The sequence below is a fragment of the Miscanthus floridulus genome, chromosome 12, assembly GCF_019320115.1.
Source record: "Miscanthus floridulus cultivar M001 chromosome 12, ASM1932011v1, whole genome shotgun sequence".
Taxonomy (NCBI): Eukaryota; Viridiplantae; Streptophyta; class Magnoliopsida; order Poales; family Poaceae; genus Miscanthus; species Miscanthus floridulus.
Genome location: NC_089591.1, coordinates 71,659,120 through 71,729,571, shown reverse-complemented (window position 1 = coordinate 71,729,571; position 70,452 = coordinate 71,659,120). Strand labels below are relative to the sequence as shown.

The 70,452-nt window shown below is 43.9% G+C and overlaps 5 protein-coding genes, 1 long non-coding RNA gene and 1 pseudogene across 12 annotated transcripts; 3 read left to right on the top strand and 4 right to left on the bottom strand.

The window, feature by feature from the left end:
- Positions 1-27,910: 27,910 nt before the first annotated feature.
- Positions 27,911-29,615, bottom strand: LOC136497427 (uncharacterized). Its single transcript, XR_010769314.1, has 3 exons — positions 29,478-29,615; positions 28,854-29,371; positions 27,911-28,581 (listed from the first exon to the last, which is right to left on the bottom strand). It is a non-coding gene; the product is annotated as an uncharacterized lncRNA (long non-coding RNA).
- LOC136497426 (zinc transporter 3-like) lies at positions 29,383-31,673 on the top strand. Its single transcript, XM_066493223.1, has 3 exons — positions 29,383-30,105; positions 30,652-30,801; positions 31,368-31,673. Exons 1-3 carry the CDS (start codon positions 29,452-29,454, stop codon positions 31,671-31,673), a joined length of 1,110 nt encoding a protein of 369 aa, XP_066349320.1. The 5' UTR covers positions 29,383-29,451.
- On the bottom strand, positions 30,018-33,906 carry LOC136497425 (uncharacterized). 4 transcript variants are annotated; one of them, XM_066493219.1, is made up of 5 exons: positions 33,664-33,906; positions 33,336-33,562; positions 33,030-33,217; positions 30,510-30,560; positions 30,018-30,151 (listed from the first exon to the last, which is right to left on the bottom strand). In XM_066493219.1, exons 2-4 carry the CDS (start codon positions 33,430-33,432, stop codon positions 30,510-30,512), a joined length of 336 nt encoding a protein of 111 aa, XP_066349316.1. In that variant the 5' UTR covers positions 33,433-33,562; positions 33,664-33,906; the 3' UTR covers positions 30,018-30,151. The 4 variants fall into 4 exon arrangements, with proteins under 4 accessions (XP_066349316.1, XP_066349315.1, XP_066349318.1 ...); XM_066493218.1 differs by having other exon boundaries at positions 33,336-33,452; positions 33,664-33,903; XM_066493221.1 differs by lacking the exons at positions 30,018-30,151; positions 30,510-30,560 and adding an exon at positions 31,729-31,881 and having other exon boundaries at positions 33,336-33,452; positions 33,664-33,902.
- A 53-nt stretch (positions 33,907-33,959) lies between these two features.
- On the top strand, positions 33,960-36,568 carry LOC136497422 (pentatricopeptide repeat-containing protein At1g79490, mitochondrial-like; annotated as a pseudogene).
- Positions 36,569-36,705: 137 nt separating this feature from the next.
- On the bottom strand, positions 36,706-41,557 carry LOC136497424 (cinnamyl alcohol dehydrogenase 7-like). Of its 4 annotated transcripts, none has more exons than XM_066493213.1 (5): positions 41,362-41,557; positions 38,453-38,566; positions 37,668-38,181; positions 37,161-37,314; positions 36,706-37,056 (listed from the first exon to the last, which is right to left on the bottom strand). In XM_066493213.1, exons 1-5 carry the CDS (start codon positions 41,457-41,459, stop codon positions 36,839-36,841), a joined length of 1,098 nt encoding a protein of 365 aa, XP_066349310.1. In that variant the 5' UTR covers positions 41,460-41,557; the 3' UTR covers positions 36,706-36,838. The 4 variants fall into 4 exon arrangements, with proteins under 4 accessions (XP_066349310.1, XP_066349311.1, XP_066349312.1 ...); XM_066493214.1 differs by having other exon boundaries at positions 36,706-37,035; XM_066493215.1 differs by having other exon boundaries at positions 36,706-36,942.
- A 1,269-nt stretch (positions 41,558-42,826) lies between these two features.
- LOC136497420 (coatomer subunit epsilon-1-like) lies at positions 42,827-47,944 on the top strand. Its single transcript, XM_066493211.1, has 7 exons — positions 42,827-43,124; positions 43,227-43,310; positions 44,464-44,615; positions 45,433-45,568; positions 45,666-45,821; positions 45,957-46,036; positions 47,534-47,944. The coding sequence occupies exons 1-7, from the start codon at positions 42,963-42,965 to the stop codon at positions 47,625-47,627; spliced, it is 864 nt and encodes a 287-aa protein (XP_066349308.1). The 5' UTR covers positions 42,827-42,962; the 3' UTR covers positions 47,628-47,944.
- Positions 47,945-48,825: 881 nt separating this feature from the next.
- On the bottom strand, positions 48,826-49,858 carry LOC136497421 (14 kDa proline-rich protein DC2.15-like). Its single transcript, XM_066493212.1, has one exon. It carries the CDS (start codon positions 49,815-49,817, stop codon positions 49,200-49,202), a length of 618 nt encoding a protein of 205 aa, XP_066349309.1. The 5' UTR covers positions 49,818-49,858; the 3' UTR covers positions 48,826-49,199.
- Positions 49,859-70,452: the final 20,594 nt, after the last annotated feature.

Sequence of the window (70,452 nt, the reverse complement as noted above, 5' to 3'; positions counted from 1 at the left end):
TTTGAGGCCATGAGGGAGGATCGCTTCAGGTTCCTTCCTCGAAATGATCATGAGGGTGTTTGACAGGTTTTGGCTCCACCAAAGAATGACCCAACTCTGGAAGCAACAGTGCAGCATGTCTACGCTATGCAGGGAGTGGATGAGGAAGTCAAAGGAGAACTGCATGCATCTCAGAGGGCTCAGAGACGCCTCCAGAAGCAAGTGGATGAACTTCGAGCTCAATTTGGACAGCCTTCCATCTACAAGAAGAAGTGTCGGTCCTTCACCATGATTGACACCGCTCCATAGGTGTTAGGTACCTTGATCTAGATTACCACGTCGTTAGTTCGTGTTTCTTATTTAGTCTTGTTGGTCTTGTGAACTTGGATGATTAGATGTTTAATTTGTGAACTTGGTTGATTTGGTATTTGCTTGATTGCTGGAAGTTTGTGGGCATGTCCACAACTTCCTTAGATTAGAACTTTAAGTTTAGAATGAAATCTTAATGCAGATGTTTCGCTTTATCTTATCTCTGCTGTGCTAATTTTTGGAGCAGCCTGTGTTCTTTATCTGATATCTCGAAATCTGGGCTGTCAAAAATTCTGAAATTTTTGTGGAGATAACTAGACCTCTGTATCTTTTAGATGTCTCTGGAATCATGTCATTAGCTATTCAGGTTTGTGAAATCTAGCTGACACAAGTTGATGTTCCTATGCTGTCTGGAACCCAGAACAGTTTCGGTATAGCTCTACTTTTGACCATGTGTGTGTTAGAATCTGTAAAAGTGATCTAAATGAAAGTTATAGCTGATCTCCTAAGCTTTCTAACAAATCTTGGTGCACCTCTGTTGGATCTCTAAAACTCGAGTTATAACAGTTTTACTGAACTACTGAAATTGAATCTTGTCCAGAAAATTCTCAGCATTGTTTCTTATCTTTTGTAAGCTCTCTATAATTGGAAAATCTCTAAATTTTGCACATTTGTTGGAAAACAGATGGCCGCAAGAGGAGGAAGAGGCAGAGGCCATGGTCATGGATGTGATGCTCTCATAAATCCACCACCACCGCCACCTGTGACCATGGAACAAATATTGGGAATGCAAGCGCAGCTGATGCAAGCTATAATGCAGCGCTTGGACAATGAACCTGCAAGAGGACCACCGCCTGTTTAGGTCAGAGATAAGCGTGGAGAGTTTATGAAAGGTCATCCATCGGTGTTCACCCATGCCTCAGATCCTATGGAGGCAGATGATTGGTTGCATGATGTGGAGAAACAACTGAACATAGCACAATGCAACGACCTTGAGAAGGTGTTGTACGCTTCTAGGCAACTCCAAGGAGCTGCTCAGGATTGGTGGGAATCATTCCAGTTTGGACGTCCCAACAATGCTCCTGCTATCACTTGGTAGGAATTCAAGAATAATTTCTGATCATACCATATTCTCGATGGACTAGTGGAACTGAAGCAAGAAGAATTCTGATCCCTCAAGCAAGGATCAATGATTGTGGCGGAGTATCGGGACAAGTTCGCACAACTATCACGCTATACTCCAAATGATGTAGCGGATGACAAGGATAAGCAACGCCGTTTCCTCAAGGGACTCTATGATGGACTGTAGCTCCAGCTGATGTCTAATACTTACCCTAATTTCCAATGTTTGGTGAATCACGCTATCGTGATTGACGATAAGCGCAAGGAGATGGAAGTTAAGAAGAGAAGGCTCCAAGGGCAAGCTTCTAGAAGTAACACTCGCCCACGTGCTTATCCCTAGCAAGGTTTCCAGCAGAGGAATCAAGGACCAACTCACCAGGGAAACCGTGGTCAGTATCCTCAGCGGAACCAGTTTCAGCAATGCCCTTAGTACCAGCAATAGTTTGGAAATCAGCGTCCCCCGCAATAGACCAGCAATCCTACAACACGCTAGGGAGTGCCCAACAATGCTCCTGTGAAGAGTTGTGCACCCAACAATCCCAATGTCTGCTACCGATGCGGAGAAGTAGGTCACTATGCTCATCAGTGTCCTAAGAAGCAGAACCAACAAGCACCTCAGAACCAGACCAGCAATCAAAAGTTCAACGCCCGACCACCTCACACTGCGAAGGTGAATTATGTGTCATCTGATGCAGCTCAGGAGACACCTGAGGTCATATTGGGTACGTTCAGCGTCAACTCTATCTCTGCTACCGTACTTTTTGATTCTAGGGCTTCACATTCTTTTATCTCCCAAGCTTTTGTTAGAATGCATAGCATACCTTTGTGTGCCATGAAAAACCCCATACTAGTAAATTCCCCGGGAGGTAGTATGCCCGCTTCATATTGGAGCCCCTCAACTAGCATTACCTTAAGGGGGGTACACTTCAAAGTGAAGCCTATTGTGTTGAGAACAGCGGGAATTGATCTTATTCTAGGAATGGATTGGATAAAACAACACCGGGCAGTGATTCAGTGTCAGGAGAAGTCCGTGGTTGTGACATCACTCAAGGGAGATAGAATCTGTGTAGAAGTGGAAGTGCAAGCTCAGCCTACAGCCACAGTGAACCAGCTAGATGGTGAAGTCAATGAATAAGATCGTGTCGTGGAGGAGTTCCCGGATGTCTTCCTCGATGACTTGCCAGGTATGCCATCTAACCGAGACATTGAATTCATTATTGAATTATTACCTGGAACTGCACCAATAGCTAAACGTCCATATAGAATGGGAGTTAATGAATTAGAAGAGCTTAAGAAACAACTAAAAGAGTTGCAAGAAAAAGGTTTCATACGCCCCAGTTCTTCCCCATGGGGGGCACCTGTGATCTTTATGGATAAGAAGGATGATAGTCAACGGATGTGTGTGGATTACCACTCACTTAATGAGGTTACAATCAAGAATAAATACCCGTTGCCTAGGATTGATGATTTGTTTGATCAGTTGAGACGAGCCCACGTGTTCTCCAAGATTGATCTCCGCTCAGGGTATCATCAGCTTAAGATTCGAAACTCGGACATACCCAAGACAACATTCACTACACGGTATGGATTATATGAGTACACCGTTATGTCTTTTGGATTGACCAATGCACCTGCATACTTCATGTATCTAATGAATAAGGTGTTCATGGAATTTTTGGATAAATTTGTGGTGGTATTCATAGATGACATACTAATATTCTCCAAGATTGAAGAAGAACATGCTGAACATATAAGGTTAGTCTTGCAAAAGCTTAGAGAACATAAGTTGTACGCTAAGCGGAGCAAGTATGAGTTTTGGTTGAAGGAAGTCTCTTTTCTAGGTCATGTTGTTTCCAATGGTGGAATAGCGGTGGATCTAGGCAAAGTGCAAGATGTACTGAATTGGAAACCATCAACAACTGTAAGTGAGATTCATAGCTTTTTGGGATTAGCTGGATATTACCGAAGGTTCATTGAAGGTTTTTCCAAACTTGCTAAGCCTATGATAGCTCTATTGGAAAAGAATGCCAAATTTGTATGGTCTAATAAATGCCAGGCAAATTTTGAAGAGCTAAAGAAGAGATTGACTACAGCTCCAGTATTAATCTTGCCCGATTTAAGCAAGAACTTCTCTATATATTGTGATGCATCCTGTTTGGGCCTTGGATGTGTGCTTATGCAAGAAGGAAGAGTGGTGGCATATACATCTAGACAACTAAGGAAGCATAAGTTGAATTATCCTACTCATGACTTGGAATTGGTAGCTGTGGTTCATGCTTTGAAGATCTGGAGACATTATCTAATTGGACATAAGAGTGATATCTATACTGATCATAAGAGTTTGAAGTATATCTTTACCCAATCAAATCTAATGAGACAACGTCGTTGGTTGGAATTGATCAAAGACTATGATTTGGAAGTGCATTATCACCTAGGAAAGGCAAACGTCGTAGCAGATGCACTTAGCAGAAAGAGCTATGCCAATGGACTTCAGAAGACATCTATGTCAGCAGAGTTGTGTGGTGAAATGGAGTATCTCAACTTGAGCCTTGTCACTAATGCAATGGAATTGGTGATAGAGCCTACATTGGAGCAAGAGATACGCAAAGGTCAATTGGAGGATAAAAAACTTAAGGAGATAGCAGAGAATGTAGTGCTTGGAAAGGCACCAGGATTCAGAATGGATGAGAATGGCACTCTTTGGTTCGGAAAAAGGATATATGTATCTGAAGTGAAGGCTATCCGTGATGCAATTCTGCAAGAGGCCCATGAGTCTGCTTACTCTATACATCTCGGAAGTAACAAGATGTACTTGAATCTCAAGGAGAAGTATTGGTGGTATGGTTTGAAGAGAGATGTGGCAGAATATGTGGCTTTGTGTGACACTTGTCAAAGAGTGAAAGCTGAGCATCAAAGACCTGCAGGGTTACTACAACCAATGAAGATTCCTGAATGAAAATGGGAAGAGGTTGGTATGGATTTTATTGTAGGACTGCCCCGCACTCAAAGAGGCTATGATTCAATATGGGTAATAGTGGATCGACTCACCAAGGTTGCTCACTTTTTACCAGTCAAGACTACCTATACTGGTGTAAGACTAGCAGAGTTGTACATGGAAAGAATAGTATGCTTACATGGTGTTTCCAAGAAAATTGTGTCGGATAGAGGCACTCAGTTTACATTGCAATTCTGGCATAAAGTACATAGATCTTTGGGGACAAAGTTGAATTACAGTTCTGCTTACCACCCGCAAACTGATGGACAGACTAAAAGGATCAACCAGATTTTGGAAGATATGTTGAGAGCTTGTGCACTTCAGTATGGTGATAGTTGGGATTAGAGTTTGCCATACGCAGAGTTCTTGTACAACAATAGTTATCAGAAGAGTCTCAAGATGGCACCTTTTGAGGCGCTGTATGGGCGTAAGTGTAGAACGCCTTTGTTCTGGAATCAGACTGGAGAAACTCAAGTGTTTGGACCCGATGTCCTTAGAGACGTGGAAGAACAAGTGAGAATGATTAGAGACAACTTGAGAGTAGCTCAGTCCCGACAGAAGAGTTACGCTGATATTCACATAAGAGAGCTGACTTTCGAGATTGGTGATTATGTGTACTTGAAGGTGTCACCAATGAGAAGTGTGAGAAGATTCAATATGAAGGGAAAGTTAGCACCAAGGTATATAGGACCTTTTAAGATCCTAGAGAGACGTGGAGAAGTAGCTTATCAGTTAGAACTGCCTGAGAGTTTGTTAGGTGTGCACGACGTGTTCCATGTTTCCCAATTGAAGAAGTGTTTGAGGGTACCAGAAGAGCAAATTCCTTTGGAAGAACTTGCTGTTAAGGAGGATCTTACTTATGAAGAGTATCCGATAAAGATCTTGGAAACTGCCGAAAGAGTTACAAGAAGCCAAACTGTAAAGATGTGCAAGGTGTAGTGGAATCGATATACAGAGGATGAGGCTACTTGGGAAAGAGAAGAGGATCTGAGAAAGACTTATCCCCAACTGTTTGAGTAAGCAATCACCCAAATCTCGAGGACAAGATTCATCTTAAGGGGGTAGAATTGTAACATCCTAAAATTTGCACTCTTTTAAATAGCTAAATTGATTTATTTACGCAATTATGTGTGCATACAAATGTAGGAAAATAATAATTTTATAAAACTAAAATCAAATATAAGATTAGCTACAAGTGATGCATACATGCTGCTGCATATCATTTTGTGAATGTTTGGAATTTATTAAAGATTTCAAAAAGAATTGAAATTTGAATTTAAAAATGGATTTGGAAAATTGTAGAAAAAGAAAAAGAAAAGAATCATTTTCCTTTCCCTCCCTTCTTGATTTTCGGCCTGCATGCCTTTCCTTCTGTTGGCCCAGTTCCCCCCCCATAGCCTAGCTCGGCCTCCCCCTTGCTCCTCGCTCGGCCCAGCGCCAGCCACCAGCCCTTGCGCGCTACGCGGCCCAGCACCGCTACCAGCCCAGCCCAGCCGAACGGCCTGGCCGCACCCGCCGCCGCTCCATTCTCCCCAGCCGCTGGCGCTCGGGCCCCGCATGTCAGCGCCGTCCCCTTCCTCTGCGCGGCTCGGAACTGCCCACGCCCGGCGCTGCTGCAACCGCCGCCCACGACGTGCGTCGTGGGAGCGTCCCCCCGCTCCTCGGCCTTGATAAATAGGAGCCGAGCCCCCCCACGCGCCCCCTGCTGTTCCCCATGCCATTTTTGCTTGCTCACGCCTCGGAATCCCCAGCAACCGTGCACGGAGGAGCTTCGCCGGCCACCGTCCTCACCGTCCGTGTCGCCGCCTTCTCCGAGCCTCCCCGTCCTTGTTTTTCCCCACGGTGAGAATCCCCTCGCTCTCCTCTTTCTCCCCAGCCTTTTTCTTTAGCGTTAGATGGTTCCTAGCGCTGTAGCCATGAGCTCCAAAGGCTTTGGCCGCTGGCCATGGTGGCCACCGCGCTACCCGCGTCCTCCGGCCGCCGTATTGGCATGGCCGAGACCCCCTACTCCCCCCACTTACCCCGGTGCTCTCGGCTCTTCAATTGGTGAACCCTAGCCCCCTAACCGCACGCACCAGAGACCTCCACGCCGCCGGCCATGGAGTTTGCCGCCGGCGTCACTGTTCTGGCTGGCCAGTTTTCTTCTCTCTCCCTCGGATCCATTCCTGGCCGCTCATTTCTAATCCAACGGCCGAGAACATCTGTTACCCCTTTGCGTGGCAGACTTGCAAAAGAGACCCTCGATTTCGGATGAATAGAACCTACAGTCAAAGCGCATTTCCCTGATTACGCATTCTCATTTTGAAAACGTAAACTTCACTGCTTAAGTCTAAAATACGTTTTCAGTATTTACAGAAATGCCATTTGAACTATTTTGCTTATAAAATTGTCGTTTTAGCTCCGAATTAATCCATTCAAATCGTGTTAGCTTCGTAATTCCATAACCTACATGTTAGAACTACTGTTAGTCAAGTTTGGAACTTTTTAATTTCATGGTTAGATTTAATTAAATATATGGCTATAGGAAAACCCGTTTAAATCATAACTTTCGCATTTTAGCTCCGTTGTTCGTGAACTTCGCGTTGACGTGATCGTAGCGAGATGTAGATTATTTTCACAAACATTTTATCTTGTTTTCCATACTATTGGTGTACTGTTCTAATGATAGGAATGTTTGCTTTGCATGAATGCTTTTGGAATGTTGTATGTTGCCGTGTTGGTCGCGTTCAGACGGTGAGGAAAACGTTGGAGACCAAGAATTCTTCGACGACCAGCTGGACCAGCAAGAGTTTGTGAACCAAGGCAAGTATAGCATGGGCCTACCTTGATGTCTTGTTTCACTTTAATCAATTACTCATTTGCATGTGTCTAAATTTGATACCCGTAAGGACATCCTAGTGATTGTTTATCCTGTTCCTTGTCTCCTATGGGTTAAATGCATATGGGTAGATTGCTAGTGCTCTAACTGAACTTGATCTACATGATGATGAATGACTCTACGGAACTAAGAGTTTAACATGATATATAACAATTGTTCCATAGGGCGAAGGTGCAAATGACCTTTGTTCATGTTGCTCCCGGCCCTCCATAAGGACTTATCTATCGGCAAAAGCTAGGACTGATAGTGCAACCGGGAGAGTCATATGGCTCTGACTTTACCTTAGTAATAGGATCTTTTCTAGCTAGTTAGAGGTTACCTTTTTGGCGCAAATGGGGCTTGCCACGTTGGGTATAGGGCTGCCTCTATTCCTATGAGTATAGCCGTGATGGATATGTGCCATAGGAAAGGGGGGTTCCTACATTTGCCTGCCAAGGAAACCTAGCAACCCTAACTTGTTAGTGAAACCTATGAAATGGCTTCATAGTGTACCCTGCCCGCTCACCTTGGCAGTGATATGGGAGTAATTAACCTGGGCATATGGGGATCACGACTCGCGGTGAATGTGCACCACCTCTGCAGAGGGTAACAAACTGTTATAACAGCCGTGCTCACGGTTACGAGCGGCCTAGAAAACTCACAAAATAACTGGATACTTGTTGATGATCATTTAAGATGTTCTATGATGTTATACAATACACTTTACCCTGATATATGTTCTTATGGGATTAAATGGGAGCTTAAGCATAATTTGATAATATCTGATAATAAAAGCTTGTCATACTAAAAATGCTAACTACAGTAAACCAGAGTCAACCCCTTTTGAGCTTCATAACCCCATGTTAGCTTGTTAAGTACGGGATGTACTTACACTTGTTTATTTTCTTTATTTGGATAAAAATCTCGGATGGGTAACAGATGACAACGGGTATGAGGAATTCCCGGAGGATTTTTAGGCTTGTGGTCAACTAGTTGACCTTCCCTGTGATGAAGCCCATGAGAGGTTATTAAGTTTTTATTTTCCGCTGTGTGATGTAAGACTAAGTTGTATTATGGATCTAATGTAAGGACACCGTGATGATACTTTATATAATTTGTTAGCTTGTGTGTGTGATGGATCCCTAGGCACACACTAGTTTTGTGCATTCAATTTTATCCTTAAAATTGGATGTGACAGGTTGTAATGGAAGAAGGTGAAGAAGAACAATGGGATGATGATGACATTATTGTTGAATATGGTGCCTTCAATGATACTGTAATGGGGGAAGCTGAAGAAGAGGAAGGGCAGAAGATGAGTCCGTTGATGATCTTGGTCATGCCATTCGTGACGCACAAAGAGAATGCGAAAGTGAAAAGGAGAAGATCAAGTTCGAGCGCATGCTAGAGGATCACAAGAAATTGATATACCCAACTTGTGATGCGGGGCAGAAAAAGTTAGGTACCACACTGGAATTGCTGCAATGGAAGGCAAAGAATGGTGTATCTGACAAGGGATTTAGGGAGTTACTAAAAATCCAAAAGAAGAAGCTTCCGAAGGATAACAAATTGCCCGCCACTATGTACAAAGCAAAATAGGTAGTCTGCCCTTTGGGATTAGAAATCTAGAAGATACATGCATGTCCTAATGACTGCATCCTCTACCATGGCAAAGAGTACGAGAAGTTAGATGCATGCTCGGTATGTTATGCATCGCAGTATAAGTTCAGACGAGATGACTCTGGTGATGTTGAGGGTGAACGTCCCACGAAGAAAATCCCTACCAAGATTATGTGGTATGCTCCTATAATACCACGCTTAAAACGTCTGCTCAGAAACAAAGACCATGCAAAGTTGTTGCGATGGCACAATGAAGACTATAAGGTAGGCAATATGTTGAGACACCCTGCTGATGAGTCCTAGTGGAGAGCAATCGATAAAGAATTCCTGAAGTTTGCAAATGATGCACGAAACTTAAGGTTTGCTATAAGTACGGATGGTATGAATCCTTTCAGGGAGCAGAGCAGTAGTCATAGCACTTGGCCTGTTACTCTATGTATCTATAACCTTTCTCCCTAGTTATGCATAAAGCATAAGTTTATTATGATGCTAGTGCTCATCCAAGGCCCAAGGCAACCTGACAACGACATCGATGTGTACCTAAGGCCACTAGTTTAAGAACTTCTACTTTTATAGAACAGACCAGGTGTACGTGTGTGGGATGAGCACAAACAAGAGCACTTTGACCTGCGAGCATTGTTGTTCGTAATAATCAATGATTGGCCTGCTCTAAGTAATCTTTTAGGACAATCAAACAAGGGATATAATGCATGCATGCACTGTTTCGATGACATTAAAGGTATATTCTTGAAAAAATGTCGAAAGGTCGTGTACCTTGGCCATCATCGATTTCTTCCTGCGAATCACCCCATAAGAAAGAAAGACAAGCATTTTAAAGGTAAGGCACACCACTAGACCAAGCCAGGCAACCAAACTGGTGTGGATGTACTCAATATGATCATGGATGTGAAAGTAGTATTTGGAAAGGCACATGGCAGTGAACCTGTTCCGAACGACACCGACGGTCACGCACCCATATGAAAGAAGTCCATATTTTAGGAGCTACCCTATTGGCAAGTCCTAGAGGTCTATAGCGCGATCGACGTGATGCATCTAATGAAGAATCTTTGTGTGAACCTGCTAGGCTTCATGGGTGTGTATGGTAAGCCTAAGGACACATTTGAAGCATGACAGGACCTACGGTGTTTGAAAGAACGAGACAACCTGCATCCAGAGAAGACAGATGATGGATGCCATTACTTAAGTCCTGCCAGCTACACTCTTAGCAAAGAAGAGAAGAAAAGCATATTTGAATGCCTAGCAAGCATCAAGGTACCATCTAGATTCTCCTAGAATATAAAGGGTATAATAAATGTGCCAGAGAAGAAATTCCTAAACTTAAAGTCCTATGACTGCCATGTGCTCATGACATAATTTCTTCCAGTTGCATTAAGAGGAATTCTACCTCCAAATGTACGTCTAGCCACCATGAAGCTATGTGCATTCCTCAATGTAATTTCTCAGAAGGCAATCGATCTAATGGATCTAGCTAAACTACAGAATGATGTGGTTCAATGTCTTGTCAGCTTTAAGTTGGAATTCCCTCCTTCCTTCTTTAATATCATGACACACCTCCTAGTTCACCTAGTCAAGGAGATTAGCATTCTCGGTTCTGTGTTCCTGCACAACATGTTCCCCTTTGAGAGGTTCATAGGAGTCCTAAAGAAATATGTTTACAACCGTGCTTGGTCAGAAGGAAGCATCGCCAAGGGCTATGGAACAGAGGAGGTCATTGAGTTTTGTGTTGACTTTATTCCTGACCTTGACCCGATTGGTGTTCCTAAATCATGACACGAGGGGAGACTAAGTGGAAAGGGGACACTAGGGAAGAAACCATATATTGGTACACATGACAATTATTTTAATAAAGCACACTACACAGTTCTATAAAACTCCTCCTTGGTGGATCCGTATATCTAGACACATAAAGAGTTGCTCCGATTCGAGTTTCCAGGGAAGTCTGAAGCTTGGATTACGCGTCAGCACATGGAAACTTTCAGCGACTGGTAGCGAAAAGAATGTCAGGGTGATAAGAATATTGATGAGCAACTGTATTTGTTGGCTAGATAGCCATCATGGCATATCCTCACATACAAAGGGTATGAGATAAATGGGAATACATTTTACATAGTAGCCTAAGATAAAAGGAGCACCAACTAAAACAGTGGTGTCCGCATAGATGCCACCGACCCTAATGGAAATAAGCAAACATATTATGACCGCATAGAAGAGATATGGGAACTAAACTATGCACCTACTTTTAAGGTACCTTTGTTGAAGTGCCAATGGGTAAAGGCGACTGGAGGCAGTGTAGCAGTCGACAACCAGTATGGAATGACAACCGTAGACCTCAACAATATTGGGTACAAAGACAAACCATTCGTCCTTGCCAATCAGGTGTTCTATGTTAAGGACATGTCTACAAAACCAAAGACAGGGAAAAACAACAATGACCTAATCAATGAGCCAAAGCGCCACATAGTTCTTTCAGGGAAAAGAATCATCGTCGAAATTAAAGACAAGTCAGACATATCAGAAGATTATGAAAAGGATGACCGAATTCTACCCTTTACAGTGAACAAAGACCCAAGCACCTAGCTAAATGATGAGGACACTCCAAGGTTACGGCGCGATCATAACCAAGGGATATACGTTAAGAAGAAGTTCACTCTCCACTTGATATATATAGTGATGTTTCATAGTGTGTATTAGAGGTATATGTAATAATTGTGAATTCAGAGATGTTTATTAGGCGTTTCTTTTTTTCTATGTTTAGATTAAATTTGTGTTTGATGGTGGGATTTCTATGTCGCTTTTGGACAATGAGTGATGAAAAAAATGAAAAGATTTACGTTAAAATGATGTGAAAACAAAATTCCAATCAAAAACAAAAGTTTTAATGATTTAAATTAAACACTACATTTTTGCATTAATGAAATAGTAATTATTAATGACATTATGTTTCAATATTTATAAGAAAAAACAAAAAACTTTCGGTCACACAATTTTCCTGTGTGCAATAAAGCAAAAGTAAATCAATATTCTTTTAGAACAATTTTATCCCTTGTATTTAATTTACTATGTAATTAACAAGACTTTAACATTTTATAGAAAGAAATATATAAAAACAAATGGAGCTTAAAACGGACGGGAAGTGAAACTGCAGCCCAACTTTAGTCCTGGGTAGATCTACCACCCGGGACTATATGTGGGCTGCATTTTTTGCGGCCCGCCGAAATACACCTTTAGTCCCGGCTTGTCATACCAGCCAGGACTAAAGGTCTTTTCGTCCCGGGCGTTTACAGGAGCCAGGACTAAAGGTCCCTCCCCTATATAAGGCAATCGTTTCTTCTTCCTCCTCACTCTTCATCTTCGTCGCCCATCGCCACTGCCGCCGCCGTTGCCCTCGTCACCGTCGCCCGTGGCCACCTCATCATCCTTGACCTCGCCGTCGCTGGACCCGGCGCCGATCTTCTCCTTCCCAACCTCCGACACGCTCTTAACTACGTGTGGTCCGAGACCCACGACTCCCTCTGCGCCGCCACCTCCGGGGACGGCTCCGTGCGCCTCTTCGACGCCGCATGGCTCCCGCCGCCACAGAACCCCATGCGCCTCCTCCGCGAGCACACGCGGGAGGTGCACGGCCTCGATTGGAACCCCAACGCCGGCCGCCCCAACACCGGCCACCCCGCGCGCCACTAACGCCGCCGGCCCCAACGTACTGTGTATTGATATATATAAATTTGTTATATATATATATTAGAGAGTTATAAATTTGTATTGTTATATATATAAATTTGTTATATATATATTAGAGAGTTATAAATTTGTATTTATATATATATAATTTTTTTATACATCTATATTAGAGAGTTATAAATTTATATTGTTATATATATATAAATTTGTTATACATACATATTAGAGAGTTATAAATTTGTATTGATATATATATATATATATATATATATATTTGTTATACATATTAGAGACTTTTAAATTTATATTGTTATATATATAAATTTGTTATATATATCACTTGCCAATAAATATTTCTAGAAAATAAGAAATCAAAGTTATGCTTTGGAGACTTGAATTTCGAGTGTAGTTATTTAATTAATTTTAAGCACATGACTCGATCCATTTTATAGATATATGGTTTTTATTTTTTATAGATGTATTTAGTGGTGTAAAAGCTAGATGGCTGCCCCGAGAGACAACATGGATGAAGAAATAATGGATATTATCAACACCGGCACTCAATTTGCCGATGGTGACCAGCAGGATGTAGATGACGGAAGTTAATACCTAGCTCTTGAAAATAAGCAAGAAAATATTGTGCAAGAAAATACTGGTGAGGGATATATATTTATATATATATTTGAATATTATATATATATATTTGAATATCTATCATCTATTATGTGTACACATGATATTTATTTATTCTTTTTTTATACATAGCCCTCTGGATCGACGACCACAACGGCGAAAAGAAAAAATATTCGAGTCCCGAAAAAGCCATTGGAGGGGCGCTACATAATATCGGAATTCAATATCGAGACTGGCGAACCACTTGGTCCACATGCAAGGAAATTCGTGCAACACTGTGGGTACCTTGTAAGAGATAGACTTCCGATCGGTGCTCATGAATGGAAGCAAAAGATCAACGAGCCTTATGTTAGTTTTGTCTCTTATCTTGATAAGAATTTAATTTGGGATGACATCCTTCAATATTTTACATTGTAAGCGGATGATTATGATGATATCAACGATGATGAATTGAAGGAGCTAGTTCAAAAGTGGGCTATGAAGAAGATGGCCACACAATTTCAGACTTGGAAGAAATCTCTATACACGGAATACGTCAAGAAGAACCTAATGCCCAATTTCAATACTAGGGGTCCGCTCGTGAAGTTGAGGCCCAACTGGAATGATTTTGTGCAGTATAAGATATCGGAAGAGGGTGAGGAACGAGTGAGAAGGAACCAAGAGAATGCCTGACAGAAGGTATACCACCATGGCATGGGATCAGGTGGCTACACGACTGCCATTTCCAAGTGGAAAAAAATAGAAGCGGACATTCTTACCAAGGGTATCACACCAGAATCACTCAATTGGCCCAAACGCGCGAATAATTGGTTTTTCGCTCATGGGGAAAGACTGGACCTAGAGACCGGGAAGCTGATTCATGGCCTAAAACTCGAAAGAGCAACACAAAGATTTTCTTATGCTCTACAAGCTAAAGTTATTGGTGCGTTCAGGCCCAATAGAGAGAATGATAAACTAACATATGCCATCGGAACTGCTGAACATAGTGGCCGAATGAGAGGTTTAGGATAGAACATTTCTTAGGAGCATGGTTTCCCTAACGACAGAGATACCTATAGAAGCCAATAGAGAAGGAAGGATAAGGAAGCAGCGCGGATCAGTAGGTTGTAGAAATATATTCGTGAGTCACGTGAGGTGTTGCTTCAAGCACAGGAGCGAGAAAAAGACATGCAAGCTAGAATGATGGAGGAAATTATAAAGCAAGTGCAAATAGCAATGAGTGCCCAAAGGCAGGCATCAGATCCAGGAATCAACATTAATATTAGCCCCCCTGATCAATTGAAAAGCAGCTACGCTTCCACGGAGTTGCCAAATCAAGATGACGCAATGCTAGGTTTTCCCGTGGATAACATCACTGTACCGTTTACATCATGTGAGCTACATATTCCAAAAGGGAATGCCACAATCCTGGTGGCTCTCGATGTTTTTTCTTCTCCAGATCCTACCAAGACACTAAGAATCCATGGGATAATAATACCACCTGGATATGTTAGCGTCTCAGTGGATAGAGTTAACAAAGGTTTTAGTGATCTGGCCCCACAAACGAAGCCGTTGGCCCACCAGTTATTCCCTAAAAACTGTCTTACGAGAAAAGTGAAAAGGAATTAAATGCTGCAGTATAAAAAGATGTGAACAGTTTCTTCAAAAAAGTAAGAAAGCAACGAGAAGCGAGAGAGAACCCAAAGAAAGCGTACTTCTACCTACCTTCAGATCTTCTAAGATGTGAACAGTTTCTTCGAAAAAGTAAGAAAGAAGGTGGAGACCCTGCCAAAATCGGACTACGACCGCTCTCTCACCAAGTCATTTAAGGCGGTGCAGAAAAAGACTAGAGCAGAGAAATGTGTTGCACAACTCGGACAACAATCACAACAATCAGTCCCCTCTCTTGTTATTCGTAATGAATATGGTTCAAACTTAGACTTACTGAATGTCGATTTTGAGGACCTGGTTCGGTTTTACGAGGATACTGGTTTGGACCTTGTCCAAGTGCTCGCTGAAGGATCATCTGCTCTGAAAGTGGATCCTTGGAAGAAATTTAAATATGGAAAGAGTCTATATAACCCTGAGGCCTTAGGTGAACTGGGTACGCAAATATACCTACTAAACAAGTGGTACATGGCGACGTGTGAACGAGGAGAGACGACCTTTATTTCTATTAGAGTTAGAAACCAACATTACTTACGTGGCGATGACGTTATATATGTCGAGTTTTTAGAATTACACCAACTATGCCACCTGGACTCTCTCGACAAAAGTCTTATTAGCTGCTGTTGTCTGTAAGTGTGATTATTTTCTACTATTAAAGTGTGTATATATAAAGCTATATGTATATATATAAATTATATATCCTCACACTATATTTTTATATATGCAGATATGAGATAACATAACTCAGAAAGAGAAAGGATAATGATATTGGTTTCGTTGATCAAATATCGTATTCAAACACCCTAATCCCCTACCTGAATGGAAAGCTGAACTCGAGAAAAATCTCATGAGGTTCTTAGTGAACCAACAAAACAAGGACATACTCTTTCCCTACAACTTCAAGTGAGTGTTAAATAATTAATGTCGATCATATGAACATTTGTTCAATTATTTGCTTACTAGCTAAGCTATCTTCCATATATATATGTTGACTCTAGTTAATGCCAATCATATTTGTGTATAAAACATATGCAGCAATCACTGGATATTGATGGTCATCGATATGGTCAATAGTCGGTTGAGCATCTTAGACTCGTTAAGAAAAGAGCAAACAGAATACCAAGACATGATAGATATTATTCAAAGGTAATTTGGTCTCTCTAGCAACTATATATACCCCGATCTCTTAACTATAATAATTATTAAAGGCCAAATTAATTTTTTATTTTATTGGACGCAGTGTTTGGAAAAGTTTCATTGAGGAACACCACATGAAACATTGCAAAGCGCCACTGGATGTAATCACACATAAAGTAAGTACTAGCTACATTTATATATATATATAATTTAATTAACACCATGCATGCTTTCAATTCACCGGATCTTTTTTCTCGTAAAAATGGATTCTGAGGCAAGAATAGGGACCAACTACTGCGGATACTATGTTTGCGAGTTCATCATGGCGTACTAAAAAAGAACTTCCGAAGAGATCCTCAAAGTACGTTATATAAATATATTCATATATTCATAATTTCTTTTATTGCTCATATATATAAGTAATCATGTGGCCAACACACACACACACACACACACACACACATATATATATATATATATATATATATATATATATATATATATATATATATATATTAATACTTTTCCTTTAATTTTTATGGAAGACTCTATGGTTGAAGGAAAAAGTCATACAACGTGACCAACTAAAAGCAATTCAAGAGACCATAGCAAGATTTCTTAATGACCAGGTCTTAAACCCCGCCGGCGAGTTCTACAATGACATGAACGAAACATGGAAGCCAAACCAGATGAAGTGAATTTGTTAGAAGCCAAACCAGATGAAGTGAATTTATTATCCTAAGGATATGATAGAATATACAATGCAAGCTTTATTTGTAATATATATACACACACATATTATATGTACATAAAATAACGTACAATATATGTATATGCATGTAATATATATGTTAGTTTCATACTTTAGTTTGTATAAAATGTTCGAACATTATAAGCGTGCAGAATACGTATATTATTAGTAGCGTAGAATACGTATTCGAAAACCAAAACGAAACATCAATTGAAAATAGAAACAAAAAAAAGAAAAAAAAGAAAACCTTTAGGTCCTGTTCGGCTTACCCCATATTCGGTTTGTTCGACTTCTTTTTTTCAGCCAGAACAGTGTTTTTCTCTCACAGCAATTCAGCCGGAACAGTGTTTTTCAGCCAGTTTCAGCCAAGTTTCAGACCAGCGAACAGGGCCCAACCGGGACTAAAGGGCTGGCCCACGTGGCCAGGCCGAGAGGCCTCTTTAGCCCCGGTTGGTATTACTAATCGGGATTGGGCGAGAAACCGGGACTAAAGAAGGGGGCCATTTAGTCCTGGATGCGTACTGCCGGTTGGGAAACCGGGATTGAAGGGGTTCTTCAATCGGGAGTACAGCTTGTTTCTGTACTAGTGAGAACTACAAATTTTGCAGCGCATCTTTGCACCCAACACGCTTCTTCTTTTCTAGCTTCTTTTGTTTGGGCTGAGACCCTTAGCTTCTTGTAGCCTTGTCTGCAATTTGATTGTGATACCGATATTTAATCAATGAAGCGAAGTTCAAAAAAAAAAAGAGAAGATATTACCATGACTCCATGAGCAAGGAGCAAGGTGCTGGGACGACCGATCCTAGCCAATCGGAATTCTATATTTGAAAATAATCGAAGCACGTTTTTTGAATGCTCTGGTCGATTTGCTGATATTTGCTTGCTTGCTTTCTCTCAACGTCAACTTTGACGGAGAAATCACGTTCACAAAAAAGTTGCTCTCGCTACGTGCTATGCTTAATTACGTAATTATATGATTCAGCACGGTACAAATGGGAAAGTACAAACAGGTAGGGTAAATCCCTTTTTGTTGATTTTTTTATGACCATGTAATTAAAACATCTATTGACTGTCACCCGTCAAAAAGAGACATTGTTGACCCCAACTAATAAAACAAAAGAAAAGGCCAATCACAGGACATAATTTGCACTCTCTCCGGACTCTTTTGTGAAGCGTGCGCTGAGGTTAACATGGAGATACCAAGACATCATCGTGGTGTACTAAGGTTGAGCAACTCTAAAAGGTTGCTAAATGAGTGCCCTTAAATCTTATTTTAGCAAAAATAATAAAAAATGGCCCTCCAACTTAAAGTTGGTAAAATAACTCACTAATAAAAAAGTAAAAGTATATGAGGCTCTCCAAATCCCCCTCTGGCCCTTCTCCCAAATGTCAAGTAGGAGGCCCCTACTTTTCAATTGTCTGTTTTTTGAAACACCTCCCATCAACCTGACTCCCACTGTTCCACGCCTGAGCAGGCACGCCACCCCGTCTGACCATCGTCGTGTCCACTAATCCCCCTCCACCCCACTTTCGGCCACCCCCGGATCAGACTCATGTCGCCTTCCTCAATTGATCCTAATGCTTTTAGAGCTCGCCGTCCATCCACTCGCACTACCACTGCCACTGTGCTGGCATTTGTTGCCGGCCCATGCCCGACTGTGACTGGATCCTGTCTCCCGCCCCTCCTTGACATAGCATGTTATCATCGAGGTTGGACTCACTATCACCGGGAAATGAGGAGGGGGAGGGGGATTTCCATGGTTGTAGGCTAGCGCAATTGCCTCCTCACCGGTGACTTCTCTCCTCCGAGGCCCCCTTCCCCGTTGACTTCCTCCACGATCGGCTCCCTTTCAGGTTGAGCACCCTCCTGGGCTGAGCTTGTTCCTCTGGTCGAGCTCCTTCCCGCCGAGCTCTCTCCCCAGCAAACCACCCTCCACGTCTAGGATTACCTCCCACTGCGCTAGATCTTAACATCATTGTCGGTTCAAAAAATTTCTAGAAAAACTAAAAAATTCATTGAAAAAATAGGAATTTTTTTAATACCGGGAGAGGTCACGCGTCGTAAGTCACAAGTCAAGCGATTTTTCGCCCGAAAAACGCGTGCTTCGTGGCCACCGGTGCTCGAACCCCTATCGTCCTGCTTCACGTCTTCGGCCCCTAACCACTCCACATGAAGAATGTTTGTGTCCAAATGAGATTTTCGTCTTAGACATTTTATGTCCATCTAATTTTGAAATGAGTATTTGGGACCCTAAACGAATTCAAATGAAAAAGTTGCCAACTACAAAGTTTTATAACTTTTCGAGATCTACAACTTTCATTTTGGTAGTTTCTCCATCCGAGGTTGTTTACAAAATTTAAATTTTAAATTTGAGAAATTCAAACGTAGTTTTCCATGACAAGATGATTTCAAATAAAAAAGTTATCAACTACAAAGTTTCATAACTTTTTTAGATCTACAAATTTCGTTTTTGCTATTTGTCCATCCCATGTCGTTTAAAAAATTCAAATTTAAAATTTTTAAAATTCAAACGTAGTTTTCCTTGAGAAGATGGTTTCAAATAAAAAAGTTGTCAACTACAAAGTTTCATAACTTTTTGGGGTGTACAACTTTCATTTTGGTAGTTTCTCCATCCGAGGTCGTTTACAAAATTTAAATTTCAAATTTTAGAAATTCAAACGTAATTTTCCTTAACAAGATGATTTCAAATCAAAAAGTTGTCAACTACAGAGTTTCATAACTTTCCAAGATCTACAACTTCTATTTTGGTCATTTATTGATCCGATGCAGTGGTAGTAACATTGTTCACAAATGTTACATATCTCTCTTATTGTTTATGAAACTATAAGAGAGATATGTAAATTTTGTAAAGAATGTTATTACCACTTTATCGGATCAAGAAATGACTAAAATAAAAGTTATAGATCTTGATAAGTTCTACAACTTCTATGTTCATGATTTTTTCAGCTGAAATCATTTAGTGTTCCAAAATGACGTTTGAAGTTGTCATTTTTTTAAATTCAAATTCAAATAGATAAAACACAGTCACATGAAATGATGGATAAAAATAATAGCGGTAATAACACAATGAATTGATAGAGAATGATTTTAGAATTTTTTAGAAAAAAACCATCAAATTTGAAGTTAGTATGAGGGAGAAAGACTAGTTACAAGTTTTAGCCAGAGATTAAAAAGAGAAATCAAGTTCTTCAACAATTTCAAATTTTAATTTCAAATAGTATTTTCAAGTAGTAAATGATCTCAAATGAAAAAGTTTTCAGCTACAAAGTTGCATAACTTTTCGAAATCTACAACTTTTGTTTTGGGCGTTTCTCCATCTGAGACCATTTGAAAAATTCAAATTTAAAATTTTAGAAATCAAACGTAATTTTCATTAGATAGATTATTTCAAATGAAAAATATTTGGACATCCAAACGATCTCAAATTAAAGAAGTTTGAACTACAAAGTTGTAGATCTCGTTGAGTACTACAACTTTGATATAAAGTTCGTCTTCATCGGACATCATACGAGAAACTTATGAAGTTTTCTGACAGCATATCACTGTCGGTTCAAGCAACGAACCGACAGTGATAGTATCAGTGTCAGTTTTTGGCTAAAACCGGCAGTGATGACCCAATATCACTGTCGGTTCTTGGCTAAAACCGACAGTGATATAAACCGACAGTGAATACTCAAATATCAGTGTCGGTTGGTCCTATCACTGCCGGTTTTAGCCAAAAACCGACAGTGATAGTCTATCACTGTCTGTCACTGCTGGTTTTTTAAAATTCGATGGTGATGAGGCCGATAATAATGTCTAATTCTGTAGTAGTGTCCCCACCGGCTCCAATCCCCCACCGAGCATCCTTCCCCTTAGTTGTTTGTGCATTAGGCATAAGTGTATAAGAAAGGAGAGAAAAAAAGGCAAGCTAGCAAATGGGTCCACATGTCATTGTGTATAAACATGAAAGTATATATGAGCTTGATTTAGGCAGTATTGCTCGAGATGACCGCAGAAACTAGGCTCCTACACAATAGTTAAGCCCCTACTAGATAAGTAGTAGTGAGATGCTCGCTGGGTGCCGCACACAACCCAACACGTGTTTGTCTTGCCACGCTCTCCTGGGCCCATTGCGTGTGCGCTCGCAACGGATCCCTCGCGCTTGATTGGCTGCATGCTTGCATGCGTCCGTCCAATTGTTTGTTTGACGCGAGTTTCTTAACCAACAAGGCATTCAATAATCACTTATCAACCTCTTTGACTTTTTTGGGTAGTCCCAATAGAAGGACTACTGGACTAGAATATTTTTTTGACATTAATTAGTGTGCCAAGTAAGTAAAATAATAAAGTGATATTGAAATTAGGGAGTAGAGAGAAAATAAATGGTTTCGTATGCAAGAAACTATGTCTATTAGTAGAGAGAAAATGATAAACTGGATCATAGAATTAAAAACCTCACATGGAACTAAGATAGGAAGATGTGTGATAATAGAAGATATGATAGAGAAGATATAAAATTAGATGAAAATTTGATTTGAAGAAACCATCAATTACGAATATAATTTTTATGTTTAGTGTCGATATTACTTGGTGGGTATGAAAGTTATTTTATAGTTTTATGGTGGGGACTGTCTTTTTTAGGCTAGTAACAACCTGCCTCGGACCAAGGTCTAAATTAAAATCCGCAATCCGCCTTAAAAAGAGTCCGGAGGGAGTAGTGCATTAACCCTAGTTCCTTACTAAGGCGATAGCACAAACATGATGCATCACAAAGAAGCAGAGCAACCCCAGCTCAGTGGTCTTTGTTTTTCTTTGGACACGAGCCCGGTGGTCATGTTGTTACTTCATGGACGTCACTTTCCCTTCTCACGCACAGTGCACAACCACTAGTTCACTACGAAAATGGTAGAGTTCTCTTAGTGTTTTTAAGTAATAATAACACTACTATTAGTCACAGTACATGTGAATCCTCACTAGGAGGCATTTGGTAGGAAAAAACTTATACTAGATATTGAATGCTAAACACTAGGAGAACCCCACATCACTAGAAAAAGTTTTATATTCTGGTTGTGGTTGCTAGAGATGGGAGTGAATTTGTATAATCAAAGTCTAATTTGACTCTAATTGCTTTGGATACATTTGGATGTGATTTATTTGGATCTGGATGGCCATCATCATCATTTGATCCAATAATAATATCCAAAATCCATTGGAGATTAACTCAAAAGGTCCAATGTCTATTAGTTTTGTTTGGACTTAAGAGGTAGACGGGCCTTTAATGTCTAGTTTTGATTTTATGACATGGAGCCACGTGTGTGTGTGTGTGTGTGTGTGTGTGTGTGTGTGTGTGTGTGTGTGTAGTCACATCAATATAGACAAAATCATCTCTCATGAACTTTTGTCAATTTCACTTATATCTAATAGTGTGAATATGAGATTTTAAATTCTAGGATCCGGCTTTCGACGTGGGGCAACATAAATATCTAGTCACATAGATCCAGTTTTAGGTGTACGTGGGCTTTTTAATTCTATGATCCACTTTTTGACATAGGATCAACACATGGCTTTTGAAGGCAAGGATCAACACATGGTTATGATAGTTTTGTTATTATTGGACCATGTTGGATAGATTTAGACTCAAAACCAATTGGATTAAACATGAGTCATTTAGTATTAGAGTAGGGCTGGACTTGGAATTTAGTTAGATTTGTTCATATGGATTTGGATCCCAATCCATTACCATGTCTCGTTGCAGATATGCTTGGACTTGTAGCTAGCACGGGTCGGCACAAGTGGAGAAATGCAGCACTCGAAGCACGCTCAGACACACTCACACACACAACTGCACAATGATCTACTGCCACCTTGTAAAAAGTCACCAGGGTCCTTTCAGTTAACTAAGCTGCAGAAGTATATAGGATCCGGTTCAGAAACTAGCAAAACGCATGGCAAATCACTACTACAGAATGGACTTGTTGTCCCGGGCGGTAACGGCCTTTAGTCCCGGTTACTACAGAAGTATAAGAAAGCAAATTAAACTAACGGTAAGGCTGGTTTGATCGATGTTGACGCTGCCGCTGCTTTATGCTGCCCATGTACAAGAATCACGTTGTCCAAAATATCTATTATATCTACAGTTAATTAGGAATCATGATAGCTGATGATCATTCTGATGTCTATCACGTCGTCGTCTCTCCATCTTTACTGCTTTACGCCAAACTGCGATCGCAACGTTAGGAATCGTGATAGCTGATGATGACCTGCATTGCCATTGCATGCCCAGGTGAGCCGCGTGACTGAATGCCCATCCTCTAAGACTGAGATCTGTCTGTCTCCCATCACATGCATGCGTGCGTGTCAGCGGCGTGTGTACTGGTATTACCGAGTTAGTGCGGTAAATCATTTGATCAAACCATTAAGTTTGCTCCAAAGACTTTGACACACGTCTGTCTGATATTGGACTAAGAACCTTGCAAAGAGAGATCCGGAAGGCTTATAGGGATAAAAGTTTAAGAATTACTCTATATTAATACTCCCTCCATCTGAAATATAAGGGATAAAAGTTTGTTCTAAGTCAAACTCAATTTTATAAGAAGGGTACTAATATCTACCACGTCAAAAAAGTTATATTATATTGCCCGCAAATAGTCTAAAATAAAAATATAGAAAAATTAACGGAAATGCTTGGCCACGGGGCCTCCGTCCCATCTGGACGCTGTGTCTCATTCCGCTCACTGATGCATCCTTCTACCACCGCGCGCCCCACCCTACGTCCCTCGCTCGCTTGCTCCTTGCTCCCACCCGTTGTGCGCCTCACCTGCGCCACTCGCTCCTCTCTCCCGCCCGTCGTGCGCCCCACCTGCACCTCGCTCCTCGCTTCGGCCGTGCGTTGCGCCGCCCGCTCCCTCCCGTAGCGCGCCGCCCGCTCGGCCGAGCCAAGGCCGGTGTTGCTGGTACTGGTGGTGGTGGTGCTTGCGCGTCGCCGATGGTGCTGGTGCTGGTGGTGCTCGCGTGCCACCTGCTCGCCGCCGGATACCACCCCAACAACCAGAATCGACCTGTCTCCGGCCTTCCCCTCCCCTATGTTGCAATGTATGTTTTAAGTGTTTTATATGTTTTAGAGGTATGCTGCAATAGTAACATATGGATGTTACAAAAATAGATCAGGATGTTGCACACATTACATATTTTGCAAGTGTTTTAAGAGGCATGTTGCAAGCATTTGTTCAAAATGTTTCATCTGTTTCTGGCATATGTTTGTAGCAAGTGTTTTATTTGGATGTTGCATATGTTTCACATACATGTTGCAAGTGTTTATCTGAATGTTGCATATGTTTCACACATATTTTGCAAGTGTTTTATCTTGATGCCGCATATGTTTCACACATATGTTGCAATAGTATGTTTCAAATGTTTCATCATCTGTGTCAGACGTATGATGCATTCAAGTGTTTCATGTTGCAAGTGTTTCACGGGGCACGGTGAGTGACGGGCGCATGACCCGGGCGCTAGGGGATGGGGCGTGGCGAACTAGGGGCCGGCGGACGAGGGCACAACGAGATGGGGGCTAGTTCCTGGATCTCGTCCACGTGGAGAGAGAGGAGGGAGTCAGGGGGAAGGAGCGAGGCGCAGCGACGAGGGAGGGAAGGGGGCGTTGCCGAAGTGCCGCATGAGATGGCATGGCGAGGCGGAGGGCGGGCTGTGCGGCCATCCGGGCGCGAGGAGCGGGGGCACAACGTCGAGGGTGGGGTGCGCGTGCGAGTCGAAGCAACACGAATGGAGGCGGGCTGCGTGGGCGTCCGGACGGTCGGGAGCTAGCCACGCCCAAAAATTAATCTAAATCCATGGTTCAGGAAGTATCATTTTTTCATGTAATTTACCAACATATGTACTCAAATGAAATTCAATATTTCTTAACAAAATGGTACATGCTCAAAATTAAGTTTAAATTGAATGTTAAAATTAAAAAAAAAACATTGAAAAGAAGCTCATTATTTATACGACAACTGAAATCGTCATTGGCTTTGGTCTTTATATGCCAAGGTCATCGTGTAGACGTTTTGCATGCTTTTAAATTTAATTTTGAACTAAAACTTAATTTTGGGCATAAATTTGGATTTCACTTGAGCACACTTGTTGAGAAATTACATGAAAAAAAAGATATTACTTTCCGAGCCATGCATTTAGATGCTTTTTTCTCGGATTTTTTGAGACTATTTGGAGGCTAAACAAATTACAGAAAATTCAAATAAAGCATTACAGGAAGATTTTTAATTTTAGAACTACAAAAATGTAAGATGCCAAATTAAAGCAAAATGTCTAGTTCTTGACTATTTTCATGTACATGAAAAGTTACAAATTTTTTGGAGGTCTTTAGGTCCCTCATTTTGGGTTGACAAGAAGAAAAAAAACTATGAAATAAAAAAATCACTTAACCGTAGCAGTGGTAAATATCCGGGAGCCTATCAGCTTTCCAGTTGCCGACACACTTACAGATAAGTTTTTTGACACAGACTTACAGATAAGTTAACCAGCCGTCTGGTGGTAGCCGATAAGTCTATGGGAAATAATTAGGCTACGTGGACTACACTAGGCTGGCTTCCGACAAGGAGCCGATTACTGTACTATCGGCATTCAGCTAGCTTGACAGCCTTCTATTCTTACAAATCTTCCATCACAGCATTTACTTCTGAAATTCTCTATCAAATCAGTATTGTTGTTAAAAAGTTCTCCCCTAGTGCCATATTGCTTCCTGCTGTGGTTACATAATCTCTCTCTCCCTGATCAGTCTGTCTGTCTCCCTTGTTCCTTGCAACTGTAAATTAAACGTAACTATAGCAGTTAGCCAGTTACCATGCACGCAGAAAGGGGAGCAAGCAAGCACGCATTGCCAGAAAGTTGACTAGCTGGTGGCCACCCAAAATGCATCGCATGTTTACCGTCTTTTCTCCTCTCGTTAGGCACGAACACAGAACACGTACAAAAACGCAGCGCACGAAGTGATCAAGCCACGCACTGACTCTGCAAGCAAGCATGGCACCATCACCTACTGTTCGCCATTCCAGCGCACGTCCAGATTCCAGAACAGCAGCAGCAGCAGCAAACACAGTGCCGACGAGCTCAGCACGCGAGATCAACGGCCGGCCTCCCGGCGTCAAGTCAAGCTCAGCATCATCGTGCAACACGCATCTCGCCGGACATTATTGGCTCCCCCACGAACCGAGGCTTTTTCCCCCCGGTGGTGCGGCTGCTGTTTCCACAGGAGTCACGCTGTCCCGTCCAATCAGTCTATTTGCTTATTGGTTGACTTATCAGTCATGGTATAGTATTTTTCTCTCACCATAAACCAGTACCAGTCGGACTTATCAGTCCAGAAACCGATCAACAAATGTGCTGAATATCTATCCCGTCGTCGTCCTTGCTTCTCTGCGCGTGGTAGTGGCAGTGGCATCGCCTTCGTCTCCGGCCGGCCCCTCTTTTCCCCGCTAGTGCACCGGCCATGACTAGCAAACTGCTCAGTAGACCATGTGGTGATGTAAACTCAGCTTGGATCGACCAATGATGGCCGATGAGTGAGGGGCATTTCCATGTTCATTATGCAAACCGTGCCTGTGTCAGCTGTCAAGCGTGTGTAATCTGCTGCCTCTTTTCATCTTTAGGCCAACTTCCGTTGCTTGCTATTGGCTCATCTGTTCGGCAGCCACTTCACTGATCTGTCATTCTCCGGACATTATTGGAACGTGTTAATTAGCAAATCGTGCAGGACGGGTAACTTGGACACTGCTCAGTAGACCAGACCATTGGGGCATGCACTGCTCAGTAGACCATTTGGACACTGCTCAGTAGACCATGTGAACTTACACGACCTGATGACCGGTCACCATTGTGATGTCTATGAAAAGCAACCATGTAGTGTGAACTGTCAGGCTGCCCATCATTTGGCCAACTGCCACTGCAATTTATGCTCACAGGTAAGCATGACACAGAGGCTGATATGTTTGGGTCATTGGGTGAGCCACTTCACCGAAATGTCCTTCTCTAGGGATTGGAATGGTTCAATCCTAGGATGATACGGAGCAGGAATAATCCGGCATAGATCCTTATCAACAGTCGAAGCCACAAGCCCGGAAGAGTTTTTGGAAGGTCCACACTCCACACACCACAGCCCCACACGGACGGCCAACTTTCCCAGTCTTCTCCATTGCATGAATGCATCAATCGTTGTGCCTCCAATGACGCGGCAAGTTCGTGCCATGGAAAGGTGAAGTGAAGGGACCAATTGGGATAGCCATTCTGATAAAAGATGCAGACGACATCCATTCCAACATTGAACCCATTGACCAGCTGAATAGAGAGGGGTCTTCAACAATGGCAGCACCTTTGCATCCTGTACAAAACCAGTAATCCATGGAGCATCCCAACCTATTGCAGTGTCATGGAGCGTTCTTTTCCATCAAATTGGAGCGTTCTTTCCCTCGTGAAAAAGCTGAGCTTTCACCATCCGCTGCCCACTCCAGACAAAGGGGCGTGCCTCTTTATTTGATGCATACTATTTGTTGTATGCACAAATATTCCTTGACACTGATACTGGACAAGGAGACCTCTGCAGTGCCAAGGTTAGTGGAACTATGAACTATCCAAACAATGTTTTCAAGTGGTCTAGTCGAACCTAATCGCCATGTGACCGACCAGACGACTAATCGTGATTACTCGTCGACCAGGCTGATTAGTCTAGCAGAGTGGATTGTTTCTTTTTCCTTTGGAACCAGAGAATAGCAAAGGGACAACAGTATAGCACAGCACAGCAAGCAACCTAGCGGTCTAGTGGAGAGCTAGAGAGGCTGCAGAGTGAGGGATGGGGGAGGAGGGAAGAAGATGGAGAGGGGAAAGGCACATACCGTCGTCGGAGCAGCTCATCACGAAGACCACGGCCACTTGACCTGGCAGAGGGTGCCGTTGGCTTCACAGCTCACCAAAGAGGAGAATAGCGTGCAAGGAAGGGGAATAGCACACGAGGGAGGGGAATAGCTCACGAGAGAGAGGGAATCGTGCGCGGGAGGCAGTAAACACATGCGTGGGAGTGGAGGCGCGCGGGGAAAAATTGCGGCCGCCCTCCGCCCTGCGTTTGCCACCGTGCCTCCGGTGTATTGGGGTGCCTATTCTAACTCTAATAGGCCAAATTGGAAGCTCAATAGGCCACATATAGGCCCAGTTGAACAGGCCCAAAAAAAACAGAGCAACCACACTGATCGTCCATGGCTTAGTCGAACGACTAATCATGATTAGTCATTGACTAATCGGACGACTAGCTTTCTAGTCGAGCTAATCGAATCGGACCTCCTAATCGAACACCAGAAACCGATTAGGACGAGTAATCGCGATTAATCGGACGACTTGAAAACATTGTATCCAAAGGTGTAATCATGCAATACAAGCCACTGGGTAGTTAAAGTGACCAAGCGCCGTACATTGCGTAAATTTGGGCCAGTCGTACAGAGAACATGCACAACGGAGTCGCCCCCGAATGGACGGTCCTCTATATCCTTGAGAGTACAACTGATAGATGAGCTTATTATTTGGAGGTGATGGATATAGGGCAATCACCTCTGCATTGTGTGATCTTCTTAGTTCAGTTCCAATCTGATGCTCTGGTGTAATCACTTTTGTAGGTTTGTTATTTCTAACAAAAGCAACCTCTTTATCTTCCCCACATGTTAGGATTGAATAGATAGCCCCCAAACAACACATTAAGATGCATTTCTTGGTCGAGAGAGAGGCTTCAGGTTCTTAGCAAGAGGAGAGCTGCAGCTTCCAGGAAAACAGTGCGATACCTGCCGAAGTCATGAAAATCACTCGGTCAGTTTGGTTCAGGAGCACTCTCATAAAGCAGCAAGGTGGAGCAACGTCTTCCAGGTGCAATAAAAGATACGTGAACTAACAACCACCAAAAAGGAGCAAAATCCTCAAAGAAAAGGTCAATTTTAATCTCAGGGATGAATCTACCAGTCAGTTCATGAACAGGTTTTAGTAGTCTCATCTCTCATCGCAGATGATTAGGCATGAGTGGAACATCATATTCAGCCCACCACCAAAAAGAACTCACCAGCAAAGTGCAGGCCCCAAAAAAGTATAATCTAATTACAAGATGCTTTGACCATACAAGAAAGCATCATTCACCCATTCACGTCACCAGCCGCCAGTACATTCCACACCCTTGCTTCCGATATTTTCCTTGCTTGAATATGTGAATGGCATCCGGTGCCCTATGCTTTTGTCATCAACGATCCAGCAGTTATGAACAGTGACAAGCAGGAGATATGGTAGCTGACTCGTGATGATCAAGATTCAGATAACTGAGCTTCACGCTGGGGATCTGGGCTGGATCTCTTCCTTTTCATGTTCGATGATTCAACGGTCATTAAGCATCATCATAAAGTGCCAACTAACAGCAGCACTATGTTGTGGGAGTTCAGTCGTTGATGGTGATAACTGGTATAAGCTCCAGATAGCAACACTTTGCACTGCAGTTTTTGACACAAGAATGTGGAAACTGAAAGTAACAGACCCCCACCCGGCCCACGAGATGCCAATCTGGCAACCATCCCAATCAACACATTCCTCCTATATAAAGCACAAACCATAAGCCTCTCCTCGCAGCTCATACTAGAACATACAGCATATCACAAGAGACAACATAACCAATGGCTATGGGGGCTGTGAAGCATACCTTGAAAGTGTTTCCATGGCTCCTACTCTTCGCACAATTGGCTGTGGCCACCACCTCCAAGTGCACAAATGCCACAAATGGGACTGAGACTGACAGCCTGGGTGCAATGAAGCTGAAGCTGATTGCCATTGCATCCATCCTCACAGCTGGAGCAGCTGGTGTGCTGGTGCCAGTACTTGGCCGCTCCATGGCCGCGCTACATCCTGATGGTGACATCTTTTTCGCTGTCAAGGCATTTGCAGCTGGTGTCATCCTGGCCACAGGCATGGTCCACATTCTGCCAGCAGCATTTGATGGGCTGACATCCCCATGCCTCTACAAAGGTGGCAGTGGTGGGAACATTTTCCCCTTTGCAGGCCTCATTGCAATGTCTGCTGCAATGGCCACAATGGTGATAGACTCACTAGCTGCCGGATACTACCGCCGGTCTCACTTCAAGAAGGCACGGCCAATCGACAACCTAGAGATCCATGAACAACCGGGAGATGAGGAGAGGACTGGGCATGCACAACATGTGCATGTGCACACCCATGCAACACATGGGCATTCACACGGAGAGGCGGATGTCATCAGTTCACCAGAGGAGGCTTCAATAGCTGATACAATCCGGCACAGGGTGGTATCTCAGGCAAGTGCAGTCCCTTGGTGTCCATAAACCTCCCTTGCAAATAGTACTGATAAAAGTTGAAGTCAGTGCAGCAAAGAAAATCATAAAAAAAGCATGGCATTACTTTAAATAGAATCAAGAATACACCATTTTTCCATGAGTAGTGCATAACAATCAAGATATCACAGCAGTTTGCTGAATTAGCTTCAAATGTCTCATTATGATCAATCATATATTTACATTGTAAGATACATATAATTGTCATTCATAGCCACTGACACCCTTCCCCAGACCCCGCACAGAGCGGGAGCTCTCTGCACTGGGTACGCCCCTTTAGTTCCAGAGAACAAAAGGCATAAATATATCTTTACAGTTCCCAAAACACATTAATGAAGAAATATAGATTGGGACAAGGAGATAAATACCTAAAAAGTGGGTGTTAACTTGTGCTTCAGAGCATAATGTTCCTCTCCAGCCTGAGAGAAGTGAGCGCACTGTCCATCAGCTAGGTAGAATTTTCAGGACAAAAATATATTGAAATAACAAAGTAAATCTCTCAACATGCAGGTCCTTGAGCTTGGAATCTTGGTGCATTCAGTGATAATTGGAGTGTCCTTAGGTGCATCTGTGAGGCCATCCACCATCAGGCCTCTTGTTGGTGCCCTTAGCTTCCATCAATTCTTTGAAGGCATTGGCTTGGGTGGTTGCATTGTGCAGGTATATACTTGGACCATATCCTACAATACCTGAATATATCTCGCTGAAAAAAACTAACCATTCTCTATGCTTTGGCCCTTTGACTAAAATAACGAGAAGCTACAGCTTTTATGAAAAAGGCACTTTTATAAGTCAGCATGTCAGAAAATTTATACTAAGTGCCCCTTCGGCAGAATGGGGGGATAAACAAGAGGAAGGAAAAAAAAGGAGATGTACAAAGTTAAAATGGAACATTCTTCAACAGCAACATGGCATATTATACAAGTACAAACTATTGCAAATCAATTTTTATAGTAACAACAGAAGGCACATAATATAACACTGATCAACAATCAATTGTTGAACAGACATGTTTCGAAAGCTAAATCAAATAAATCTCAAACTTTTTTGAGAGAGAAAATCAACTTTTACCAATTACTCCATGCAAATAGACCCTAGCAATGATATGTTAACATTTATTCAATAAATAAAATAAATGAACACAAAGAAGAAAGAATTAACCTCATATTTCGCTTCACAACAACAACAAAAAACTAACATCCTCTGGCTCCCATTTCTCGCTGCAGGCAAATTTCAAGTTGAGGGCTACCGTCATGATGGCAATTTTTTTCTCCCTGACGGCACCCATTGGCATTGCATTAGGGATTGCAATTTCATCTAGCTACAATGGCCATAGCACTACAGCCTTCATTGTTGAAGGAGTGTTCAACTCAGCCTCAGCAGGAATTTTGATCTACATGTCATTAGTCGATCTTCTGGCCACAGATTTCAATAAACCCAAACTACAGACGAATACAAAGCTTCAGCTGATGACATACCTTGCACTTTTCTTAGGTGCAGGGATGATGTCCATGCTTGCTATATGGGCATAGATCTTCAAACCACCAGAGGATGGCTAGAGTTGAAGACATAATTTTATTTGTCCAAGAGTTCTCCATTTTCTCAAATAAGACACCCTTGTTGAAGGGTTCATCATATTAATCCACGAGTTCTCCATTTTCCATACATATAGCCTCAGACGGTCCTTTGTATGTACTTCATAATGTGAGATTGCATGATCCATTATTCGTTAGCATAATCCTATATCCTAAAGTTATGTTAGTCATTAGCTGTAGGTCCTGTCCAGAGCTGTCAGTCGTAAAGAGAGACTTGAGCCCATTTTATCATACAATCAACCAATCTGTATCTTTTAGCTTATCGCAATAACCAGAAGAAACATGTGAAATTCATAGTTAAACATATGACCTGAGAGGTACAAACTACAAAGGTCATGAATATATGCAGCCATGCAGGAAAATCAACAGTAGTACACTCTTCTGAGAAAAACATGTTTTAACAAATACTGATCGAAGTGATATTAGAAGGAATCCACCTTGGTCCTATGTTGAGATAAATCTTCATAGAAGATTGACATCCTTTAGAAAGAATGCCAAATTAACAAAAAAAAGGCTGTAAGAGTTTAGAAGCCCTTTGTAAATTCTTAGGGATGTATACATTACTTTGTGATTAGCCTCTTGTACAGGAGGTTCTTTGCTTATGCGCATTTAGGCTATTGAACAGAATCGTGCAGCATTTTTCAACAAAATCCCATTGATCCTATAATAAAGTTTAGATGTTGGATAAAGGTTGCTATAGGTCAAAAGATATAAAAAAGGTGCAGCAATTAACGACCATACCAACTTTCACGTGTACTTCAAGGTAATTAATTTTTCTCCTTATGGAATAATAACATTATAACAATCATCAATAACGAGTCGGACCAGAGCTAATAAAGGTTACCAGTGTGCATAGAAAAATATCCACATTGAAGCAGATATTACAAGTATCACCCAATACCTATGTTGATAGATTTTATCTCACAAAAAACCAGAATGACAACACATATCAGCTGTGTTCAAGGCACATGCACATGCTTAAATAGAATCAAACCAAATAACCAAAAAGGACCTAAATACAACCAACGGTAGTTTCAATGAGCATTGTAACTAAAATAACATCGAACACAGTTTCCAAATTGAATAGGTACAAAAGGTCCAACTTCATATTGCTCCATAACCATAACTGATAAGATTTACTGCAAAATCACGAGCTTTAAAAGGTTGCGGTGTAGTGTGATGGCGTAGCACAACTATTCCTCCTAAATAGCATGCACTTAACATACACAAGGCCAAAGCCAACATGCTACAAGCTTAATCGACCTTTCCCTTCCCCTTGGAATCATCACTCACTTGAGAGGATGTTGGCTCGTTGATACTCGCTTTGGCGTTTGCCAGGAAGGTGGGATCTGGCTGTGGCTCTTGGTCTGGAGTCTCCTTCATCGCCATGAATATGTAAAAGCCGATCACCAGATTAACTGATATGACAGCCAGGAACCCGCTGGCGAGTGTCTGTGCCGAGGATGACATCTGGCTCACACCTGAAATTAAGAAAAAACTACCATTACCAAATAAAATTTTTGTACTGCATGTCTGCATCTGAACACAGTAGATGGAGCACACCAGGCAGCAATGAAAACAGGTTAACAGAAGCCGAACCTGGAAACACCTGGTAGTAGAACCCATACATGATCGCAACCGGGGCCATCCACATCACCATGGATGTAACCGCAAACTTTGTGATCACTCCTGACATTGCCTCTCCGGATGGGGAAGCTGAAATCAACGTAATCCGCAGTTCAGCTAGAGCCCAAAAATAGGGAGTAAACTGCTTTTAACGCACGCGCGCACACATAAAGCAAGCAACTCCTCACTTCCTCAGTAAACTGCACGGGTAGATTGGAGCGTACATCTCAGCCAGAAAGATTTGGACTAGACCATTGGCAGCAAAAAGGGATCCCGCGAGACAGGCTAGAGGATTTCTTACCAACAAAAGACGAAGTCAGTTCGATTTCCGATTGGGTCTCCGCTCGACGCCGCCCCAGCAGAGGTGAGGGCAGCAACAGCTCCAATCCCGGAAGAACTCCTTCCGAGCGGCTAGTAGAGTGTGCTTGGTGGCCGGAGGAGATTCGACGCCGAGAGATGGAAGAGGCGACGAGACGAGAGAGGGTTGCGGTCCGGAGGCTGCGGAGCCGTCGATTGGATCGAACCTGCCTGTTGCCTGCCACGACGGGAAAAGGAGGAGACGGAGACTGGACCACAAACACAGCGGGCCGATTTGGAATGGGCCAAAAGTTCCTTTGGGCTAGCCCGCTCATTCGTGGGATGGACGGTCCGTTGCAATCTGGGCCGTCGGATCGGTTTGCCGTTGGCGACTTTGTCCACCGGCGGCGACCAAACCACCGAGCCAGACAGCAGAAGAGATGCTGCTCCGCGTCGGCCTCGCGCGCAGCGCCCACCTTCGCGGCGGCGGTGGCGGCGTCTCCCTCTCCCTACCCCTAGCGCGGCTCTCTCGTTCGAGCCGCCGCCACCGCCCGATCCTGAGTGGACGGACACGGTGGAGTACCTGGACGAGTCGGGCGCGCTGCTCTCCTCGGCGCGCGGGGCGCGGCCGGCCGTGCCGGGCGCAGACCCCACCATCCTCTCCGGCGCCTCCGCGCACCCGCTCCCGCGCCCCGCAGCTGCGGCCCGCCTCGCGGCGCTTGCGCTCCGGCACCGCTCGGGCGCGCCCCTCTCCGCCGCGCTTCCCTCCGCGCCCGACCCCGCGCTGTTGCTCCTCGCAGCCTCCTCGCTCCCGGCCTCCGACCCCGTCCCGCTCATCTCCCTTGTCGCGTGGGCGCGCCTCCAGCCGTGGTTCGTCCCCTCCGACGACCTCTCCTCGCTCCTCGCCGCGCGCCTCCCGCCGGCCACCCACTCCTCCGAACTCCTCGCGCTCTTCGACGACACCCTAGGGCTCCCCGACCTCGCCGCCTTTCCCAAGACTCTCAACGCCGTCGTCTCCGCGCTCGCCACCCACGGCCTCCTGGAGCCGGCCTTCTACTGCTTCAAGCGCCTCCGCGACGCCAGCTTCAGGGGCCTCGAGACGCCCGCCTACAACGCCCTCCTCTCTCTGTTGCTCGCCAGGGGCCTCGCCTTCAAGGCCTTCGAGGTGCTCGACCAAATGGCGACCTCGGGCTGCGCCCTCGACGAGGGCACGTACGAGCTCGCTGTGCCTGCTCTGGCGCGCGCCGGGAGGATCGACGCCGCCCGCAAGATGTTCGATGAAATGAAGCAAAGGGAGGGAATTGGGCGGGCGCCGGTGGGCGTGTATTCGGTGATGGTGGACGTGCTGGCAAAGGCAGGGAGGCTTGATGCGGCCATGGGGATGTACAGAGAGATGGTGGCGGTCGGGCATCGGGTGAGCACAGCAGTGAGCACCGCCATGGTGGAGGCCCTGTTGAGATCTGGGAAGCTGGATGCTGGGATGGAGCTTTGGGAGGAGATGAGGAGGGGAGGGCTCCGACCAAGCTTTGGCTTGTACACAATGGTGGTCGAGGCCAATGCATGGTCTGGAAGGTTGGACATGGCCGCCAAGTTGTTTGGTGACATGGAGAAGTCTGGCTTCTTCCCTACGCCAGCCACATATGCCTGTCTGGTGGAAATGCATGCCTCGGCTGGGCAGGTGGATGCAGCAATGCGGTTGTATCACTCCCTGGCGAATAAGAGGCTGCTGGATTTGGCTGCAAAGGTGCTGCTGGAGATGAAGGCGTCAGGTTTCCCGATAGAGGTAACCGCAAGTGACCTGCTGATGATCTACATCAAGGATGGGTCAACTGACCTTGCACTCCGGTGGCTACGGTTCATGGGTTCGGCTGGCATAAGGACCAACAACTTCATCATAAGGCAGCTGTTTGAGTCTTGCATGAAGACGGGGCTGTATGACTCAGCGCGGCCGTTGCTTGAGGCATATGTTGCTGGGGCAGCGAAGGTGGACTTGATTCTCTACACATCCATCCTCGCACACTTGGTGCGGTGCCAGGACGAGAGCAGCGGGCGTGCAATCATGGACATCCTGAGCGTCAGCAAGCACAAGGCGCATGACTTCATGTGTGGGCTGTTCACTGGTCCGGAGCAGCGGAAGCAGCCTGTGCTCTCGTTCGTGCGCGAGTTCTTCCAGGGCATCGACTACGACAACGAGGAGAGCGCAGCCAGGTACTTCGTGAACGTCCTGCTCAACTACCTGGTGCTCATGGGGCAGATGAACCGTGCCCGTTGTGTGTGGAAGGTCGCCTATGAGAATAAACTGTTTGCCAAGGCGATCGTCTTTGACCAGCACATCGCATGGTCCCTGGATGTCCGGAGCTTATCCGTGGGTGCAGCTCTCGTGGCGACTGTGCACACACTGCATCGGTTCAGGAAGCGGATGCTCTACTATGGGGTTGTGCCACGGCGCATCAAGCTGGTGACAGGGCCGACACTGAAGATGGTGGTGGCACAGGTGCTGGCGTCGCTGGAGTCGCCGTTTGAGGTGAGCAAAGTCGTCTTGCGGGCACCTGGCAACTCTGTACTGGAGTGGTTCAAGAAGCCAATCGTTCAGCAGTTCCTCCTGAACGAGATACCATCCAAGGCCGACGTCCTGATGCACAGGCTCAACGTGATGTTTCCAAGTTCTGCACCGGAGGTCCGATCCCTGTCCATTCCAAGATCTCTTGGCATGTCTAGGTGATGACACGACAGGCTTTGTTGCTTGAACACTGCAAGCTGAAATGTATTTGTATACTAAAGCTTCGTGGATGTGGAATTCAAAGTTTCTAAATGTGGGGAAAGACAGAATGCAAATGAGTGTAAGGTTCTGTTCTGCTGCTTGAGAGCGTCAGCGTATATTATAGGGAAAAAGTGGCATGGACATGATGCTTAAGATAAATAGTATTACTTGCGTTTAAATTGCTATATAGAACTTTCTTTTTATTCAAACTATACTTCACTTAGGCATGATATATCGACACACAACAATATGTTGAGGTGAGCATTTGTAGATACAAGCAGGAATCAGGTGTCGTAGCTACAGAGCTGGGACCGGTGAGCTCGCTAGTGACGCCGCGCTGAGGGTGTCGCCGACGTCGATGACGAAGCGGTACCTGACCTCGCCCTTGCCGAGGCGCTCCATGGCCTCATTTACTTCTTCAGTGCCGATCAGCTCGATGTCCGCTGTCAGCCCGTGCTTGGCTGCTAAGTCCATCATCTCCTGCGTGTCCCTGATGCTCCCCATGCAGCTCCCGCCCAGAGTCTTGCCTCGCAACATTTCTCATCATCCACCTCCATTGAAGATCATCAGAGTACCATTGTGCAAGATGTATGGGTATTGCCATCTTTTTTTTTTCTTGAAAATGGGTATTGCCATCTTATCATCAACATATGGAAGATGACGAAATGGTGTACCGTGTGCAATTGTTGAATTGACCTCTGCAACGGTATCGGAATTTAGAAACAGTCAAACAGACTTACCAGCAACCAAAGAGAAGGCAGAGATCTGCAGAGGCTTCTCAGGCAGGCCAAGCAAGATCATCTTGCCGTGGGGCTTGAGGAGAGCAAGGTAAGAGTACATGGACATGCTTGCAGAGGCCGTGTTTAGAATGCCATGCATTGTGCCCTTCACAGCCTGTCAAAATGCAGATCAAGATACATAAGTTAATACTTGGTTAAAGAAGATGACATGATGGTATAAAATGGGGTGTTCTCAAGTTAGGGTCCATAAAGCTTTGGACGTTTTTTGTAATGAAGCAGCAGAACTTCACCAAGGATTATACCAATGATAGAGATCTGAAGCTGCACCCTAACTACAAACAGTGAAACAGATAGATTGGTCCCACAATGATAAATAGTTCATTTACTCATAATGCAATGCGAAGTGGTCCTTATCAACTAGTACATGAGTATTTTTGTTCAATCCAATTTATCCCTTAATTGGACTACTTGAAGTCCCATGAAGCCAAGCCAACCAACATTTCTTACCTTCATCTGATTAGCATCACTGCTAACAACAAAGGCGTCTGCACCAAGCGTCTCCATAGCCTCCTCCCTCTTCTCCGGGGACGTGCTGATCACTGTCACCCTCATCCCGAATGCCTTTGCAAACTTCACGGCGACATGCCCAAGCCCCCCAAGTCCAACCACGCCAATGTGCTTGCCTGGCTCGTTTAGCCCATGGTACTTCATGGGGTTGTACACGGTTATCCCAGCACAGAGCAGTGGCGCTCCTTTGTCAAGGGGCATGCCATCAGGGAACCGGATGACAAAGCGCTCATTCACGACGACCATGTCAGAGTAGCCACCGTAGGTGACGGTGCCGTCCCTATCATAGGAGTTGTAGGTGAAGATGATCTTGGAGCAGTAGTTCTCGTGTCCTTCCTCACAGCTCTCGCAGGACTGGCAAGTGTTGACCATGCACCCGACGCCAATATTGTCTCCAACGTTGAACTTCTTCACATTCTTGCCAACCTCAGTGATCAGTCCGGTGATCTCATGCCTGCATCCATCCATCAGCATTATTTGTCCTCAGAGCAACCAATCAGAGTTACCTCTGTTAAAGGTGAGACCATGAGAGCTCTAAAGAATTTGAGATGGCCTCATGCGTGTAGTATTATCTCACATTCAGAGAGGATATTATTTTCTCTCCTCCTGAACGAAGATTCAGAGTGGGCATCATGCAAGTATGCAGTGGGCAGCTAGAATTGATGAAGTCTTAAAAAAAAAGAATTATGAACTAGTAACTCTTTTCAAGACATGAGAACCCTTACCCAGGGACAACAGGGTAGTTGGCGTTCTTCCACTCATTCTTGATGGTGTGCAGGTCAGAGTGGCATATCCCGCAGTACAGTATCTGTATGGCAACATCGTCATCTCCAGTGTCCCTGCATAATGGCAAGGTGCCAAGGTATAAAACATCTTCTCATGCAACAAGCCCATTCTGCTTATCTGTCCGATCTATTTGAAGGTTCAAGTCAGGAAAGAACTATTTATTAGGTGCTGGAATGACAATAATTCAGTCTTGAGAGTTCAGGTTTCATCACACATATGGTCGCGAATTTCCCCACACAACAAGAGACCACCTAATCATTGTTCAACTGAAAATATTTCATGGCCATGTTTCTAGACCAAAGTATGGGCAGTAAAGTGCCCAACTCAACTTCATACCCAAGATTTTCACTACTCCAAGCTTTTTCTTTTCTCAAACACACACAGTGTATCTTTGTATTAAGGAGCAAGAATCCTTACAAAGCACACACATGAGTCTAGAAAAGCATTTGCGCCTTATGCTTAGAGAAAAAAAACCTCAACCAAGAAACCAGACACCTCCTGGTTGCCTTGAGGCTCCAAGGCAAGAAGAAAAGAAATGCCCCGAACCCCTGCCGGACACTATTTTTTTTTCGAACGTGCCTCAGACACGGTTTTCATTAAGCAGGAGAAGATAGTTTACTCGAAATTACAAATAAATGCCCTGGTAATCCAACGATTATCAAAGCACAACGGCCCACGGGCAGCAAGCGATTTTGATTTACATACTACTATGCTTGCGACGGGAAGGATAAGAGCAGCTTGTATCCTGCCAAACACCACTCCTCGACCTCGCCCAAGATCGAGCAAGCCAGACCAGCCGCGTCAGTAGAAACTCCATCAAAAGTGCACGAGTTCCTCTCCTTCCACAGTCTCCAGCCATCGCCGGTTTGACAACGAGCTTTCTTCTGCGCATCCAGCATTCCATGACATCCTCCTCATTGACGAGCACATCTCCCTCGCCCATGTGGTGAAAGAACTTGGTGTTTGCTAGGTCCCTAACGACATTGCGACGGACATGGCCATTCAACCCGCCCACATTCCAAACAACGCAGTCGTATGATATCATTGAGAAACAAAGGGCGCGACTGACAAAGGTCCCAGGCTCCTCTACAGCGCGTCCCCCTCCAACTATTCCAAGTGTAGACAATCCATTCCAATCAATCAAACCGCTGCTCTGTAAGGATTAAGGAAAAACCTTCCATAGATGATTGCATAGTTTTAGCTGAAATAGAATGCATAGTTTCACCAACAGTAATACTAGTACTCGAGAAAGAAAACATATCATTATAGTAATTGCAGAAGATGAGCTGGCACCGAGGGAAGCAGGCAGCCATATCCGCCCTGTTCGTTTGGGCTTATTTGGCTGATAAGCCATGGCTGAAAGTACTGTTGGCTGATTTGGTGTGAGAGAAAAATATTGTTCGTTGGCTGAAAAAATACGCCTTATAAACCAAACAAGCCCAAGCAAACAGGGATCACCAACAAACAGATTGTTGGCTGGTTGAAAATTTGGAAAGGCCTGCGCTGCTGCACAGACAAAATCTGGTAATGACTTCAACACACATGGGCCAGATGCAACCAACTCATGGACCTATTTCCAACACACCACCTTCAGTCTCTAATAAGACATGGCTGAAAGTACTGTTGGCTGATTTGTTGTGAGAGAAAAATATTGTTCGTTGACTGAAAAAGTACGGCTTATAAGCCAAGCGAACAGGGCGATTGCTGGCCTTATTGAAACGTTTGTCACAGAGGGGAGATAGGGGAAAAAACATTAGCATACATGACTATGAACAGGGACGCAGCTCACTGCTCACATACTCCCTGTGCTGTCAGGCCCTACAGGTTGAAACACATCCATGCACGGACCAACGCTCGTGATGGGCATTTATTTATTTACTAGGAGATGGAGGCTCCACAACGGAAGGAAATGGTGACTGCGACGGTAGCAACCAGAAACCAGAAAGGGCTGCGTACAATGAAGAGAGGAGATGGCCTGCAGGAGGAGGAGGAATGGTGTTGTCACCTTGTATTGATGCACCAGCAAAGGATTTTTAAGAAGGGTACATGCCGTTGAGATCTGATCAGATCTGGCACGCGCCAACAGCTGAGCTGTCACCAATTTACCACTACCCACAATCCATTCCCTGGCAAGTCAGAGGTGATTGCTAATGTATGGAACCTTCCTCAACGACTTCAGCATTTTTATTACTGGAATCATTCTGTACACTAGAGGTTTTTACAGTGGTTTATTTGCAGTGGAAGGGCTGACCAGAAATACTGGAACCGTGAGAAAGTACAGCAGATGGCACATAAGCCATCCGGCTGGCGATTGCTATCAAATTTTGTTTGCTTTGCACATAAGCTCGTACAGTATGTTTTTATGATGCATTCAGTCGTAACACTGCATACTGATGCTCAACTCAACTAGAAACTGAGATAAAAAAAAAAATGTGAGGTTTTAGCTCTAAACATCCCATGAAATACGCTTCAAATGTAGGTGCAGATCGACGCTAACAAGAATTCAGAATCTCAATTTCGCAGTGGAACTGGAAGAGAAACCCGCATCCCACGCGCAACAACTAGGCAAAGATCCTACTCGCCCCCATAGCTCTGCTAATCCTACATTGCACCTCAACTCCGAACCAAGCCAAATTAAACGCACTTTCCCAGACGGGAGGCAAAACATCCAGCAGCACGCGAGATTTCACGCGCGTCGGTTTACTAATCCTGCATTGCACTAGCACGCACTCGATTCCATGCCGAGGCACGCCGCACGCTACCACACTATCAACCGCAATTGGGTGAGACCACCACTAGGAACAGATCGAGCAGGCGGCGTCTGGCGAGAGCGAGCGCGTAGGCGTACCTTCGCGAGATGCGGGTGGGGGAGAGGCGGCCGGACGCGTTGTGCGCCGCGAGCGCCAGCGACCTCCGCGGGTGCTGCTCCGCCTCCACCGGTGCCATAATCGTTGCGCCGCGGTGGCTTGATTCGCAGTCAGCAGCGTAGGCGGCGGCTGGTGGCGGTGAGCTGGACTGGAGAAGCGGAGAAGAGTGGTAGCGGTGCTGCGATTGGCGGTGAAGACGGCGCACCGACTCCGGGTTGCCGCTCTCTTTATAGCGCGAGCGAAATGAATTCTCTTCATCCGTTTTTCAAAAATGATTATACCCTATAATAAAAATATAGAGAAATAAACCCCTGTATCGCTGAATTCAACGGTGAGATTCAAATTCCGTGAATTTGGGGGCGTTTGGGACCGCTACGCTCAACTTTTTTTTTTTAAGTTCCGCTCCAAGTTTTTTTAGTCAAACGATTTAAGCTCTACGCACTCTGTTCGAGAAAAAAAAAAGATAGAGTTACGAGAGCACCTAAAGGAGTGTTCCCCAAGCTTCAAGTTTTTGTGGAGCTACTCCATATTAAAGTTTATGGAGCAGAGTTTGTCTTAATTGGTGGAAATCCTATGCCACCATTTCACCTAGCGGAAACTCTGTTTTTATACATGGAGTGATTTAAAAATCATAACTTTCTCGTTTGAAATCCAATGAAGATAAAATTTATATAAAAACTATTGAGTTAATTAAGATGACATCTTCAACTTTATATTTTCACAAATATTTTGTTTTTGATACCATATAACAATTCATACAATGTTCACACTTACACCTACATATCTGAATTATTGTATCAATGTATTAGTTATTTTAAGATGAGCTGCATCTCTCCTCGAGCATTAGTTTTATTTTTCATAAGCAATCATACAGAAAAAAACTATGATTTCTTTAACATAGTGAAAAAGAGAGTGAATGAATAGTCACGATTTTATCCACTCGCTAGCATATCATATCTTATAATAATTGTAACTTTTTGTATGATCTCACATGAACATAAATATTTATATAAAAATTATAGGACTGGACAAGATGGCTTAGAAGTACTAAATGGCATGAACTGCAAATGCAAAGCTGTAGATTTATCGAGCTCGATAATTGTCATACTAGTTCAATCTGCACCCGAGAGCTCGTATTGAATATTTTTTTTAGGTACACCACACGGAGAATGAATTTTCTGCCATTTGATTTAATGGAAAGGGAAATTCCGCCTATTTAACTGGTGATTTTTTTCATCTTTCCATCTCGATTGGCCATAGAAGATTATTTCGAATCGAAAAAAGATAGGGCATTAGTTTTTTTAAACAAATTTATTTAAATATAAAAAATTCGTAGCGAAAACCGTCCTTTGTAAGTTGGGGCCGCAGCGCATTCGCCCGCGGCACTCAAGGCTCAATTGTCTCCATCTAAGGTCCAACTAGAGCCCAATTACACGTATAACTCCATTCTTTTCCGTCCTCCCGCAGCAACTCGAATCACCAAACCAAAGAGACGACAGAGCGGAGTCGAGACTCGAGAGCACCCTCCCGGATCTCTCTCCCACCCGCGCCTCGATCGTCGCCGCCGTCCACTGCCGCAGCGATGGCCTCCCCCGACCTGCTCTTCAATCTGCGGAACCTCTTCTACCTGGGCGCCTACCAGGCGGCCATCAACAACAGCGACGTCCCGGGCCTCGACGCCGACGCCGCCGCCGAGCGCGACGCCATCGTCTTCCGCTCCTACATCGCCCTCGGCTCCTACCAGGTTCGAATTCACCCGGCGTCAGGCGCCTCACCGCTAGCTCGCCGCAGTTGGTTCCAGCTCTGATAGGTGGGCACGCGCGCGTGCCTCTTTGTGTTTCTGCAGCTGGTGATCAGCGAGATCGATTCGTCGGCCGCGACCTCGCTGCAGGCCGTGAAGCTGCTCGCGCTGTACCTCACCGGGGACAAGGTTAGCGCGCTGGATCTGAACTATGTCGCCTCTGATCTGGTCCTGATCGTGCTCTGCTGGTCTGGATCTGGGTCGTTGGGTTGGGAGTCGGTGTGATAGTAGGATTAGATCTGTCACTGCTAAACTAAGTAGTGTGGTCTGGGTTAGATCCTGTGCATCATGTGCATTGCTAGAGGTTACGGAGTGACATGTTGATGATCGGTTGCTACGGCCATTTTAGTTGAAAGCGTGAGCTCGTTTGCGCCATGGGTACTATGATCCTGTATTCCTGTTTTTGCTTGTGTTTTGAATAGGTTTCTGTAAGGGCAACAATCGTACAACAAGCATATCATCATTTCTACACTGCTGTTAGAAACTACCCTCTCCTCCCGCCCCTTCCCACTAAGGCATAGGGTTGACGATGTGATTACTACAATATAGCATTGGAAATACGATTCAGTTAAAACTTCTCAACACCATCAGCTTATCAGGTTTGTTGGTGGACATGTGTTGGACCTTTTCAAATCATTGTCGCAACCTGTGTGTGCCTAGGCATATGATCCTCTCCTCCAATGATATGTGCTGCTTATAAGTTTAGGCAGTGTGAAGTCCACTTATCTAAATCTCAGGGTGACCCTGTGTGCCTGGGTGGGTGGGAATCTAACTGGACAAAGTTACAAATTGCATACCTGTTTTTTCATATAATAAAGGCACATATTTACTTATTTAGCTTGTGATCTTTATAACAATTTATAAAGGTGATAAAATGCTACCAAAAAGAAGCATCTGGAAGTATCACTCTTTGTGAAACGCATACTGCTTGTATATCAGCTAAAATTATAGATTTGACCGTATGATGTTCCTTGAGGGAGTTAGTACCATAGACTAATTACTTTACCCATACCGGAAGCAAGGACCTGTGGTAAATTTTCATCTTGTGATTACTCATCTGAGACATAGGAGTACCAATATTATGTGCAATGATTTATCTTTCTTATAATTTGGTTATAGTAATGAGATAGCAGTTCAGGTGGTACAAATACCTAATTTCTGTGCATGTATGTGTCTGTTTTGCAATTTAAAGGCGCTTCTGATGTTCAGACCTTTAGTATTTTTCATTTCCATCCAGATAGTCTGAAATGACTTTTATGTTATTTTTCATTCAATCCTGAAGGAAGGTGCTATCTCCAGTCTCAAGGAATGGTTGAGCGATTCAGCAATTGGAAGCAATCCTGTTTTGCGATTGATTGCTGGAATTATATTTATGCATGAGCAGGACTACAATGAGGCTCTCAAGCACACACACTCTGGAGGAACTCTGGATTTGTATGTTACTATGTTTACCTTTATCCTCGATCTTTTGATGGTGTAGAATTTCAGTATTGAACCATATGGATGAGATTGGACAGCTGCAAATGTTCTATGAATTTTGATTGCCAGACAGCAAGTGTACAAGTTTATTTCTTGTGTGGTATAGCAACTGAAATCTTACTAGTGAAAAATTAACTTCAAATACTACAGTTTCCTTTACACTGTTGATTACCTACTTGATGTGGTTGTAAGCTTTTCCTTTGCTAAAGTTCTAGAGCTTCAAACCTTCCATGACTATAGATGTTATTATGTTCATGTTGTTGAAATTGTGATGCTTTAGAGTTGGGCTATTTAGATGTTCATTTTTGTAGGATCAATGACAGATATTCAGTTTTTTTAAGTGTTCTGTGATTTGAAGTTATGATATTGCTTACTCCCTCCATGTTCCTAAAGAAAGTCGCTTTGAGGTTGTCTTAAGTCAAACATTTTAAACTTTGACTACCAATAAATTCTTTTGAGTTGAGTTTGAAAATATGAAAGTGATGTAAGTGGATTCATCTCGAAATGTAGTTTAATAAAAGTATATATTGACTATATTTTATAAATATTTTATAGGAAAAAATAGTGGTCAAAGTTGTTTTTGGAGACCGTGTCGATGTCCAAAACGACTTTCTTTAGGGACATGGAGGGAGTATTGGTTTCAATTCTGAGTTTCTGACATTGCTGATTTGTAAATTCACTGTGAAGCTTGGTGTTTTGAACAACATCTTTAATACATCCAGCGTCCTTCAAACTTAAGCTGTTTGTTGATGGGACTTGCACTTGGTTACAGGCATGCATTGAATGTCCAGATCTTCATCAAGATGCATCGTTCAGACTATGCTGAGAAGCAGTTGAAGGTCATGCAACAAATTGATGAAGACCATACACTCACACAACTTGCAAACGCATGGCTTGGCATTGCTGTTGTAAGTAATTTCACAGTCCAATGTTATGACATGCTGAAGTTTCATCTCTGCATTGGTCCAGAAACATGTGCTTTGACATCATCTTTAATGGTTGCAGGGTGGCTCTAAGATCCGTGAAGCTTATCTCATATTCCAAGACTTCGCTGAAAAGTACCCAATGACAGGGATGGTTCTAAATGGGAAGGCAGTCTGCTGTATGCACATGGGAAGCTTTGAGGAGGCCGAGACTCTATTGCTTGAAGCGCTGAACAAGGTTTGCACTGATTAGTGATTACACACATTTGCAGCAATGGGAGCTCTAAATCTTGTGAAATTTGTTTTTTATTTTCATTTGCTTTGGTGTTGCATAATGTTGTAACCGTGTAATTCTAATTTTCTATTATTGTAGGATGCAAAGGATCCTGAAACTCTTGCCAATCTAATTGTATGTAATCTCCACCTTGGCAAACCATCATCACGGTTCCTCAGGTACAAAGTGTAACTGAAAAACATCTATACAGTTTCTACTGCTATTCTGCTACTCATTATGTGATTGTGTATGTCTTCTCTTGTGAATTTGAATAATCCAGTAAATGCATGGTAAATTGATTTAGTGGTCTTAGAAATACTCTCTCCATCCCAAAATAAATCAATTTCTAGAATTATCTAAGTCAAACAATCTAAAGTTTGACGGAATTTATAGATAAAGGGCGTACCCAGTGCAGAGAGCTCCCGCTCTGTGCGGGGTCTGGGGAAGGGTGTCAGTGGCAAGCCTTACCCTCGCCTGTGCAATGCGAGGAGATCGCGACTCGAACCCGGGACCTTCCGGTCACAGGCGGTAAGACTCTACCGCTTGCACCAGGTCCGCCCTTCACGGAATTTATAGATACAAGCACATATATTTATGAGATCAAATTAATTAATATCATTAGATGCACTGTGAAATATAATTTCATGGTGTATTTATTTAGGATCATAGATGTTGGTACTCTTTTCTATGAAGTTGGTAAAACTTAAAATAGTTTGACTTAGGACAACTCTAGAAGTTGATTTATTTTGGGACGGAGGGAGTAACCCAGTTGATGAATGTACATGGATGGACAACTAGCAGACATTGTTCTAAATATAAACAACTAGGAAGATTGCAGGACAAATGTAGATTGTACCATTACTGTTTTTGGCAACATGTATTAAACTTCGTGTTTAGGGTCTTAAACATTTAAGATTAACAGTTAAATTGAGAAATGAGAATATAATTATGCATCAGGGACGAGCATTCTAGTGCAATTAGCTTCTGTTATAGACACTAGAAAGAGCTGTGACCTTGGAGTCTGGGCTCAGGTGTTGTGACGTGCTGGGATTAGGACCACAGGGACATTGTTGTGACTTGTGAGATATTTTTCCGATTCAATGAATTCGTCTGCTCTAGTCTCTTGCGGCCTAGCTGTGGTTTTTGGCCTCTGATCCTGATTTTGCAAATCTGGGATTAACAGTTTACAGCCACTTCTTCGTGATCTCAGATATCCTGACAAAGCCTTCATAACAACTTGAAACTGACCTATGTTGGCTGTGTTTACCAGTCCAACTTTGGGTCCACACGCATTCAAGAATACTGTTGTACTTGCTTTATATGCTGTTGGCTGTTGTACTAATATAGTACGAAAAATAAGTGGCAGAGTCCTATGAACTTTTGATTTTGGAGGGATGTTATAAATCACTTAGGGATACCCTAAGCTTCATTTAATTAACTCAATTAGTGGATTGTGACATATACAAGACACAGGAGATTGATACGTTGAAAAGCTGAGGGCAACATCAAGACCGTAATTATATTATGGATAGATTCGAAACCGTTTACTGGCGCACCCCGGATGTTATAATTAGAACTTTCCCTGCTTTGTTTTTGTGTTTTTACTTGGTCAGTGGTAATACGACACTTCCCTTTGGATTTGTCCAAAAAAAGTGTAACTCTCTTTCCATTTGCAGCCAGCTGAAGCTATCGCATCCTGATCATGTGCTCGTTAAGAACGCAGCATCATCAGAAGCGACCTTCGAGAGGGCCCTCCAAGCCGTCGCTTGAGCTCGACAAACCCCAGCCAGATTACAGAAAGCAGCACATTGATCTCTTTTTTCCCATTTTGAGTGTGTTAACCCAGTAAAGTATGGTGGTTTTGGTCGTCTATCGTCGCTGTTAATGCGACTCGGCCAGTCTTGTACTACAACTGCTGTATTAACGGATATGTAGAATATTGAATCGTTACATCTATTGCCAACATCAGTATTTTGTTTTGTTATAGTAGATATATGCAATACTGTCAAGTGTCAACCCTTGTAGGCGACGATCTGAGAACCATACGTATAAAGAACGTGACCGTGTCTTTCTGGACCTCACAATAATTTCCTCATGTGCTTTAGGAAACGGAATTGTGTCGTTTTTCGTGGTTGGCAGTGTGCTTATGCTGTTATTCGTGTCCAAGCAACGCTTGTTGCTGAAGAAACAGTCTGTACTATGTATGCTGAGATTGGGTGGGAAAAGTTGGGCAAATGCTCGTCGCCTTTTGGTTTAAAGAAACAAATCGATGATTCGCTGCTGCTGCTGCCTCGTTCAAATGCATAGAAGTCTTGCCGTTGCTTTTACAGTCGTACTCGTACTTGCAGCGCCTTTCTTTGGTATGCTTATATTAATGAGACTTCTGTTAAATGTCCGCTCATTTGCTCTCGAAAGTTTCATGCTTCATTTGTTTCTGGGACATTATTGGGTATTTTTCTTGATCGTAGTCTCTGCTCATTTCTTTGTGTTGATCGGTGATTTTTCGCCGCATGGAAAGAATTTCTGGAACAATGGAGATTTTATTCGACAGCAAAAGACAACAGTTTTCAGTTTTGGCACAGCTGAAAAGAATGTCATCCGGTAAATGCTACTCTCCCACCGGCCCGCACATAACCTTGGAACCGGCTGGATTTTTTCCAAGGTCGAAAATGGGATATCACTAGTAACATGCATTTGCGCAGTTGTGCCAGTGCCACACACCTGACAACACTTGATGATGGGATGGAACTTTCAGGTCAGGTCTATACAAAAGTTGAAATAACTTTGCTCGAAGGAAAATTGGGTGGAGTCCGAATTTTGTGTATGAAAATAAAATAATTGTGTGCAGAGTCTGAATTTTGTGTATGAAAATAAATAAATGGTGAAGACAACCAGTTCGTTAGTAGTACTATACTAGTAGCTATGAATAGTTGACCGATTTTGTCAACATTACACCAGAAGCATCATATATATTACACACGCACTTTATTCATAAATGTTCTTAACGACTACAAGCGGCCCTATACCAAGGCCACAACTCTCACACTGGTTTATGATACAATAATATTGGTACATGATTACAAAATAAATGCACAACCCACAGTTCCATGTATATCACAAGCCAGAGCTCATGTATATGAAGCTACATATGCTTAATAAGCGATTTATGTATATTTGTGTTATATGCATGTATAACTTGAGTGATTTATCATATGTATATGTATACTATATATATAAACCCTTAAGAACCCAATGCATTGATGCGTGCATGCGGATATTATAGTATAATGATGATACATCATATAGTGGTACATATATATGCAGATGATCAGTGGGCTTAATTTACGGGCAAGTGAAGCTGGAGGGCACGTGCTTGCCGCACTCGTTGACGAGCACGGAGATGGCGACGGGGAGCACGACGCTGATGCTGAGCGCCTTGGCCTTGATGGTGGTGCAGAGGCAGAGCGCGGCGTCGAGGTCGGCCACGCCGGAGAGCAGCGGGCAGCAGGTGTCGCTGGCCTCGGTCCCGACGACGGCGTGCACGAGGCCGTTGAGCGCGTCCACGCACGCCAGCAGCTTCAGCGTGTCCACGGGGCACTTGCCCGTCGGCGTGGACGGCGTCGGCGTCGGCGAGTAGGGCGGGGGAGGGCACGGCGTGGACGACGGCGGCGGCTTCACCTTCGGGGGCGGCGGCGGCGGCGGCTTCGGCGTCGGGCAGTAGGAGCAGGCCGCGGCCTGCGCGAGCAGCGTGGCCGCGACTAGCAGGAGGGCCACAATGCGGAGGCGGTTCGTGGTCGTGGCCATGGCGCGCGGCGCGGCGCGGCTTGTAGCTAACTTGCTTCTCAGGTTGAGTACTGGTGCGAGCGAGTGGTGATGAAGCACAGGGCGGGCTGGGGTGCGGTTTATATAGGCGTGCGTGAGGCCGTGGAGTGGCATCGGCAATGGCCGAGCTGCTGCCATGTCTCACTGTCTGTCTCGGTTGCCAAGGTTGTGGCTGGCGTCCATCGACCGAGTTTGCTGGATGGGATCATCGTCGTTGCTTCGACGCCCAAGCTAGTCATGGCGACTTGCTGGGCGATCCATCATCCAACGAGTTGTCCTCTCCTCGTCTCAGCTCGTTCCTGGAAACGCGCGCATGTGAGTGTGAGTGTTGTGAGGACGTGCAGTGGGGTCCGCGGCATGTCGCGGTTGAATCGACAGCCTACTGGCAGACAGCCGGCTTTCAACTGTCGCTCGACCGCCCGCACTGCACTGCACGGTTGTTTTGTTGTATATGGACAGAACAAACTTTTAGTAGTTTTCCAGCCGTAGGTCCTGAACTTTCGCACTATGCAAAAAGAAAATTCCTCATATTAAATTTATGATACATGTATGGAGTATTAAATGTAGACAAAATTAAAAACTAATTGCACAGTTAGGTTGTACTTTGCGAGACGAACATTTTGAAGTTGCGCAGTAAATCCGGCGGCGCCGAATCCGTCGAACTAAACGTGGCCCTAGCTTGACGCTGTAACTTCGTTCGCGTAGTAGGCACGACGACAGGACGAGCCGGACCCGTGCATGCGTACGGCTGGGTGAAAGAAACCTTACCCTGATGACGTCTAGCCAGCTAACGTGCATACAATACATCCAACTACCAGTTACAATATCAAAGTCTCAAGTAAAAAACAAATGAACTGTGTACGTAGTGCAAGAACTTGAGTAGCTAGCTGGCTTGATTTTTGTCTTTGTTCTTCTCTGGAACACGCACGCACTATGACGTGTATGCTTGCAATCCGTTTGCGATTTTGCATGGGCCCTTACACTCCGATCCTCCATTGGCAGTTTGGCACTATCTTCAGATATTTCTTCTTTAAAACTAAAGGCTAGATCGCATTTATATATTTTTGTATTGATATTTCAGCCGTCGACAATCATCGTATACATTCTCTTCATCATTCAAGACCGAATAAATGAGAGCTTAGCTAACTCCACGTAACACTATACCACAACACTCATCTATAGCGATTCCTTTTGTATCAGTATCAGTGTTTGTCTACACGACCATTAAGCCTGTTTACACACCGTGCAAATGCTACACGACGGCTTGCCGCTCGTATATGTTTAATCAGTCATTTATCTTGTTTCATCATTGTTTACTCCGTTTAATTGACCATTCAGCCCGAATAGATAGTTAGATGATAGGTGACCGTTTAGTCTATTTAAATGTTTAGACTAACATTGGTCGATATAAGCCGTTATACCGACCGACTGTTAGACGTTATTGTGTAGATATATCGATTGATAGTTTGACATCTATTGTAAACTTATATTGATAAATTGTCTGATGATATATATTTGTAATGACCAACTATCCAACACTAGGCATAATATGGATTAATTAGTATTACAGTAACCATATAACATCATCCATTTAAACATTAACCATCCAAGCTCATGCTAAACATCAAATACCGAAATGGCTAAACCATGCTCACAATTTTCATTGAAGCCATCAGCATTTGTACTTGTACAATGTTTTATTAAAATACCCACAACCAAGGTAGATCACTTAAGTATCTACACAACTAAGATGTTTGTCATGTATAGCCCATAACTCACAGGTATTGTTTGTACAATCATAAAGTTCTTTTAAAAACTGTTTCATCTCTAGGAAGTCATGGAACAAAACAACCACTATAAGCACTTTGATCATATTTCTCAACAAACTATATATATCTACCTGAAAATCAAAACAGCCATTCAATTCATCAATAACATTACCTAAATTTGCCTTTTTTCCATGGAAATAATTGTCACTATGTCCTGGGCTATCTGGATGGTAAGAAATGATGTCATCTTCAAAGGCATACCCCATTCGGTTCATTGATGCAAGCAGATCCTCAAGAATGAATTTGCTCTAGTTATGTTAAGAGCAAAAGCTGCTTACCCCCCTAGGGTTGATTTATGGCTTCAAGCCTTTGTGTAATCTTGCTTATTTTCTTTTTAACCTTTTATGTCTCATGAGACTCCTTGTATTGAGCGCGCTTATTTTTATTAATGATAAATTTCAGTAGGGGTGCACACCCCTCCTGTTTCCTCAAAAAATAACATTACCTAAAACTTAATATACAATTTCTATAGAAAACATCTGATATCATCAAGAACACAACTTTTCATGTCACTGGAGACGGAAAAATATGGTATGCATTGATCATATCACCTTTGCTACAACTTGTTAACTAGCCAGAACGAAGTAGGTGTTTCCTGACCTTGTACTAAACCATTGATGGTCTTTTTTTAGGGCAGATACAATCAGTCAATCACACTGGCATTTGCAAAGTTGGACTACATACAATTTTTGTAGCCACATGCTAGGGTTTGGTTTGTCATTCGTGTGGGCCATCTAAAAATAAGGCACAAATTGGGGCAGCCGAGCGCACGCGAGCCCAATTCATATGTGCGGACGGATCCTTGAAGTTGGAATTTTGGGCTATCGTAGCACTTTCGTTTTTATTTGGCAATTAGGGTTCAAACATGGACTAATTAGGCTCAAAACGTTCGTCTCACAATTTCCCACCAAACTGTGCAATTAGTTTTTTTTCGTCTATATTTAATGCTCCATGCACAGGCCGTAAACATTCGATGTGATGGATACTGTAGCACTTTTTGGGATTTTAGGTTGGAACTAAATATGGGCTTATCAACTATGTCCGGCGTTATTAATTTGGGCTGTGGTATACTCCGCAGTGCTCTGCTTAGTCTATACCGTGTGCCGAGGGGCGCACATCTGTGTCGCTAGCACCAGTGGACTTCCGGACGACCCACCGGCCGTCCGGGCCACATTTTTTTTGGACTTGCTGAGCTCCAAGTGGACGATCCATGGACCGACGATGGACGGATACCTTCTACACCATCACGCATCCGTACGAGCAGGGCACATCGTCATACGCTGCTGCTGCTATGCTAGGCTAACAAACGTGTGAAGAGTCCCGTAAGAAAACAGTGCAGGATTACAGGGGGCCAGCCGGCGGGAGCCCGGACGAACTGATATGATAGGGAGGCGACGGTGTCTCCCGTCCAACGGATCCAAGACGGGCGACATATGCCCCCCTTTGGAAGGGCATGGCGCGAAGCCGCGAACCGCTTTGGCGCCTTCCCGTGCCGACCTCCACGTACCTGTCATCCAGCCATGCATTTCTAGCTTGGTCTCTTCACGGGACTGCGGTTTTTGCCGCTACCCAGCTAGCGAGACCCCTGTCCCTATTGTGTGTGTAGTGTCTGAACGCGGTGCATGCATGTATGATATTGTACGCTTGGAGTGGATTCGTGATCTCGCCTGGATCTTCCTGTCCTCTACATGCCAGATGCCACAAGCTAAGTCCTCCCATTTGCTGAATCGCGTACCCTAATGGAGAGAACTGTGCTGTGTGTCGACGACGTTGGGCCCTCTGCTTGTCCAACACAAGCGAATGAATCAAGTCGTCCTTCCTGTCTTCCGGCGTGCGACGATTGTTTTATTTGATCGTTCATTTATCTAGCTTATTCATTGGGTTTGTCTATAAGCTAGAAACCTTAGGAAAGAAGGCTTTGATTAAGTTACAATTTGTTAACAAAATTATCAATAAAAAATTCAGACTGGGAATCTCTCACATCCGTAGTTCTTCCTCAAACCCAAAAAAAAAATCAATAAAAAATTATAAAGTTTAAATTTTGATAGGCGCACTCACCCCTTTAAACTGGGATGTACTATAATAGTAAAAACTCCATGAATGCAATATATATGAAAGAGTTCAAGAAAAATAGTACCTTCAGTTTAAAATATAAACAAATGAATTTCTTATAAACTTGTTTCCCAGGCCTTGTACGCGATACCTTCACAAAAATCAATTTTCATGGCGGTTTTGGAGCTACCCCCACAAAATAGTCTCTTTTCGTGGAGGTGAAATTGCAACTCTCACAAAGTTATAGCACTCTCCAAAATCTTCATTTTCTGACAGCATAAACCAAATAGTTTAAAAGTATAAGATTAGGAAAAAGTCTATTTTTGGCCCTCCAACTATGGCTGCAGTTTGTTTCTAGCCCTCTAACTCGAAAACCAGACACGCGCAGTCTCTTAACTCTCTAAACCACTTAAAATTGGCCCTGGACCCGGCGCGACGGCGGTTTCCGCCCAGTCAACCCACCACGACCGCTGTATCGGCTCATCTACTTGTCTCGCGGCCCAACTTATCCCGCACTTCCCTTGTCTCGTGGCTCAACTACTCCCGCACTCCTCTCTCGCGCTCTCGTTCCTTCCCCAATCCCGAATCCTAACCCTCGATGGCGGCGACGGTGACGGCGACGGCGGAGGGTGCTGGTGCGGGTGTGGCGCAGGTCCTCCGATGCTGAGGGTGCCAGGGTTGCAGATCGACATCAGATGCGGGGCTAGGTGGTCCCCGTGCTGTGCCAAGGGCCATGCTGTTGTTCATTGAAATTCCTTGTTCTTTAGTTTGAATCGAAGCCTTTTTTATGGAATGGAAGTTCCTTTTTAGGGATCAGGTGGTTGAAATCATTTTTACCATTAGCCGACGTGGTATATGATTAGTTTAGGAATTCCATTTGTTTAAGCAGACTTCATGTGTTGTGTAACTGTATAATTGTTTGTGCGGTTGCAAGTTTGATGTTAATTATCTTCCTGTTGCGGGTAATGTAGGACATTTTATGCACCATGGACCCTCTGGATACTCTTTCTATTCGGTTTCATTATGGAGGAGAATTCTTGAGAAGAGGAAATAATGTGTATTACTTGGGAGAACAAGTGGAGGTGTCATACATTGACCGTGATAAAGTCTCTCTCCCTGAGATTATGGGGCACCTTAATGATCATTGCACTGTTGAAGAAGGAGCAATGTTGCACTGGCTTGTTCCTGGAAGGCAGCTTTCTAATGGCCTACGTGTTCTGATGGATGATCAGGCTTGCATTGAAATGGCAAACAAAACTGAGGAAGAAGATGTAGTAGAGATATATGTTGAAGGACATGCAATTGATGATAAAGAGGAAGAGGATGATGAGGACAACAACTTTGAAGATGAGATTGAAGGTGAGCAAGAAGAACATGATGACAGTGAGTTTGAAGGTGGATATGAGGAACTGACAGATCCAGGTGATGATGTCTTGGTTGCTCATAATAATAAGAATGAAAGTAGAGAAGATGTAGAGAAACAGATCCAATTTGTAAGGGAGTGGTGTAGCCCTAGCAAGATGGACAAGGGGAAGCAGGTGGTTGATGACCAAGGGAGTCAGCCAGTTGATAGGATGATGTTGACTACCTTGCATTTAAAAAAGGGCTTTGATGACCAAGGGAGAAACAGATCCAATTTGAAAGCTGGCATTTAAAATTTTCTTGAAAATATAAATGGAAAAAAGGGCTTTTCTTATTCGTGGGCCGCCGCCTCGTTTCTGGCCCACGGCCGAAGCCGGCCTGGCCTGCAGTCGCAAGCCTGCCGCGCCAGCGCCGCGCGCCTCGCTAGCCCAGCCCAGCCCAGCGCCGCGCCTGGCCTGCCTCCACGCTCGCCCGCCCGCTGACGCGCCGCGTCGCGTCCCGACCGCGGCAGAGCTCGCCCGCTGCGTGGCAGCCATGCGCCGTCGACGCCGCCGCGCATCGCAGCTGGCCTACGCCCGTGCCCACGCGCCCGCCTACTTCTGCTGGAGCCGATGCGCTCACTTGCTCTCTCCCGCGCTGCCTCTCCTCTCCGCAAGCACCGAGCGCTCTCACTCTCCCCCTCGCCACACCACCGCACCCGTCGGCAAAATCCGCCACGTCTCCTCCACCTCGGCCAGCGATCGTGCGCTCACAGTTTTGCCTCGCTCTCCGGCACGTCGTGCTCGCGCCTGTGCCGACTGCTGAGCCCAGGTAGCGCCGTCTCGTGCCTCGCCACCTTCGGCCATGGCGCCGCCGTGCTCGGCCGCCATGGAAGGCACCTTCCTCCTCTTCTCCACCCTGCCTAGCTACATTCCCGCCTTCGCCATCTTCTCGCGAACCGCATGCACCCGCTAGCTCGCCCTGTGACGGCCAGAAATGGCCGCTGGCCTCGTGGCCGAGCCACGCCGCCGTGGCATCACAGCGCCGGCGTGGCCTCCGCCTCAGCCGAAGCTGGGCCAATGAGGCCATGGGCCGACGCCCTACCGGGCCGCCTCACCCTTCCCTTCGCTCGGGCCGCGCAGGCCAAATGTGGCAGTGGGCCGATTGATTCCCGCGGGCTGGCCCAGTAGCGATAGGATGAATTGTTTTTAATTTTTCTTTATTATTTGAAAATAGAAATGGTTTGGAAAATGTTTGGATACTCAAATTTGCTCTAAAACTGTTGAAATAAATTTTTCTAGGTTCCTTATCATCAGATCTACTTGGAAAAATTATTGCATGTCATTTTTGAGATACTTTTCTGTAGAATTTTATTTAATCATGTATATTGCTGATAACTTGAAAAATATATAGAAAAATCTATAGGCTTCAGAAAAATATGATTCCAAGTTTGTTAATCTTCTTATGTAATGTACTTCCTAGGAAAAATCTGTTTCATGCATGTGTTGTGGGAACATTTTTAGGTGTAGTTCAAGTACCTTTAATGGCTGATTTTTGTTATTTTAGCTAGGGAGCAAACTTTGTATAAAACATGTGTGTGATAATTTTTGCACAGTCATTGTATGCTATGAAGAACCTAGAAAAAATACTAACTCTGTTGTTTGACACTTTTCACAGTTCAAAGTATTTTTATGTTCATAATCATGCCATAGCTTGTTATTTTTGTGTAGGCTAATCCACTCATTCAAATACCATGAAAATCTGATAGTAGACTACTTAGGGTAGTAATATGCTGTAGTAATTTTCTAAGATTTTTCTAAGCAAGAAAAATAGGGGTTGCTATTCAAACCTATATTAATTAGGGTTTAATTAAGTGTTGCTTTTTGTGGGATTAAGAAATTAGTAAAGCTTTGGTGTATCTTTGAAGCATTTAATAGGATGATGTTGACTACCTTGCATTCAAACATATCCATTGCATTCATCTCATCCGATGCACCGATTGCATAAGCACTTACGCACATTGCATCATACAGGATCGCAAACCGAGAACCCAGTCGTCATACCCGAGGAGTCCGAGGTGCAGCCGCAGGAAGTGCCCGAAGCCGATGAGGAGGACGTTGAGGAACTTCTAGAGTGCCCCGATCACTGCCCGAGCTCCTTCGAGAGAGGCAAGCCCCAGAGCATTTTCTCCCGGTTTGCGATTATTAATTCAATGCTTTACTTTAATTGATGCATTACGTTCAGGAGTTGTTTGCAACCGTTGCCGTATTATACCTTGTCTACCTTTGTTATACTATATCCTTGTTACCCTGGTATCCGCAGTCGAGTCAATGCTTAGCTAGCTTAGACCGATAAAAGTCGGGTGATTTCCTGTCACCTGCGAGCTATAGGTGGTTACCTGGATCTGCTTGGATGACTATTAAGTCATGGTATAACTAAGTGTTAAATGAAGTTGAGACCGGACGGAGACTTGCAGAGTTTTGGACTGTAGTGCTTTCCGTCTGTGTCAATTAAGGACCGACCGTTGTTGGGCCTCGAGTCATGTTAAACGTATGCCTTACATTTAGCTGGCCGGATAAAGTACCTTCCGACTGCGAAGCTGGGAGATTATTCGGGCCGAGTAGATTGCCCGCAACGCACTATGCCAGAGCAGGTGTGGTAGGACACGGGGGCGAGATGATAAGACCAAAGTGCAGTCGATCGGCCCTCGGGTACATGTGGTTCCTGGCAAACTCGAGATTCCTAGATAGTTGACTCAGTGATCAATATCTCACTTTAGCGGGTGAGTGAGGTTTGTGTAAGGAATAAATCACCAGCTGGTTAGGAATCGATTCGAATCACCATCGCTCCTGGACAATGAGCACTTGACTTGAGTTACTTCATTGTAGTAAATGTTTATGGAACACTTGGACAGTTATAGTGAATATGACAGTATGGAAGTTGTTTAATGATCATTGGTTATCATTATCTGCTTAATCACATGTTTGCTCTAGTATAAGTGCAAATCTAGTCGACAGGTTAATAACAATTAACTTGACAATAATGCTTTAAAAAGGGTCATGAAATGCTAAAAATGCTTCTTTTTGCAAATGAGCCAACTACCCTACTATAAAGCCCTTCATAATCCTTGGGGTCACTTATTTTCGGTTATGTCGGGTAAGTCTAGCTGAGTACCTTCTCGTACTCAGGGTTTTATTCCTACTTGTTGCAGATGGGCAGATGTATTATGGCTACTGTATCAACTGCCTTTATCCTATGATGGGTGATGCTTAGGACCATGGGCGTGGTCATTCCTTACATCTCGTCTGATGCTTTTGTTGGAGATGATCATTCGCTGGCACTATATTTAAACTCCGTGTGAGTGGGTGTGTGGTTTGAACAAATGACTTCTGCTACTTTTATTTGAACTGGTTTTGTAATAACTATGTTTTAACTCTGAAATCCTTCGTGATTTCACGGACTACCGGGTTATATGGGCTTAAGTTTGCTAAATCGTTTGCTCTGGCGGATGATTTTCTTACTTAATTTCATATAATTGGTCGGTTCTGTTACAGCTGCCATCAGAGCATGGTTTAGCACGTTACTGTTCACAAGTGTATTTAAAACAAAAAGGCATTTGAAAAACGTGATTTCCAAACTATAAAGTGTGCCAGTGGTCATATCCTTTATGCCTAGTTAAGGACTTTAGGTGGCTTAATTAAGTACTGACTTGGGGTTCTTGCATCATATTTCTCTTTCGTCGCTCATACGGCGTGCTATTGTATGAGTGCCACTTGTTTGAGTGGTAGTGTATGGATCAATTGCCTCTACGCCCCGATAAGTGTGAGTTGTGAGAGCATGATCGGATACACTGCCGATCTAGGGTGAATTCTTATATGATGCTGGAGTAATTACATGTTCTACATATGTTTTACAAAGGTATCTCATGTATGGGTCTTCCGTCTGTTGAGGCGATGCCGTCAATAGGACGATGGTTTGGGTAGTTACTACCGTTGTACACGTATCTGGGGATTCATGTAGAATGTGTAGATAAAATTTACTGCTTTTATGCATTCATTGGGAATTGGGCTGAAATGAATCTTCTGCAGGTACGTAACAATGCTATCGTATAGAACGTATTAGTTACGTATTTGAGAGATCGTTAGTATGCCACCGAATTTGTCGTTAGAAATTATTCATTTCATAAGTTTGTGAGAACGTACGGCACGTACATACATCATATTACTTGTGCATTTCATCCATGTCATGCATTCCTCTCCTTATAAATTGATTATCTCCTTTTGATAAAAGTTGTATCACCAAAAATATGTTTTCCCCGAGGTAATAAAAGAATTTTTGCTACAGATGGCCCGCACGAAGCAGACCGCCCATAAGTCCACCGGAGGTAGAGCACCTCGACGTCTGTTGGCCCTAAGGGAGCACCGCACCACGGACACCTTCTTGAGCGAGTTTGGCATGCCAACTTTGCTTTGGAGAGTGCTCCATGATGTGGGGTACCCAGAGGGTCAAGAACCGGTGTACTCTTGGAATGAGAGCCAGTTAGCAGAGGCTGGACTTGCAGTGGTGGAGATCACGGTTCCTGCTCTCGGTGATGCTCCAGATTGGGATGGTTGGCACTTGGAGTTTGAGGGTCGCACTCCCGCTAAGGGTGTAGAGGGAGCAGCCTTTCGTGTCATTAGGGATATTATGAGCAGATTTTCCAGTGAGCTTGCAGCAGCTCTAGCTGGCACTTTTCCTACGGATGATCCTCGTGATGCCATTTGGGTTCAGCCTCAGGGAAGTGCATTGGTCAGAGGTCCAGCTGAGGGACAGGCTAGCGACAACCAGGCAATGAGTGCTATGTTTGCCGCCATTAGAGTGTATGAGGGTCTTGAGAGTACCTACTAGACTTTGACTGGCTTGCGTGGTCAGGATAAGCTTAAGGGGAGAAAGCAGAAGAAGAGACAGGCACGTGCTATAGCTATCTTGCAGGAGCAGTTGGCTGATATGAACTTACAGCAGGGCCAGGCGGTTGAGAGAGGTGATAGAGCTATGCAGCGGGTGCATACATTGACTCAAGCCAACAACAATGCAGACCACATGATTGGATAGTTGGTTCAAGAAAGGAATGAAGCCTAGGATGAGAGGGACCTTCTGCTGTAGAGGGTCGATGAGCTAGAGGAATACAACGGCAACCTGCATGAGGAGTTTCATGTGCTCTACAATGGGGTTGGCCCATATGCTCCACCGGACGCCGCTGGCATGGACATCGACGATGACAATGAGGACGAGCCTGTAGTTTCACCTAGGGGCGATGGTGATGTCTTCGATCTCGATGATGGCCCCAAGGAGTAGGCTAGTTGCCTTGCGCTAGTATCTAGGTCCTATCGCGATGACCTTTCTTTTGTTGGCATGTAACCTATTGTATGTTGCTTTGAACGTATGAGACTTGGCATGTGGTTGGAACTTGGTTTCGAATGCGATATCTGAACGCATAAAAGTCCAGTGTATGTATGCTGGCAATTTGGTTGTATGGACGCGATGTTTGCCATTGAAGTAATTTGATTAAGTGATATTGTTTTAATTGGGATGCGATTGTTGTGCCTCTATTTTATTGTATGAATTTATTCTCTCCAGTAAATTCAGTGCGTCATAATTTTTCCTTCACTCGCAATTATTATAGCTTCACTAAATCATTACTTGTTGCTAAAATATGCAGATGACAAACACTCACCGAACCACGTATGAGGCCGCTGAGACTGGTGCTAACGGTGCGGGGACTGGTGGTGGTGGTGGTGGAAACCACAGCAACAACAATGAGCCTCCCCATGAACCGCATTTGCCACCTCCTCCCCCATTTACCCCTGAGATGTTCCTCGCACAGTTGCTCAGGAGTCAGCGCAACGCGGAACAATCCCAGAAGAACATAGAGGATTTTCTACGCACCATCGCCAACAATGTTCAACGTGGTAACAATCAAGGTGGTGGCATGGGAGTGAACCAATATAGCAGCTTCAAAGATTTCATGGACACCAGGCCGCTAGTATTCAAGGAAGCAACAGAGCCACTCGATGCTGAGGAATGGATCAACACGATGGAAGATAAATTCCGTGTGTTGAGGATGACTAAGGTGTTGAAAACGGAGTATGCTACACTTCAGTTGCAAGGACCAGCGGGAATGTGGTGGAAGCACCATCGCACCACCTTCCCTCCAAATGCTCAGATTTCATTGAGAGAGTTTGCTGAGGCCTTCCGTGGAGTTTATATTCCACCCGGGCTGACCAAGATGAAGTTGGGAGAGTTCTTGGCGTTAAATCAGGGCACCAAGACCGTGACGCAATATCTACATGCCTTCAACAACTTGTGTCGTTATGCTCCTGACATGGTTGACATAGATGCTAAGAGAATAGCCAGTTTCAAGAGGGGACTCAATCCAAAAATAATGAAGCATGTTGGTACCAACAACCGCATCAGATTCAATGACTTCATCAGCGACTGTCTGAAGCAGGAGAAGAATAACAACACCAGCACCGCAGCCAAGACACGCAAGAGAGCCCTTGAAGGTGGTCCGTCCCAAGCTAGAGCACCTATGGGAGGTCGTCCTCCATATCGCCCATCGGCACCTGGCGCTAGGTTTAGGCCCCCTCAGCAAAGAAGTCAGAATTTCTGTGGACCCCAGAAGCCTTACAAGATGGCAGTACAGCCCAACAAAGTAGCCGCAACTATGGTACAAGGTAGTTCCAAGGGAGCTGTGGGATCTATCGGGACAGTGAGGGGACCCTGCTATAACTGTGATCAATCTGGCCAATTCTCAAGGTTTTGTCCGTACCCACCCAAGAAGAAGCAGCAGACCTATAATGCTAGAGTGCATAGTACGACCGTGGATGAAATTCCTAAGGGAGAGCCCGTCACTGCTGGTAAGTTTCCTGTCAATGAAAACCCTACAGTTGTTCTATTTAATTCTAGATCATCGCATTTTTTATGAGTCAAGCATTTGCACAGAAACATGAACAACTATGCACAGAATTGGGTTATGGTTACCGTATAAGTTCAGCGGGGGCTGATGTTTTGACCAACCGGATGGTTCGAGGGGCAACCCTTGAATTAGGTAGGAGGAAGTTCCGAGTGAACTTAATAGTTATGCCTGGATTAGTTTTGGATGTCATTATAGGGATGAATTGGATGAAGAATTGGGGAGCAGTCATAGATACTGGAAGTCGAGTACTTACCCTTAAGGATCCCCTAGGTGAGGGTACTTTCCAAGTACCATTGCCTCGAAGAACAGACCTTATAAGTGTTACATGTGCTACGGCAGTCATTCCTATTCATCAGATTCCGGTAATGTGTGAATTTCCGGATGTATTCCCGGATGCCTGGTCTTCCGCCGGATAGGGAGATTGAGTTTGGAATTGAGTTAGTCCCCAGAACAGCTCCGATTTCAAGGAGACCCTATCAGATGCCTCCAGATGAGTTAGCTGAGCTAAAGAAGCAATTAGAAGATTTATCAAAAAAGGGGGTTTATTCGGCCAAGCAAGTTTGAATGGGAATGTCCCACCTTGTTTGTGAAGAAGAAGAAAGAGGGCACGTTGAGAATGTGCGTAGATTATAGGCCACTCAATGCTGTAACCATAAAGAATAAGTATCCCTTGCCTCATATTGATGTTCTGTTCGACCAGTTAGCCAAGGCCAAGGTGTTCTCAAAAATAGATTTGAGATCTAGTTATCATTAGATCATGATTAGGCCACAAGATATACCAAAAACTGTATTTTCCACCAGATACGGGTTGTATGAGTATCTTGTCATGTCCTTTGGCTTGACAAATACTCCTGCATACTTTATGTTTTTGATGAATACAGTTTTCATGCTAGAATTGGATAAGTTTGTGGTGGTGTTCATCGATGACATTCTGGTGTACTCCGAGAACGAGAAAGATCATGAAGAGCATCTGAGAACTGTCTTGACTAGACTTAGGGATCATCAACTGTATGCTAAGTTTAGCAAATGTGAATTCTGGTTGAAGGAAGTTCCTTTCCTTGGTCATATTCTGTCAGAGAATGGAGTTTCAGTCGATCCAAGTAAGGTGCAAGAAGTTATGAATTGGAAAGCACCGACCATAGTTCCTGAGATTAGAAGTTTCTTAGGACTAGCGGGTTATTACTGTCGCTTTATACCAGACTTTTCGAAGATTGCCAAACTGATGACAAGTCTCCTACAGAAGGATCACAAGTTTGTGTGGACAGAGGAGTGTGAAGTAGCTTTCCACACTTTGTGGAAACTGTTGACCACTGCTCCTGTTTTAGCACAACCAGATATCGAGAAACCATTTGATGTATTTTGCGACGCATCGAAAACTAGATTAGGCTATGTTCTTATGTAAGAAAGGAGAGTCATTGCCTATGCCTCACGTCAATTGAGGAAGCACGAGGTCAACTATCTGACACATGATCTTAAACTTGCTGCAGTTGTGCATGCCCTAAAAATTTGGAGACATTATCTACTTGGTAATGTGTGTAATATTTTCATGGATCACAAGAGTCTTAAGTACATCTTTACACAACCAGAGCTGAACATGAGACAGTGCAGATGGTTGGAATTGATCAAGGATTACAACTTGAATGTGCAATATTATCCTGGAAAAGCCAATGTAGTGGCAGATGCTTTGAACAGAAAGTCACATTACTTGAATGTGCAGCCATTACTTGAAGATGGGTTTGATCAAATGCATCCTGCTGTGTTACATAGTATTCAGATTAGTTGCTCCTTGGAGAGTAAGATAATAGAAGGCTAGAAAACCGACAAGGGAATATTCCACATCAAAGAGAAAATAAAAGAAAAGTCATCTCAACACTTTAAAGTGGATGAATAGGGCGTGTTGTGGTTCCCAAGGATCAAGAGCTTAGGAATAAACTCATGGATGAAGCTCACCTTTCTAAGCTATCTATCCATCCTGGAAGTAGTAAGATGTATCAAGAACTAAGATCTCGTTATTGGTGAACCAAAATGAAGAAAGAAATTACAGCATATGTTGCCAGATGTGACACATGTTGTCGAGTAAAAGCTATTCATATGAAACCTGCAGGTATGTTGCAATCCTTATCAGTCCCTAGTTGGAAATGGGACGATATAAGTATGAATTTTATCACGGGTTTGCCCACTACTCAAAAAGAACATGATTCGATTTGGGTAATTGTGGACCGTCTTACCAAGACCGCTCATTTCTTGCCTGTCAAAATAGAATATCGACCACCTCAATATGCCGAGAAGTATATCGCAGAAATTGTGAGGTTGCATGGTATACCTAAGACCATAGTATCTGATAGAGGCTCACAGTTCATGGCTCACTTTTGGGAACATTTACACAAAGGCTTAGGAACTAGTTTAATTCGCAGTACCGCTTATCATCCTCAGACAGATGGTCAGACTAAACGAGTGAATACTGTTTTGGAGGATATGTTAAGAGCCTATGTATTGTCTTCTAAGGGATCATGGGAGTCATGGTTACTGTTAGCTGAGTTTTCTTATAATAATAGTTATCAAGAAAGCATCAAGATGGCCCCATTTGAAGCTTTGTATGGCAGAAAATGTAGAACACCATTGAATTGGGTCAAGCCTGGTGATAGAAGGTATTATGGCATTGACTTTGTAGAAGAAGCCGAGAAGAAAGTTCATATTATTCAGCAGAATATGAAAGCGGCCCAATCACGTCAGAAAAGTTATGCAGACAGAAGAAGGAGACCCCTTGTGTTTGAAGTTGGTGACTATGTTTATCTGAAAGTCATGCCAATGAAGAAGAAAAGGTTTGGAGTCCGAAGAAAGCTTGCCGCGAGATTCGTAGGACCATACAAGATTCTGGAACGAAGAGGTCCGATAGCCTACAAGTTAGAGTTACCTGAGACAATGAGTACCGTTTTCCTAGTTTTTCATGTATCACATCTCAAGAAATGTTTGCGTGTTCCGGAGGAAAGAATAGAACCTCGAGGTATCCAACTCAAATCAAATTTGGTGTATCATGAGCAACCAGTCCGGGTGTTAGACACTAAGGAACATGCTACTCAGAATAGTGTGGTGAAAACATACAAGATACAGTGGGATCATCATGATGAGGGAGATGCAACTTGGGAAACGGGAGAGTATCTACAAAAAGCTTATGAAGATTTTTATAACAAATGGTTCGTAACCCAAATCTCGGGACGAGATTTTTATAAGGGGGGAGGGCTGTAACACCCCGATGTTATGCCTGCATTTAGGCACTACAAATCATACATATCATGCATCATCAAGCATCCTAATCATACATGCCTAATCATGTAAATAACAATTGAAACACTACTTCAAAATATTTGAAACATGTGTGAAACCTGAATGATACATACACCTGTTTAAGAGTTATTTTGCCCTGATTATGTTGCTAGGCTAGTAAAACATGTTTGGCTATCATGGTAAATCATCTAGAAATGTTTAGTTCAATTTTTGGAGCAAGGTTTGTATTCAAATTAATTCAAAATTTTGCATCAAAAATAATTTCCCAAAAATTAGGGTTTTGAGTTAAACATCGACTTTGATTTTATAATTCAAAATCTAGAAAGAATTTGGCTTTGGTCATAAAAGCAAAGTTGTAGAGAATTAAATTCTAATCAACTTTCATTTTTGGTACATTTTCAAAAGATATCATTTTCTTGCTCAAAATGATATTTGAAAGCTGGCATTTAAAATTTTCTTGAAAATATAAATGGAAAAAAGGGCTTTTCTTATTCGCGGGCCGCCGCCTCGTTTCCGGCCCACGGCCGAAGCCGGCCAGGCCTGCAGCCGCAAGCCTCCTGCGCCAGCGCCGCACGCCTCGCCAGCCCAGCCCAGCCCAGCGCCGCGCCTGGCCTGCCTCCGCGCTCGCCCGCCCACTGACGCGCCGCGTCGCATCCCGACTGCGGCAGAGCTCGCCCGCTGTGTGGCGGCCATGCGTCGTCGACACCGCCGCACATCGTAGCCGGCCTGCGCCCGCGCCCACGCGCCCGCCTACTTCTGCTGGAGCCGGTGCACTCACTTGCTCTCTCCCGCGCTACCTCTCCTCTCCGCAAGCACTGAGCACTCACTCTCCCCCTCGCCGCACCACCGCACCCGCTGGCAAAATCCGCCGCGTCTCCTCCACCTCGGCCACCGATCGTGCGCTCGCAGTTCCGCCTCGCTCTTCGGCACATCATGCTCACACCTGTGCCGACTGCTGAGCCCAGGTAGCGCCGTCTCGCGCCTCGCCACCATCGGCCATGGCGCCGCCGTGCTCGGCCGCCATGGAAGGCACCTTCCTCCTCTTCTCCACCCTACCTAGCTACCTTTCCGCCTTCGCCATCTTCTCACAAACCGCATGCACCTGCTAGCTCGCCCTATCACGGCCGGAAATGGCCACCGACCTCATGGCCGAGCCGCGCCGCCGCGGCGTCACAGTGCCGGCGTGGCCTCCGCCTCAGTCGAAGCTGGGCCAATGAGGCCATGGGCCGACGCCCTGCCGGGCCGCCTCACCCTTCCCTTCGCTCGGGCCGCGCAGGCCAAATGTGGCAGTGGGCCAATTGATTCCCGCGGGCTGGCCTAGTAGCGATAGGATGAATTGTTTTTAATTTTTCTTTATTATTTGAAAATAGAAATGGTTTGAAAAATGTTTGGGTACTCAAATTTGCTCCAAAATTGTTGAAATAAATTTTTCTAGGTTCCTTATCATCAGATCTACTTGGGAAAATTATTGCATGTCATTTTTGAGATACTTTTCTGTAGAATTTTATTTAATCATGTATATTGCTAATAACTTGAAAAATATTTAGAAAAATCTATAGGCTTCAAAAAAAATATGATTCCAAGTTTGTTAATCTTCTTATGTAATGTACTTCCTAGGAAAAATCTGTTTCATGCATGTGTTGTGGGAACATTTTTAGGTGTAGTTCAAGTACCTTTAATGGCTGATTTTTGTTATTTTAGCTAGGGAGCAAACTTTGTATAAAACATGTGTGTAATAATTTTTGTACAGTCATTGTATGCTATGAAGAACCTAGGAAAAATACTAACTCTATTGTTTGACACTTTTCACAGTTTAAAGTATTTTTATGTTCATAATCATGCCATAGCTTGTTATTTTTGTGTAGGCTAATCCACTCATTCAAATACCATAAAAATCTGATAGTAGACTACTTAGGGTAGTACTATGTTGTAGTAATTTTCTAAGATTTTTCTAAGCAAGAAAAATAGGGGTTGCTATTCAAACCTATATTAATTAGGGTTTAATTAAGTGTTGCTTTTTGTGGGATTAAGAAATTAGTAAAGCTTTGGTGTATCTTTGAAGCATTTAATAGGATGATGTTGACTACCTTGCATTCAAACATATCCATTGCATTCATCTCATCCGATGCACCGATTACATAAGACTTACGCACATTGCATCATACAGGATCGCAAACCGAGAACCCAGTCGTCATACCCGAAGAGTCTGAGGAGCAGCTTGAGGTGTAGCCATAGGAAGTGCCCAAAGCCGACGAGGAGGACGTTGAGGAACTTCCAGAGTGCCCCGATCACCGCCCGAGCTCCTTCGAGAGAGGCAAGCCCGGAGCATTTTCTCCCGGTTTGCGATTATTAATTCAATGCTTTACTTTAATTGATGCATTACGTTCTGGAGTTGTTTGCAACCATTGCTGCATTATACCTTGTCTACCTTTGTTATACTATATCCTTGTTACCCTGGTATCCGCAGTTGAGTCAATGCTTAGCTGGCTTAGACCGGTAGAAGTCGGGTGATTTCCTATCACCTGCGAGCTATAGGTGGTTACCTGGATCTGCTTGGATGACTATGAAGTCATGGTATAACTAAGTGTTAAATGAAGTTGAGATCGGACAGAAACTTGCAGAGTTTTGGACTGTAGTGCTTTACGTCTGTGTTGATTAAGGACCGACCGTTGTTGGGCCTCGAGTCATGTTGAACGCATGCCTTACATTTAGCTAGCCAGATAAAGTACCTTCCGACCGCGAAGCTGGGAGATTATTCGGGCCGAGTAGATTGCCCGCTACGCACTATGCCAGAGCAGGTGTGGTAGGACACGGGGGCGAGATGATAAGACCAAAGTGCAGTCGGTCGCCCCCCGGGTACATGTGGTTCCTGGCAAACTCGAGATTCCTGGATAGTTGACTCGGTGATCAATATCTCACTTTAGCGGATGAGTAAGGTTTGTGTAAGGAATAAATCACCAGCTAGTTAGGAATCAATTCGAATCACCATCGCTCCTGGACAGTGAGCACTTGACTTGAGTTACTTCATCATAGTAAATGTTTATGGAACACTTGGACAGTTATAGTGAATATGATAGTATGGAAGTTATTTAATGATCATTGGTTATCATTGTCTGCTTAATCACATGTTTGCTCTAGGATAGGTGCAAATCTAGTCGACAGGTTAATAACAATTAACTTGACAATAATGCTTTAAAAAGGGTCATGAAATGCTAAAAATGCTTCTTTTTGCAAATGAGTCAGCTACCCTACTATAAAGCCCTTCATAATCCTTGGGGACACTTATTTTTGGTTATGTCGGGTAAGTCTAGCTGAGTACCTTCTCGTACTCAGGGTTTTATTTCTACTTGTTGCAGATGGGTAGATGTATTACGTCTACTATATCAACTACCTTTATCCTGCGATGGGTGATGCTTAGGACCATGGGCATGGTCATTCCTTACGTCTTGTCTGATGCTTTTGTTGGAGATGATCATTCGCTGGCACTATATTTGAACTCCGTGTGAGTGGGTGTGTGGTTTGAACAAATGACTTCCGCTACTTTTATTTGAACTGGTTTTGTAATAACTATGTTTTAACTCTGATGTATCTGAGATTGCAAACTTTTATGTAATATGTGATGGTGACCACTAAACTTATTACGATCTTGGCTGGAATGGAAGTTGGTTTGAAATCCTTTGTGATTTCACGGACTACCGGGTTATACAGGCTTAAGTTTGCTAAATTGTCTACTCTAGCAGATGATTTTCTTACTTAATTTCGTATAACTGGTCAGTTCTGTTATAGGTAAGCATCTCAAAACTAAAAAGAGCAAAGGCATTTGTCATGCAGAAAGCACTAGATGCAACCAAAGGCCAGTACCAACTTCTGTATAGATATCAGCTTGAATTGTTGAGAAGTAATCCTGATAGCACAATCATTGTCAAAAAAAGAGCTTCAGTTGGAACCACCAGTATTCTAGAGAATGTATATTTGCCTGGATGCATGTAAAAAAGGATTCATGGCAGGGTGTAGAAAAGTGTTAGGTCTAGATGGCTACTTCTTTAAGGGTGCAACAACTGGGGAACTTCTGTGTGCAATAGGAAGGGATGCCAACAGCCAGATGTATCCCATAGCATGGGCAGTAGTAGAGAAGGAAAACAATTAATCATGGGACTAGTTTTGTGACCTTTTGTTTAGAGATGTTGGAGTGGGAGATGGGGAGGGGTGGGTTATCATATCTGATCAACAGAAGGGTATCCTCAATGCAGTACAGAAATGGGCTCCTAGTGCTGAACACAGAAACTGTGCCAGGCATATATATGCCAACTGGAGAAAGAAATTCAAGAACAAGGAGTGGCAAAAGAAATTCTGGCATTGTGCAAAGGCACCCTGTCCATCATTGTTCAATCTTGCAAGGGCCAGACTAGCAAAGTATACACTAGGTGGTGCACAAGCCTTGATGAACATTGATCCAGCTCATTGGAGCAGGGCCTGGTTTAAGATAGAATCAAATTGTGATTCTGTTGATAACAACATGTGTGAAACATTTAACAAATGGATTGTGGAAGCTAGGTTCTTTCCTATTGTAACTATGCTGGAGACAATTAGAAGGAAGGTGATGGTGAGGATCCAACAGAATAGGTCCAAGTCACAAACATGGATAGGAACAGTGTGTCCCAAAATCTTTAAAAAGCTAAATGCAAGTATCACCCTTTTAGGGGTATGCCATGCTATTAGCAATGGAGCTGATAGATTTGAAGTCAATCATTGGGACAATAGGTTCATAGTTGACCTACAGGCTAGAGAGTGTTCTTGTAGGTATTGATAGTTGTCTAGGTTGCCATGCTATTTCATGCATCTTTTACAACACAAATGTGCTAGATGATTACATTGCAGCTTGTTATCATATTATTGAGTTCAACAATACTTACTCTCACTTGGAGGGTATGCACAATTGTCCAGAGTCTGATATCCCACCCTTGAAGGCACCTGGATATGTGAGAATGCCAGGCAGACCTAAAAAAGAAAGAAAGAGGGAGCCATAAGAACAACCAAAGGCAAAGAGACTTTCTAAGGTAGGGACAATCATCAGATGCAGGAAATATAAGGGAATGGGCCACAATAGGTCCACTTGTGACAAGAGACATGGGGTTCCATCTAGCAGTGAAACTCCAAGAGGCACAGGTCATGCTACTCCACAACTAAGTAATGTATCAACTGATGCTTCTACACATGGTAGCTTTGTACCCACTGCTACATCTAATGAAAGTAGTAGAGGAAGAGGGAAAAGAAGAGCATCCCAGCGAAGCCAAGTAACTGTATGTGCTAC

Excerpts from the sequence above, each read along its gene's own strand:
- LOC136497426 (XM_066493223.1), top strand. The coding sequence starts at position 29,452 with ATGGCTATGGGGGCTGTGAAGCATACCTTGAAAGTGTTTCCATGGCTC. Across the intron at positions 30,106-30,651 it reads GGCACAGGGTGGTATCTCAG|GTCCTTGAGCTTGGAATCTT; the intron begins GCAAGTGCAGTC and ends CTCAACATGCAG. Across the intron at positions 30,802-31,367 it reads TGGGTGGTTGCATTGTGCAG|GCAAATTTCAAGTTGAGGGC; the intron begins GTATATACTTGG and ends TTCTCGCTGCAG.
- LOC136497425 (XM_066493219.1), bottom strand. The coding sequence starts at position 33,432 with ATGTCAGGAGTGATCACAAAGTTTGCGGTTACATCCATGGTGATGTGG. Across the intron at positions 33,218-33,335 it reads CTACTACCAGGTGTTTCCAG|GTGTGAGCCAGATGTCATCC; the intron begins GTTCGGCTTCTG and ends TCTTAATTTCAG. Across the intron at positions 30,561-33,029 it reads ACGAGCCAACATCCTCTCAA|GCTGGAGAGGAACATTATGC; the intron begins GTGAGTGATGAT and ends CACTTCTCTCAG.
- LOC136497424 (XM_066493213.1), bottom strand. The coding sequence starts at position 41,459 with ATGGCACCGGTGGAGGCGGAGCAGCACCCGCGGAGGTCGCTGGCGCTC. Across the intron at positions 37,315-37,667 it reads GTGATGCTAATCAGATGAAG|GCTGTGAAGGGCACAATGCA; the intron begins GTAAGAAATGTT and ends GCATTTTGACAG. Across the intron at positions 37,057-37,160 it reads TGCCTTCTCTTTGGTTGCTG|ATGGCAATACCCATTTTCAA; the intron begins GTAAGTCTGTTT and ends GTTGATGATAAG.
- LOC136497420 (XM_066493211.1), top strand. The coding sequence starts at position 42,963 with ATGGCCTCCCCCGACCTGCTCTTCAATCTGCGGAACCTCTTCTACCTG. Across the intron at positions 43,311-44,463 it reads TGTACCTCACCGGGGACAAG|GAAGGTGCTATCTCCAGTCT; the intron begins GTTAGCGCGCTG and ends TCAATCCTGAAG. Across the intron at positions 46,037-47,533 it reads CCATCATCACGGTTCCTCAG|CCAGCTGAAGCTATCGCATC; the intron begins GTACAAAGTGTA and ends TTCCATTTGCAG.
- LOC136497421 (XM_066493212.1), bottom strand. The coding sequence starts at position 49,817 with ATGGCAGCAGCTCGGCCATTGCCGATGCCACTCCACGGCCTCACGCAC.